Source organism: Symsagittifera roscoffensis, chromosome 1 (assembly GCF_963678635.1).
Source record: "Symsagittifera roscoffensis chromosome 1, txSymRosc1.1, whole genome shotgun sequence".
NCBI classification, from domain to species: domain Eukaryota; kingdom Metazoa; phylum Xenacoelomorpha; order Acoela; family Convolutidae; genus Symsagittifera; species Symsagittifera roscoffensis.
This window is the reverse complement of record NC_087062.1, coordinates 38890817-38962905: the sequence shown is the minus strand read 5'-3', so window position 1 is coordinate 38962905 and position 72089 is coordinate 38890817. Positions and strand designations below refer to the sequence as shown.

General features: G+C 36.4%; 2 protein-coding genes across 3 annotated transcripts; both read right to left on the bottom strand.

Moving 5' to 3' along the window:
* Nucleotides 1-21120: 21120 nt before the first annotated feature.
* LOC134844142 (microtubule-associated tyrosine carboxypeptidase-like) lies at nt 21121-36491 on the bottom strand. Its single transcript, XM_063860665.1, has 7 exons — nt 35944-36491; nt 30327-30437; nt 29829-30036; nt 27675-27801; nt 22892-23075; nt 22215-22515; nt 21121-21921 (listed from the first exon to the last, which is right to left on the bottom strand). Exons 1-7 carry the CDS (start codon nt 36074-36076, stop codon nt 21207-21209), a joined length of 1779 nt encoding a protein of 592 aa, XP_063716735.1. The 5' UTR covers nt 36077-36491; the 3' UTR covers nt 21121-21206.
* A 9102-nt stretch (nt 36492-45593) lies between these two features.
* LOC134856719 (glutamate-rich WD repeat-containing protein 1-like) lies at nt 45594-69511 on the bottom strand. 2 transcript variants are annotated; one of them, XM_063872988.1, is made up of 8 exons: nt 69318-69511; nt 64600-64854; nt 64011-64286; nt 51309-51460; nt 49066-49264; nt 48603-48820; nt 46139-46301; nt 45594-45807 (listed from the first exon to the last, which is right to left on the bottom strand). In XM_063872988.1, exons 1-8 carry the CDS (start codon nt 69457-69459, stop codon nt 45626-45628), a joined length of 1587 nt encoding a protein of 528 aa, XP_063729058.1. In that variant the 5' UTR covers nt 69460-69511; the 3' UTR covers nt 45594-45625. The 2 variants fall into 2 exon arrangements, with proteins under 2 accessions (XP_063729058.1, XP_063729059.1); XM_063872989.1 differs by having other exon boundaries at nt 64074-64286.
* Nucleotides 69512-72089: the final 2578 nt, after the last annotated feature.

Sequence of the window (72089 nt, the reverse complement as noted above, 5' to 3'; positions counted from 1 at the left end):
TCAGTTTTATACTCCATTTCACAACTTAATAACCCTAATATAGAAACCCCTGACGAATTTGCAGACTCCGAACCATCTCCATCCAATAATTTTTGAACCAACTCCTCAGTTTTTTCAAAACCCCCTTTTCAACCGATCCCACCAAATAACCCACTCCCATCCGTTTCTACTCCTTCTTATGCTTCACAAGTAACCCAACCTATTCTCCATTTCATTCCGACCGATCACCTAATAATTCTCCAGATACCCCCCAAATCTCCCAGGAACTCGATAATTTTATCACCCTGCAACAACAGCTAATACACCCTAACATCCTCACTATAAATCAAATTTCATCCACAATAGAATCCTCAAACCCACCTACTCCTACACCCTCCTCAGCTTACACTTCATCATTAGCAAAATCATCCACATCCACCGAATCATCAAATAGCACTCACCCAGCTGATCGCACTTTTAAAAGAAAATTCCCGAACCATCCATTTCCGACCAAACCAGGAACAGTCTGCGAATATATTAATCATCCACACCACACCAATACGAAAGAATTTCTAGCAATCACCTTACCCTCATTCCCACAATATACTTTAAACACACCTAACGACACTAACGACACACGTAGTTTTGTAGATGAACATGTTTTAATGCCGACAATTCACTGGACAACATATTACCATTTTACTAATCTCCTTTGCCTGCCACTATCTAGTACTCATAACGATATAGAAAAGAATAAAGATATGCTATATAGACTCACCGCAACACTAACACCTAGACAATTTACTTATATAGGATATAAAAAATCACTAAAATTATTCACTGCACCCCGAGCTAACGAATTTACAATAGAATATTACGACCATAATATCATCCGAACTAATCAAGACCAATTTCTAGATGACGACCGCTTCGCTAACCCAAAACTTACAGAAAAATTCTTCATCAAAACGACATATGTATTCACATTTAATATTTTTGATAGAAAATATGATCACATCATTTCTGAAGCACTAACTGATATTCAAGCTTACGAAAGTTTTAAAGAAAAATTTCAATTTTTTTCACTAACTTTTCACTTCCTTGCACCACATGAACGCGATTTGCACTGTTCACACGACATTATGTTACGCACTAAACAGACTCATACATATACATACTATCGCTTTATCAAAATCATTTTGATTTACATACTTCATCAAGACAACCACACCATCGTTTTCAGTTTCTTAACTCGAAGTACACTTCACCATTTTTTGTCAATTTCACCTATTGCATCAAGGATACTAACCTCCACGGCATCCTCCGCCATTATGACCCAGTAACACAAATGTATATATTTTGTCCCATCACGAAGACCTTTAATGCCGAAGAATCCAGACCCTTCCTTATCCCACATGAATTTATCCAACCTATAGAAATCCCAATATTATAATTTATTCACAATACTAAATATAATCACAAAATATATAACCTCATTCAAAACACACCTTATGAGTTTGCAGTAGACACCGAAGAACTAAAAACCATTAAAGCACTTCAATTGCTATGGCCACTGCTCCAAAATACAAACATCATTCGCGTACTAGCAAAATTACTAAAAAATTCGGACATAATACACGACATCTTTCCCCACGGCTTTTTCCCAGACGATTAACAGGTATATAATTTAAAAATATTCTTAACTAATAAATTTAAAATTAGTACTAACCGTTCTTTACTCATGTTTCTTTTACATTTTTAGTCTTCATACCACGATCATCTGCAAAAAACAGAAAATAAAAATAAAAAATAAACTTGTTAAAATTCTTCTGAACTTCATTAATATTTTACACAAGATAATCTAATAAAATTCATACCAAATGTAGTAAATTAATTTATAAATTATTTCCCCATAAAGCAGTAAATTTAATTATGATGAAAATTTATAACTTTAAATTTCCCCCAAAACTAGCAGTAAAATTGAAATTCTATGTAATAAATTGATAAAATGAAAATGCAGTACTAACCTTTTGATATTTTCTTTCACTCGCACAGGAATTCTATCCAAACTCGCACAGCTCGCCCACGAAGAATTGTTTAAATAATGATTTTAAGTTTCAAGTTTTCACACTCAACAACTCTAACACACGATAACAAGTTTCAAACCTTCCTTTAACCCGGTTGGAAAGGAATTATATACTAAACCATTATATACTAAACCAAACTAACCAACGCAGCTTACTAAACACCACAAATCATAAAATAACAGCATGACTAAGAAAAAAAAACCAACGGTACCCAAACCGGATTAACCCAGTTTAAAACTGGATAATTTATTCTTTTGAAGACTATTATAAAGTCTAAGAAAGAAATAATAAAACACAAAAAAGTCGAAAGACAAACCCACAATAAAAACAATTAGATTTTTGAAAAAAGGACACAACCAACGGAACATAAGAAAGACCACCATAAACCCAACATAAAACGTTATCACATAACAGGACCTCTCACAGAAACCGCACGAAATCATACTCCCACTCGTGGCCTAACCCACCAGAGAGGACGTCCTGAGCATGCTCTATAGCCGGCCTAACCCACCGCGCTTCATCCACGCTTTGTGACCTCACTTCTATTTTTATTAAGAGGTACTCAAGGGTAATTAACTCTTCAAAATAACAGAACTAAAACAAAATGGTTTTGTGAAAAAAACTAACTAAATTCATGATTAAAAAACCAAACTAATAAAAATTTTATAAAATGTAAATCATACCTTGCAGTATATAGATCAACACACAACAACAAAGACGAACATCCAAAGACAAAATGATCCCATTACACTCGAACAAGAATGGCTAACCACAACCGATATGCCGTCCACAATCACAACTCAAAGGATTTAGAGTACGACTTGACTTCGCAGAAAAGGACTTCATTGAACTAGACCAATGACCACCTCGATGTTCAAGTATACGTACAGATCCGAGTTACAAGGCATCCCTTCCACACACAATCTCCACGCCATTCCCAGACGACGTTGAACACAAAACAAGTTCTCTACATAATACAGAAAAACCCGTCATAGCAAACCATTTTGAAATCAGATTGATTTCATTGGGAAACACAGTCGTTGTCACAAAACGACACAACGATTAATGTCCCTAACTCCAGCGTCCTGGAACTTCTCTAACAAGAGGAACCGGACAAGAATACGATGTTCGCCAAATACCAACGTTCATCATCCATCCTTTGAATTGCAGAAAGATAATTCTAAAAAAACTCTGTAAAACCCGGATGGGTGGAACCTGATCTAAACTATATTTTATGATTGGATAAATTAGATATTTTACCACTGTAAAGTATTTAATATTAACCAATCATGATCCATCTAACTAACAACCCACTTATTTGTAAGTGCTGAAATTACTTGTAATTTCAGCACCAGAGAGATTTGAATTTAACTTAGAAATTAGTTGTCTCTCCAAGAGAACTTCAGCAGCCGCAACAAACCAGTATACCCTAGATCTATTGAGCCTAGCAGAGACTAGTTAAACACCCTGAGACTAGAAAGTATAAGAGTAAGATTAGGATCGGTATTAGACTAAGAAGTTGCACGAATCTATCCGGCCGAAAATAAGATAGCGTGACGAGCAGACGATGTACCCTATCCGAAATTACTCTATGAGTTAACCACATCGGTCCTAACTCACTTCGTAGTGTGCCTCCAATTTTCTCCCTTTTTTGCGTCCGTTAGCTTCGTACTCGTTTCCAGAGCTCCACTTTTTCAAATTTAGAGATCGTTCAAAATGCCAATGATGATTTCATCATCATTTACTTCTAGTTTTAACTTATATTAGCGACCAAAAATGGAAACGTCAAAGCCCAATGCTTCGCCACTGGCAAATTTTTGCCTGAGGTGTGTGTTCAGTCGCCTCATCGCAGTCGACATGTCTTACCACACGGCTGGCAGTTTTGCCCTCATTGGGTGATTCCATGATTCCGGTCTACCTCTCTTTTGGAAGCGGGAATTATCTTCCCTTCTGTGAGTATAGCGATCATGGTATAATCAAAGTTTTAATCCGCATGAGGGTTCTGCATATCCAGGTGACAACACGAACACTGATTTAGGCGTCTCTTTGTGAAAAAAATCCCTCAAATACTTTAAAATCCTATGCAAAATTCCTGCCCTTGATTTTAAAATGTTTGAGCGGTGAACAGTTTTCTGAGTCTGCCGCCAAAAATTACGCAAGTAATTATTGAGCGCAGACAATCCTTATTAGTTAAGTTCTGTTTTTTTGCACCTTCATGGTCATTTGAAGAGATTCCATCCAATTTCAATCAACTGCTGGTTAAACCGTTACGTCCGGCCAGAACAGCGAGGTTGAAGTAATTTAAAAAAGTTTGAAATTACCACGATTTTTGTTGTTTCCATTTCGGCCTTGTTTTATGACGCAAATTTTTTGCATTCACCACTGCATCACCTTCTTGTGGCACCAACTTAGATTATGCTGACTGTTCCCTGACATATGCTGAAGGGTTCTTTATCTGTTTCAACACATTAACGTGAGAAGTCGTCTAGCTCTTTCGACTCTTGTCTTTTTGTGACGATTTACACGCTCAACCTGTAAAACTCGGGCAGTGGCCAGTTACATGGTGTTGTTTAAAGACATTTCCTCAAGATCGGGTATTTTCAGGGCAGTCACCGATTTCAAGGTGGTTTCAACACTATTAGCCAGCCTACATTTTCAATTGAGTATAAGCAGTTGAATGATAGTAGCAACTAGCATTCGTACAGCATACAGCGCGAAACTTACTCCGTCCAAGTCTAATTTGGCAAATTTCCTTAATAAAAATGCCCGAGTGATGGTACTGGTCTTATCCAGATCAAAAAGCCATGATCATGATGTCGTTGTAGTCCTAAACATGCAGTCGCATCGGCTCTAAAAGATCTTGGAGCATCAGTTTGGTAAGCTGGACACTATATTCTTCTGAGTGTTATGTTTTTATGGTCGGACCTTCACCTAGTTTTTCCATCACGTACAAATTCGGTTCTACTCACGCATTTTTCCGGATCACGCTAACTGCTCGCCGTTTGTGGCACTGGTGGGAACAATCGCACCAAACTGCTCAAAGAACGAGGTTTCTCGTGTGTTCATTGCTTCCTCAGCCGCTCATGCTCCAGTATCGCAAATCTACATCCAATTCAGCAAATCCCACTAGGCGACCAGCTGTTCCCACTAGCTTTCTGAAAACCTCCTTGATATGAGGGTCTTCCAATTTGTCGCTAGAATTCGAGATAGTCAGTCTTTCAGACCTTGAAATCGCCTGCGTATCAGTCGTCAGGCTCATTGTTTATGGCGCCAGTAGTTCTACAGGTGGGTTTTTTAATGGGTGATCCCTCTCAGGTAAAAGATCATCTTTTTGTTTTAGCCTCATAATGCTTTCTGCAGTCCCTTTTCAAAGGCTCTGAAACCTCTTCCTTTATCTTATTAGCTTCTTCAAATAGTCTGCTCCACTTGTCTCTGTCTTTTTGTAATCTAGATCCTGCTGTTACCACTTCGGTTCGTTCGCCACTTCAATGCCCGAAACTGCCCTTTTTCTCCATCTCATCCTTCAGTCAGACTTAAAAATTGAATAAACTTTCTTATTTGTATCTGTAAATAAGTAAGTAAAAAACTAAAAATTACATAAATTTTTCAAGAGTTGCTAACTTCAACGTGAAAACCAAATTTGGATTTGCCGTAATTCATGATTCTACTTCTCTGAATGTGCCAAAACAGGGAGTTGAGATGGGGCGTCGATTCTTTGCTGTAGGCGAGGAAAAGGTATCTCAGCTGGAGAAAGGTGACACGACCTGAAAATGTGTTGATAGAAGACAGAGAGGGACTGGAAAGCAGTAACGAGATGGCAGATGAGGAAGCCGAAGAGCACTGAAGCGAAGATAAATAGATGATGAAATTCAGAATTTCATCAAGGAAATTTTGAGATTGTCCAGTGTCATTGATTTTGAAAACTAAACTTACCCGGGTAGTTGTTTTTTGTCTTCTGTTTCATTCAAACTAATTGAGAAGATGTGCCAGTCACGTTGAGCTGGATGGCCCTTGAATTATTAGTAAAAGTTTTAGCGCTCATTTTTTTTTAAATTAAAGAAGCCAATAAAAAAATTGGCTGTTTGTAGTCTAAAGAAATTGATTGATCGCTTTATGGAAATCTGATGACTTCTGCAAAAAATCCCTCGGAAGTGTTTTTTCTAGCCTCAGAGTTTTTCGATTTCAATACTTTCAACTGTCGGGTAGCATGTTTTACGTTGCAATCTTCTAAACCGAGAGCCGAATATTTTTTTACAAAACCCAAAAACCTTTTTAGTCAGAAAAACATTTTTATTTAGGACCCACTTTCAAAGTGAAAAACTAGCAATAAAACTGGGCAAGTAGTGAAGGTGTAGACTGATGTCTTTTTTGTCTGCTCTGGAAAATGTAATCTGACCGACGAACCAGACGCGCTGAAATAAAACTGCTCTGGAGACTGCAACCAACTGCGCTGGAGAACCAACAACACGCCGACCCAAAACTGCTCATTCTACTGTAGTCCGCATTGGAGAACCGTACACACGCCAACCCAAAACTGCTCTGAAGACTGCAGTCTGTTTTGGAGAACCACCACAGGCCGATCCGAAATTGCTCTGAAATATTTAGCCTGTTTTAGGGAACAAGACGGACGCCGACTCAAAATTGTTCTGGTTGTTTGGCAACACGTAGGCATTCCATGTGTTGGTTTCTTGCTCAGCTGCTAAAACTACAGTATCGAATGCTTCCATATCCAATTCATCCCAGCGCCACAAGGCGGCCTGCTGTTTCCGCTAGCTTTCTCAAGGTCTGTTTGAAGTGTGGGTCTACCAAAGTGTCGCTAGGATCAGGGATAATTAGTGTTCCAGGTCCTGAAGTCGCCTGCGTATCAGTCGTCTGTCTCAGTTTTTGGACATCAGTGATTCTACAGGTGGGCTTTTTTCTGGAACATTCCTCTCAGATGATAGAGCATCCGTATGTTTTAGCAGCAATATGCTCTCTGTATTCTTGTTTTAAACGCTCTAAATACTCTTCCTACATCGTATTAGCTTCTTCAAACAATCTGCTCCACTTTTCTCTGTCTATTTGTAACCTAAGTCCTGCTGCTACCCAGATTCGGGTTCGTGCGCCAGTCGATGCCCGAGAGAGCCCAGGCTTTCCATGTCATCCCTCAGTAAGGCTTGAAACATAGAATATACTTTCTAATTTGTCTATCTATATCAGAAATTAAATAACTAAAAATTTAAAAACATTTCAAGGGCTGAGAAGTTCAAGGTGACTACCAAGTCTTTTCCAATTTGTTCGAAAACAAGAGCGGTCAAAAAAATTTCAAATTTAGTTGGGTCAGCTTAGTCGTTAAAATCAATCACACTGTGGAAAAACTCAGTTTGTCATTGACGAAGTTTTGAACTTCATCCGTTCTTCATCTCATCTTCGGTGCTCCATGGCTTCATCATTTGTCAATGGACTACCGTTATCCAATTCCATACTGTCTGATACCACGCCTCCCATCACATCCACTCTCCTGCCCAGTTATTTTTTCAATTTTTTTCTTCAGCAGGGCACAAATTTACGCCCCTTTTCAGTTTCTGGTTCCGGCACAACCAAGGAAGGAGAATCAAAAATTACGGAACAATCAGATTTGGTTGTCACACTAAAAATGGCAAGCCTTGAAAAGTTCAAGAACATCTTTGTATAATACCAACCTATTTTGAAGAGACAAACAACAAAATTGGTTCACTTGCTTAAGCCTGTAAATAATCAAAAATTTCGTCAAGTCGTCAAATTGACCAGTGTGAAATTGAAAATTGAGCTAACCCAAATAAAATTGAAAGTTTTTTGTCTATTGTTTGTGCGGAATAACTGAAGAAGCTTTGGTAGTCACGTTTTGTTAGACTCAACTGATTAACCCTGAGTGGTTGTTTGTAATCATAATCTGTGGAATAATCGCTTAATGGAGATTCGATGACCTCTGAGTATTTTCGTCTCAAAACCCTTCGCTAAACTTTGTTTTTAAACTACCAACTAAATTTCATGGCTTCAGTAGTTCTCCAGTTCTCAAAATACTCTTTGTAGTCCTTTTTCAATTGCTAGAGATCCTCTTCCTTCATCTTCTGAGCTTCTTCAAACAGTCTGCTCCACATGTTTGTGTCTCTTTGCAATCTAACGAGTTCTTTTCTGACCTTCTCCAATTGGTCTCTTTTCTCCACTAGTTCACTCATCTTCTCGTATGTCTGCAGTCAAACTATTCTACTCTCGCCCTTTTGGTGCATAGCCACTCTCGATTGGTTCTCCCAGACAAAGCGGTTTCGCTGTTCATTTGAAATACAACCACTTGATTAGGCCAAGGTCTGGTAGGGGAAGGCATTTCTCCTGGCTGGTAGGCCCTGCTGCTACCCAGATCGAGTTTGTTCGCCAAGTCAATGCCTAGTAGTGCACCATTTCCCCATCTCACCCTTTCGGGTGCACTTTAATGTGTCGTCTGTCTACCCATTACGTCGCAGAAAGGGTCATTGGTTTCTAACGCTATCAATTCTGGCTCTGTGAGCTTCCCAAACAGTAAATATTTGCTCTTGGATTCCCTGAGAACACATTGAGCGAATTAGTTGAGTGTTGATTCGGCTATCACTCAGATAAATTTCGGTTGCTGCACCGACTTTCTCTGAATTTCCACTCTCGGATGGGAACAAAAATTCATGGCCAAACAGAAAACTGCAATCGCCAGTTCGCTGAATCCACTTATAAGTACTTAAGTCTGTGAGTAGGGGCTATCCTCATACAACTTGTCTCACATCCTCATCTTTGTTGATCGTGTCATCTTTTCCAGATCAATGGCAGTTCTGCTGCAGCAGGTATTGCAACAACTTGCTATTGACAATCCCGTGACTGCTTTTATGAATTTCCTAATCAAGTAAAGTGATTTTTCAGGGGGGAAATTTTGCAAAGAGCGGTCCAATCTGATCCCAATTTTTTTATTTTGCTGTGCGTCCGTTAGAGAACAATTTGGGCTACAAACTAAGGTAGTCGCTTGATTCTCCAAGTAAAGTGAGAACGAGTTGGAAGACTTGTTAATATGAATGTAGATTAGTTAGTGAATGTTAGTTAGGCTATCTAGAGCATAGCGGAATCGTTGTTGACCAATTGATATTGAAAGAAGTTCTCGAGGAGAACGTTAGTTAGTAGTCAGGTGTTAATTGAACTGCAGGAGGCAGTTGGTTTAAATAATAGTAATCGCGAACCCCTTTCTTCAATTGAATGGTTAGTTTATATTTCAGCCAATTATAGGCTACTCTGTATTTGGTTATATTTCTTTTTTAATTCATTCTTATTTTTGGAATTGTTGTTGCGATCGATTATTGATTGACGGTTGAGATACAGTCGGAAGAGCACAAATCACGAGGCGAGCAGCACAGTACAGTACAGAGCAGCCAACCATCAAATCAACCCTTTTGGGATGGTGAACAGTACTGGGAATCGGTTGCCCCGCTGACCTTAGTACCAAAGGGAATGTATTACGGCGGTGTGAAATAGCGAGCAAGACCTGCCTAGAGATATTGTGAATTCCCCCACGTTTACACAGACAATTGTTATGAGTTCATTTCTGTTTCTCGGCGCATCTCTTTGGTCATTTGTAGAGATTGAGTCAGCTGATGCCTACATGATTACATCCGGCCATGATTACAAACAGTCATTTCGATGTGCTTAAAAAAAGTTCGCTATTTAATGGTTTTGGTTTTCTTCGTTCCAGCTTCGTCGTATGTCATAAATAATGTTTCAGACGTTTTAAAGTTAAGTTGCGTAGCGCTCAGCGTCATCATACGCTCGCGGGTTCTTTATCTGTTTCAACATTTTAACAAACTGTCCATTTGGTGGTTGTCTTTTGAGGAAATTTCTTGGTTTTTCGCTGATACTCCTTTTTCGATGATTAATTGGCACAACCTGTTAAAGTTGGGCGTTTCTCAGTCCCTTTCTGTTGTTTGAGCGCAGTTCCTGAAAATCGGTTGAAATCGGGGCAGTCACTGTCCTGAAGTTGAATTCCACCGCAATAAGCTACTCTACTTCTTCAATTGAGTAAGAGCCGTTGAATGATAGTGTGGCTCCAACGATTATACTTTCAGCATCAAAGGTAAAGATGACTCTGTACACGTTTAATTTCGCAAAATCATCTTTATATAAAAGCCAGGGCGACGGTTATGTTCTTGTACACATCAAGGAGCTACGATCATGAGGTCGTTTTGTTTCCCCTGGAGCAGTCAACTCGGCTCTGAAAGTTCCTGGAGTATCAGTTTGATTCACTGGGCCCAGTCTTTTTCTAAGTGTATTGTTCTTTTGGCAGGATTTTTGAACTAGTATTTGCATCATGCCCGACTTGGGTTTCGGAGCAAATTTTTCACAGTTTGTGCCACTTCTGGCACTAATCTCAAGACTAGAAGGCACCAAATTAGAAGGCGGCTCGTCTAATCATTGCTTCCTCTGTCACTAATACTACATCATCGAACGATTTCACATCCAATTCATCCAAGGCCTACTAGTTTTCTCAAACTTTCATTGATATGTGGGCCTCCCAGTGTGTCACTGGGATCCGGAATAGTCAGTCCTCCAGATCCTGTCTTGGCCTGCATAACAGTTGTCTAGCTCAGTATTTGTGGCGTCAAAAGTTCTACAGGAGGGTTTCTTCAGGGGATATACCTCTCATGTAATAGAGCATCTGTTTATTTTAGCCGCTCAGTTTGCTCTTTGTATTCCATTTTCAACGCCCATTTCCTCTAACTGCATATCAGTAGCTTTTTCAGAGTGTCTTCTCCACGTGTGTCTGTCTATTCGCGTGTGTCTGTCTATTCGCGTCGAGTTCCTTTCTGACACACTCCAATCCATTTTTTTTGTCCATTAGGTCACTCATTATCTCGTATGTCTGCATTTCCATCTCTTCTACTTTTGATCTTTTTGGTTGTACAGCGTCTCTTGTATGAAAACCAGTTGATGCGGTTTCGCTGCTTATTTCAAATGCAACTCGTTAAAACAGGAACTGGGGAAATCATTTCTCCTGGCTGATAGCTCCTGCTGCTGCCCAGGCCGGGTTCGTTCGCCAAGTGTCTGCCCGGGATTGCTTCGTTTTTCCAGCTCATCACTCAGTCAGGCTTGAAAATTTGAATATTTTTTATTGTCTCTGTAAATACCTAAAAAACTGAAACTTTCAGAAACATTTAAAAGCTTGCCATTTTTAATGTTACAATTAAAATTGATTGTGCCGGAACCTCTGATTGTTCTTCTCTGATTGTGCCGGAACCATGAGTTGAAAGGAAGCTTGTATTTTCGTGCTGCAGAGAAAAAGTTAATATGCAGGAAATTTGTGGCACGATCCGCAATTCTACGAATAGGCTGATACGCGTGCTAGAAGATAGTGAAGTAGTGGATTACTGCAGCAAGATGGCAGACGAGGCAGCCACAGAACACCGCAGACGATATCAAAAAAGAGACGATGAAAATCAAATTGAAAAATAGGCTGAACCTGTTGCATTTCTTTTGTTTTCTTCGAAATATCCGGAAAAGTTTTGGTAGTGACGTCAAAGTTTCAGTTCTGCAAGCTCTCTTCGCTGTCGACTTATCTGGGCTATAAGTTTTTTTTGCAGGAATTGCACTTAGTCCTTCTGTCGTTTTGGATTCTTTTCTCGTTGTACCTGAACTACGTCCTGTTGTAGCTGAGTTTTCCTACGTTGCATCTGGTTTCTCTTGTCTTTTTCCTCTTCATCTTTTGGCGAAGGCCCAGCTCTTGATGTTAGTTTTCAAACAGCGGAAGTTCCCCTAATTCGTATTCTCTAGTGTTACATGAGCCAGGAATTGTGTTGAGCCAAGAGTTGTGGAACGCACCATAAAAGTTGCTTTTTTCAGCGATTTGCACCTTTCGCAATACGACTCAAGTTGATGGACAGCTTTCATGATCACTGCTGTACGCTGATCCACTTCTGTGAAGTCCAGGCCCGTACTTAAAACACAATCATTGTCAGGAAAAAAATCGGCCAAAATCGTCAATTTACCAAAAAGATCTTCAAAGTTATAGCTTTGTACCGACACGATAGAACTGAAACTCCTGCATCATTTGTAAAATAACAGCGTTAAAAAATCCAGCATCAAGCAAACTCCCTGATCTTTGATTAAAAACAACTCTGAAATCAAACCCTAGCCCTAACCAACCACCATTTGTCAACTGCGAATACCTTTCGTAATGATGAAATAATTGAATATTTAGTAACATGTTAAATTGTGTTATGATATACTATTGACCGTTTTCTTTTCGCCAGAAACGTCGTATTCTCATTGGTGTATTGAAATTTTGTCATATAATATAAAATAAAAGATAACAAAAAATATAAAACAAAATAAATAAATAAAAAAACATATCCCCCCCCCCCCCCGCGAGACCTATACCGTTTTTTTTTGTTTCACCCAAGTGTATTCAAGGTCCTATTCGATTTTTTTTATCCGCAAAAAATGACAACTGACACATTTTTAAACGTTATACATGTTACGTTACTCATTTTAATCGAATTTATCAAAAAACAAGACTCGCAGAACTTGAAACTGTTCAAAAAATTATTTTGAAAAAATAAGATTTTTTTTAATAAAAGAAATGGTTTATTTCTGAACTAAGAAAAGAAATTTCAGACGCGAATTTGCAAATTTGGTAAGTCAAAACCGACGCGATTGAAAAAAAAAACACCACCGGCGCATACCAAAACAAAACGGTGTGATCGGCAAAAATTAGAAAATGCGGCGACCGTTGCCATTGAACAAAAATCAAAATCATTTCTTGAGTCGCGCTGCCATACCAGTGTTTTCTTACACCGCGCCTTCAATATAGTTACGAAATTCTAAAATCGGTATGAGGCTCAACTAACAAAATTTTCTCTTAAATTACGAGTTTCAACCGATATAATCTAAATTAACTTTTGTTCATGCAAATTTATACTCCAATATAACAGTTACTTTTGTTTTGATAATTCTTTTGCAAAAAGAAGACTTAAACTAATTTAATCATTTTTAATAATTGTTCAGTAAAGTCTTTTTTATTAATTGTAAATGATAATAAAATAATATGTCATTAGTCATTCAAAAAATGCATCAAAAATTTTAACAATTTTTCCTGACATATTTAGGGAAAGTTAAACTTTCAGTGCTTTAAAATGATACAGGTATTCTTGTAGTTAATTTACTTCCAATAAATTTAATTCTACTTTCAGTTACTGCTGTTAATTGTATCACGATATAAAATTCGTTTTTTGAGCCAATTATCAAGAATGTATTTTTTTTATTGTTTAATCGGTTTTTTAACATCGATGTGGCTTGTTTTGCACAATTATCTTCATCAGCAAAACGATACCGGACTCACTCATTCAAATTAATTGAATTTGCGCATAGAAACAATTTGTCTATCATATATACGAGGTTCAATTTTGTGATCGAATATTTGTTTCAACTTTTTATTCAAACTTACGTTTCTACAGAACTGATTTTGTAATTCTTCTGACCATTAAAATGGGGAGGAACTTTGTATTCGGGTCTCGTTAGTTTTCTTTTATTTTCCACGCAAAATCAGGTACCACGAATAATGATCGCTACGGAGAAGATATACTTAATTTCCAGCAAACTCTCGAATGTTTTTTATTGATTGTCTATCGATTTTCATTATCGATGTGGCTTGTATTGCACAAATATCTTCAACAGCAAAACTAACCCAGATTCACTCATTCAAATTTAATTGATTTTGCATATAAAAAATTTGTTTGTCATAGATTGAAGTTTGCCTAAAAATTACATCTTAATTTTCGTACAGATCATTGATGTTTACTTAAATACGAGTTTCATATTTGTGAACGACTTATGTTTCAGATTTTGTGTTCTAGCTGCAATTCGACCGAACTGATTTTGTAACTGGTCTTGGTGTAATCTTCGTTTTCCGACTACTTGATGTTTCAGCTGCCCCTGTCAAGTTGTCAAAAATTGCCATTATCGTCGTAGTCTAAGGAAAGTATTAAAACGTTTATTTCAGTTTTCCGGCAAAACATCGGTACCAAAAGTAGACTTGCAGACAACACGAGTCATGCTTTCTGTCTGCATTCAAAAGCCCTTTGTTAAACAAGCCTGCTGGTATATCATGGCAAAGATTACATATTCAGACTCCCTTAATGGAATTTAAAATAGGTGTTGATAAGCAACAGACTATAAAACATATGTTTTGGAAAAAACAAAATGTCAAGAAATCAATTTCGAATAGTGCAAGACTATCACGAGCGATTGGCTTGCCTCAATTCAACTGGGAACAACTTTGTGCTGCAGGATAGTTTTTTATGCATAAATAAATAACTTTACGCATCAGTATCAATAAAGTCTCCACAGCTCACATACTTTAGTTCAGAACATGGCTAAATTGGCGAATTTCAAACCGACCTTCGCGAAAAAAAATAAACGATGCTGAAAAATCTTTTTACCTTCGAACTCAAGGAGTCAACGTCTCCGATGGGGTTTGAAAAAAATAATTTGGTTGGAAGTAATTTTATTGCCGAAATTTGACTAGTAAAAGAAACCACCTCAAGAATAAATCACCCACGGTTGTTCAAACTTCGGAATGAAAGCAAAATTCGGAACATTTACGCAGTATCATTTAAGCAAACCTAAAGCTGAGTACTATGAGTAGCTATCGTTTTATTTTCTGCAAGCTAAATAATTTTTAAGGGATTTATATCTTCAATTAAAAAACTCTAAGATTGCTTACTAAGTAACGATTCTATCATCGAAAGAAAACTCATTGCTAATTTTAATACAAAAAAATTTCAACCATTAAGTTTCGAAAAAAGAGAAACACCATGCTCTTAAGTTTTCAAGATCTTTTTTTGGAATGGCTATTAACAATGAGGGTTTGAATAGATAATTTCAGCTACTTTAAACTAACTTACATTTTAAAAATTTGATTAGTTTGGTTCAATAATGGCGTTTTTTGTTCTCTTCCGTTGATTAGTTAAATTGCTCTCTTGCATAGAACATAAATAACAAAGTTTGCTGCATATTTCAAAATTTCTCAACCACTTCTTATATACTTGAGCTTACTAAACTGTCTTTCGTTTAATTACGGAAAATCAATTGCTACACTTTCGAAATAGTAGGAAAAAATGCGGAAAACCAGTAACAAATTCTTACAAAAAAAAAATCAGCCCCTAGCGCAGACCCGTATCGCGGTCATGAGCGAAATTTGTAAATGAAAGCAAATAACAATAAAAAAATATTCTGACTTCATTTGGAAAAATGGTAACACAATGATGTTCCAACTTTGCTTAATTCACAAAAATTTCTATGGATAAACTAGATTCTCAAAAAGTACCAATACGTATTTTTTTCATTCCACTTGATCTACAAGTCTAACACTTGATATTTTCCTTTTTATGGGAGAGTAGTTTTCATAAGTGAGAGCGGTTTACTGGTTGCTGTATTGGAAGCACAGATAAGACTAAAACTGACTACAGTATTCTTAAAATGAATTAGAAAAATAAGAAAAATATAAACAAAAATTAAAAACTCAATTTTTCTTGAATTATTTTGAGAAAGTAAAAGTAGAACTAGAAAGGTTGATGACTTCTATTTCTTTTTGCCTCCGTGTAAAATAAGTCAATAATTTTAAACCAATTCAACTCAACAGAAAATTTTATCGATTTTCATCGGAATCTGGATAAAAATCAATTGGGCTCTGATAAGATAACATTTTTGACAGCCGCGAAGCTTTCTTGAGAAATATCCAATATCGGACAAAAAACTCCTTAGGCAATAGTTCCTTCTCACCCTTTTAGATGATGGTCGGAAAATATCTGATAATTGTAATGCGAAGCTACATTTTGCAAACACCACCAGAAACCGACAAAAAGCAGCTATAAAAAATTGGAGAAAATAGAAATAAGCCTTGAATGAGAAAACTTCTGATGTGTCACTTTCAAACCTCCGATCTCAACAGTATTAGCATAACGTTGTAGCAGGTGTCCTCATGGTCCTTTAATGTATAACAACACTAGCCACTAATAAAATAGCTACAGATGCTAATATATTGTCAATGCTAAGCAGCAAAACTGCCAACAAACTAAATGAAATTAGTACTAAGTGGGCATTAAAGCTCCTACCATTAGTTTAAGAGTTTCACGGTCTTCCCGCTGAGCCATGTTCGCTTGTCAAACGGCAAACACTAGCCACCAATAAAGCAGGGAAGTTTGTAAATTGCCCACACCACAGACTGTGATTACACGAAAAATTCCACCAAAAGAACTTTTTTCGCATAGTCGGTGAGAACTGGTTGCTGTATTGGAAGCACAGATAAGACTAAGACTGACTACAGTAATCTTAAAATGAATTAGAAAAATAAGAAAAATATAAACAAAAATTAAAAACTCAATTTTTCTCGAATTATTTTGAGAAAGTAAAAGTAGAACTAGAAAGGTTGATGACTTCTATTTCTTTTTGCCTCCGTGTAAAATAAGTCAATAATTTTAAACCAATTCAACTCAACAGAAAATTTTATCGATTTTCATCGGAATCTGGATAAAAATCAATTGGGCTCTCATAAGATAACATTTTTGACAGCCGCGAAGCTTTCTTGAGAAATATCCAATTTCGGACAAAAAACTCCTTAGACAATAGTTCCTTCTCACCCTTTTAGATGATGGTCGGAAAATATCTGATAATTGTAATGCGAAGCTACATTTTGCAAACACCACCAGAAACCGACAAAAAGCAGCTATAAAAAAATGGAGAAAATAGAAATAAGCCTTGAATGAGAAAACTTCTGATGTGTCACTTTCAAACCTCCGATCTCAACACTATTAGCATAACGTTGTAGCAGGTGTCCTCATGGTCCTTTAATGTATAACAACACTAGCCACTAATAAAGCAGGGAAGTTTGTAAATTGCCCACACCACAGACTGTGATTAAACGAAAAATTCCACCAAAAGAATTTTTTTCGCATAGTCGGTGAGAACTGGTTGCTGTATTGGAAGCACAGATAAGACTAAGACTGACTACAGTAATCTTAAAATGAATTAGAAAAATAAGAAAAATATAAACAAAAATTAAAAACTCAATTTTTCTCGAATTATTTTGAGAAAGTAAAAGTAGAACTAGAAAGGTTGATGACTTCTATTTCTTTTTGCCTCCGTGTAAAATAAGTCAATAATTTTAAACCAATTCAACTCAACAGAAAATTTTATCGATTTTCATCGGAATCTGGATAAAAATCAATTGGGCTCTGATAAGATAACATTTTTGACAGCCGCGAAGCTTTCTTGAGAAATATCCAATATCGGACAAAAAACTCCTTAGGCAATAGTTCCTTCTCACCCTTTTAGATGATGGTCGGAAAATATCTGATAATTGTAATGCGAAGCTACATTTTGCAAACACCACCAGAAACCGACAAAAAGCAGCTATAAAAAATTGGAGAAAATAGAAATAAGCCTTGAATGAGAAAACTTCTGATGTGTCACTTTCAAACCTCCGATCTCAACAGTATTAGCATAACGTTGTAGCAGGTGTCCTCATGGTCCTTTAATGTATAACAACACTAGCCACTAATAAAATAGCTACAGATGCTAATATATTGTCAATGCTAAGCAGCAAAACTGCCAACAAACTAAATGAAATTAGTACTAAGTGGGCATTAAAGCTCCTACCATTAGTTTAAGAGTTTCACGGTCTTCCCGCTGAGCCATGTTCGCTTGTCAAACGGCAAACACTAGCCACCAATAAAGCAGGGAAATTTGTAAATCGCCCACACTACAGACTGTGATTACACGAAAAGTTCCACCAAAAGAACTTTTTTTCGCATAGTCGGTGAGAAAAAACTATAAACATTATTCTAATCGCTAGCTCGCTGTGTAATGAGCCAAATAAACTCTGTTCATAGTAACGCTATTTCATATTTAGAATAAAAAAGCGTATGTTTGTAGTTAGTCGGGGTTTTCATCCTTCTATTGCTATTTGTTTCTCGTTCGTATCCAATTTTGTCCTAAAAGTTTAAGGCGGTTTTTATTTTTTAAATGACTTTTTGTCAAATTGAATTAAGGTCAAAAGTAAAAATATATAAATAATTTTACAAAAAATTTCCAAAATTCTAAAAAACTTCAAAAAACTCCTTTCTGTGGGAACTAAGTCAGCAAATAGAAGCAGACAAAAAAGTCTAAAATAGCCGAAAGTTTTCAATTTGTAAAGAAACAAGTCCCGACTGAAATCGAACTCCTGGATTCTGTCGTCTCAAGCATGGCTGCTTTATTAAATTGGAAGAAATGCTGAAACCTCAAAAAATTGTGCAATGGGAATCAAGACGACAAAAACAGGCAGATGGGCGATCGCCCGAAAAAGCAAAATAAAGTCAAGTTTGCAAAAAACAGGTGCATGTCGGATTCGGACCACAAGCTTTTGTTGTTTTATACATGCGCCGAATGGTTGGCTGAAATTGAAATTACACTCAAAAACCATACATTCGAAAGAAAATTGAAAATAAATTAAAAAAACTTTTAACTTTTTTTTTCAAAGCTTATGCGTGTAATAAAAAACGTGGTAAAAACGTGTAGGACAAATCCTTTTCTCGTGTTACTTTCTTCTAATTGACCTTAATGTTCAATTGAATAAAAGTTTTAATAACACCAGGCAAACAGGCCGACAAAAATTGAAGTGAAATCAATTAAGCTTCCAAAAATAATAATTTACACATGAAATTTTTATCTGTGGATCCAGTAACGCATTAACTCTAAGCATAATACTTCGAGTTGTTAAAGGTTCAACGTGCTGAAAAGGGAGATCTTGAAATTGGAGATCATCCTGTGGACAGAGTTGTTTACGGGAAAAAAATCTAGTACCTGATTGCAATACCCTTGTATATCGCAAAGGAAATCAGCCGAAACATTTTAAGTTGACAAAAAAGAAAAAAATGCTATACTTAAGTCAGAATATCTTAACTTACAATCGAAATATAAAACTAATTTTGAATAGCACGATTATTTACAATAACACTGAAAATGTTTTATTGCACAAAAAAAGTTGTGTTGTAGCAACTAAGCCGAAAAAACAAAGGCAGACAAACAAAAGGCCGGCACCTTTTTTGCAACAGAACTCTTGCTATATGCAAAAACAGGTCATGGCCAGATTAGAACAATTGGCTATAGACGTCTCAGTCGTAGTAGTTAGCGCTAGACAAAGTGCACCGAAGAAACTTAAAAGTTTGAATTTTAATAATTCAAGCTATCAGATAATTCAACTGATTTGATTAAGCAAGTTGTAACCTGAAAAAATCAATACTGATTTGAGAAAGCTTGTTAATTGCGAGTGTAGAAAAAAAATTAGCCGTACAGTTTTTGCAATCATTTTTTTAGAAATTGAAAAAATTTCATGGAACTCAATACGAGTATGCGTGAAGGAAAATGGGAAAAATAGGAGAAGGTAAAAGAAAAAAGGATAAATGGAAAAATCTTCTCAACCATAACGATACAAAACATACATAGCATGGTAAAATATCCGACAAAAAACTGAGATGTAAGCTGCAGAAAAAATTGAAAATTGTTTTTGAAAAAAATCGAAAAAGTTTACGTACCAAAATTTTTTTATCTTTCTTGATTTTATCGTTGATGAAAATTTCTTTCAAGAAAAATGGCCTAAAAATAACATAATTGATTGTTTTTATTATGCATCGAAACAAATTTTGCAAAATGTTAATAAGGCCGACACTTTTTAAGCCAGCAAGCGCCTAAATTTTTTAAATTCAATTAATTTAAAATATAGATGCTTTTTAAACCCCTCAAAATCCTAAGATGAAGTTTTGTTGACTCGTAAAACGACCCAAAAAAGCTGCTAAGCCAATATTTTGATAGCCGAAACATTTTAGGTTAAATAAAGATAAAAAACTGATATACTGAAATCGGGGTCGTTAAATTTTGAACTAACACACAAAACAAATTTCGAATAGAACGGGCACTTTAAAAAATACATGCGTAAAATGTTTTAGTTAGCTGAAGAAAATACAGATTGAGAGAGATGACTACCGACAGTCATCCTGTGAATAAAGTTATTTATGGGCAAAAAGTCTAGCACTCACAAGGGTAATTATGGGCCATGAAGGCAACTATTTTAGAGGTAATACGAAGTCGCAAAAATTTTGACCCATTGAAAGATAAACTTTTTGCAAAGTTTCCGATTCGAACCTCCGATTTCTGGTTTAGAGTTCTCAAGTTCTCGCATCTACGCCATGAAACCCCTAAAAGTTAGTTAACACTAGTCACAAATAAAGAAACTGATAAATTGCCAATGGTATGCATAAAAAAACCACAAAATACAAATGAAACTAGTGCTAAGTGCCGCATTGAACCTCCGACCAGTAGATTCGGAGTCACATCCTTCCATCTGTTCTCTTGACGGTCGGCAAACTCTAGTCACCAATAAAGCTGAGAACATATGCGTTGAAATTTGCAATGCTACAGATCGGGATTATAGCAAAAAATTATCCGAATGAGCACTTTTATTTGCGGATCGATTGGTAAAAAATAGATTCACACTATTGCACTACGCTTGCAAGTGTAAAAACTTAAAATGACACGTGTATCAATAGCCGATAAAAAATGAATAATGAAACTACGAACTGTTTATCCAAGACACGCAGTTTTGTATGCCTTTCAAATGATGGCAGAAACGGCTTCATTATGATACTCAATTCTGTACGACGTTTGTTGAGGCAAATGAGTTAGGGTAGAAAAAACGCCAGAATTCAAGGTTCCCTCAAACTCTGGAGAGTGATAGGACAAAGAAGCGGCATTTAAAAATTCGGATGTGGTTAACTATTCAAACACCCCCTACCCCATGGTACCTAGTATGCAACCCCCCTATAAAAGACTAATTCAATAGTTAAGCATATACAAAATTTTGCATCTACCAACTAATTCCCCCAGCAGTTCATAGGAGAGGGCAACTTAACATAATTCAAAATTCTAGTCCGGTTCTTACCAGCTTGAGCAAACACTCTATTTTGAAACCCAACAGAGAAAATCTAAATCTAAGACATTCAAACTCATTTTAAATAAATTACTCCAACCAAAAATTTAAAAGGTCAGCTACAATTAAGATTAATGAACAGTAGTATTTTGCATTTAGTTGTCAAGTTTTGACCTCAAATCATTCACACTGATAATCTTCGCCGAGCTGAGAGCAGGTTTTTCGTTTCTCAGCCTGAAACTCCGTTTCGGCCGCTCAAAAAACTTCTTATCCGTGTTTTCTTTGCTGCTTGAAGAGTTGGAATCCATCGAAGGGATTGTAGGAAGATTTGCTGATTTCCGCGCTCTCCTCTTCGACAACAAGATAGGTTCATCGAGTCTTTTTGATATTCTACTTGACATCATATATGTCAAATTTTGGGGGTCATGTAGTAGTTCTTTAAAAGCCATGGCTGTGTTTTGATTCATCGTGCTAGTAGGCGTTGCTTCTCCGATGTTATAAATTTCGTTTTTAAATTCACAGTTAGCTTTTGCTTTATATGAGCTTCCGTCTTTTTTGCTGCCTTCTTTGCTACCCAAAACGGATAAACTTTTCTGCTCAGAGTTGACTTTATTCTCAACATTATCTGTACTTTTTTCTGTTTGTCTAGCGTGAAGTTGCTTTGATTTTTCTGCTTCTAGATGATCGGCGTTTAATTTATCTCTCCGCTCCTTCGAGAGGGGAAGGAACTCGAGTGGTTCCGGGTTGTAGTCCGAAGATATGACTGCCGGACACCTGATATTGGGACACTGGAGGAAACCAGGAAAACACTCTGCCAAGGAATTCAGCTGGAAAGTCGTGTCTAGATGCTTGTAATATGATGACATGTCGCTAAAAACAAATTGTATAGGAACATCATGTCTGTTTTTCTGAACAACTATATCTAGTTCGTGTAACTTCGTACAATTTCAGTGTTTTTGATTTTTCCAAGGCCAGTGATTTCGGGTTTCCAAGCTCTCTATTCAAAACTAGTTTTTAAATTACCTGCTCTTTACACTCAAAACATCAATATTCTATCGGACTGCACTTTTTCCGCTTGAACTTCGGTCGATGGCCTATTAGATCGGCCATAATTACGATGAAATGAATGTCATAAATAGGGTATCCCTGAATAATGTACTGACCTAAAGTATGGAGGCTTCAAGCAGCCGTCTTTCCTGATGATCCTTTTGACCTTGTCCACCTCATCGTAGCATAGCTTCCCGGTGAAGAGGAGATTGAAGTTGATCAGTTTCCTGTTGAGTAATATCTTCACGGCCCCTGCCAGGTAGCACTGGTCTTTGCCGTAGCCGCCCACCTGGTCACAGTCCAGAGATCTTTTCACTCTGTACACCAGTCGCCATCGCATGTCTGGATCTGGTTCTAGTCCCTGGATGTGATCGTAGAGTTCACGGAAGTCCATCACAGAAGACATGCAGGCAACATCTAAATGATAACAAGTATGCATTTTGACTAGAAGAAATAAATGGAACAAAAGATTCCAATTATTGTGTGGGGAGCACAAAATGTTCTACCACAGGTATCAATGAAAAAAAAACACTTTTTTGTCAGATCCATGAAAATAATTATTTGAATACTTTCAGGGAGTGAATCAAAATAATAAATGATAACACACATTTTATATATACCTAATTTACTTCATCGATTCATTATTTGAGTTTCCTTAAACCTAGTTGGCTTGTTGGCTTGCGATATTCAATATAGTTTAAGCACGAAACAAATTCCCAACCATTTTTTGCCGAAACTACACGAGATTTTTTAAAAATTGAGTGATTTCATAATGGATTGGTGTTATGCTAACAGTAGAGCAGGGCCGGCTTGTAAAGATATTTGTGCTTGGCGGCGAACAAACTGGCCAGAGTAGCCAGCCCCTCCTCCGACTGCAGTCCAGTCACGTTGCCTAGCTTCCTCAACTTGTAGGACTTCCTGTTGGCGTTCCAGGGCTGCAGTCCGTCGTTGTAGAAGCGCACAAAGTGGGTCCCAACCTACAGTATAAAAAAGATACTGATATTAATTTCCTGTGAGCATGCAATAATCAGTCGAAATGTAAAGGACAGAGAAAGAGCTGAGTACATGAGCAAGCCAAAAGTTGCGTCCTTTAGGGCACTTTTAAGTGATTTTAGCGTTAATATCATCTAGCTGCTCAGAGGTTTCTATATCACCAACTTTTGGAATCTCATTGTCAATTGCCATTGATAACACAATTTATTGGTGCTCAATTTAACAGCAAATCATTTTTTTTTAATGATTTGCGGGTTTGGGGGGCGGGTTTTCAAAAAAAAATTCGAAAATTTTGACGACCTTTTTTTTAGGTCGACCAAATTGATTTTCCGAGGTCTCCTACAACACTAAAAAGACGCTGTTTTGGCCAAATTTTGTGCGCCGCAGGCAAATTTTTGAAAAAACAGGTCAAAAAAGCCGTTTTTGGGCACTTTTTGGAAAATTTTGACTCGCTCCCCCTCAAAAAATAGTATATATTGGCGCCAGAGGTGCCTTTAGAAAAACTTTAGGGTCGGTTGGTCAAAAATGGATTTCCTAAAAAGTACCAAAGCGGGGACCCTTTGGGTCGGCAGGGGATCAAATCCCTGAAGAGGGGTGCGTCCCCCCTAATTGTTGTTGTTGTTGTTGTGAATTTTCAGTAGGATACTGATGGGATGATATCCCCAAAGTTCTCAAAATTTTTCCAGTTATTTCGGCGCATGTTGCAGTCACAGAAGAGGACCCATGTGCACTTGTTTTGTTCTGAGAATTGATCGTCGAAAAACTTCCACATCATCTGTATCAATCTTCGCTTTAAGCCTCGCATTTCTCGAAATTAAATTTTCTGATTTAGTCGGTTTATTAGACGGCACGTCCTGAATGTATACTCTCCTCTAGCTTTTTCAGTTCTGGTCTTGTTTAGGTTGAAAATTTCTTTCATTCTTCCTGGATGTTCAATTTTTGCCGGGAGCCTAATGTGATCGTTTTCTTGATGCAAGAATTTTGCCATCATCAGTAACTCGTTCAGCTGGAGAAACAACGCCAAAGGCAGGATGTTTATAAATCTCAGCTGCTCTGTATAGTCAGAATCGTTTCCCGTGATCCATTTTAAGACTTTCTTATGGAACCTTTCTAATCTCCCCAAGTCGCTTCTTGAGATATTGCAAATAATTAGACCATACGATAGAACAGAAAGTATTAAGGATTTCTACAGACCAAGTTTTATGCGCTTTTTGACTTTGAATTCTAAGTTTCTGCGGATGCAATAGAACGTTTTATTCGCTTTCGACATTCTTGAGTCAATATGGGTTGTCCATGTTAAATGTTTGGACACATGTATTCCTAGATCCTTTATCACATTCGAGCTTTCCACTGCTGTTTTACAAAGAATGAATTCGTGTTGATTTCCTTCAAGTTCGATTTTAAATCACTTGTCCAGTGCCAGACTCATTTTGTTTTTGTCTACCCAGTTTTCAACGCTTTTTAGGTCCTGCTGGTTGTCCTTTGTGTCTACATTCACTGCTAGTAATTTTAGGTCGTCTGCAAAGATATATGGGTCACTAAATTTCAATACTTCAGGAAGATCATTTATGAAGATACAGAAGAATAATGGACCAATCAACGATCCTTGTGGTACGCCACTTGTAATTTCTAAAGTTTCTGATGAGAAATTGTCAGCACGAACAAATTTTTTCCTGTTCCTGAGATAGTCTGCGATTATTTCAAGGAAACAGCCTCCAACTCCAATGTTTCTTATTGTCTTTAGTAGTTCGTAGTGCGGGACCTTGTCGAATGCCTTAGAGAAGTCGGTATAGAATGCGATCACATGGTTTTCAGCGTTCTTGTCAATTGCTTCGTAGATTTTTTCAAGAAAGATAACAAGTTTGTAACAACTGAGCCATTTTTAACAAAACCGTGCTGACTTCTGGTGAAAAATTTGATGAAATGGTCATACAGCGCCGGATACATGCATTTTTCCAGGAGTTTACTCATGATATTTAGGAGTGACACCGGCCGGTAGTTTTCCATTAGTCGTTTGTTACCCTTCTTGTAAATAGGCGACACAGCCGCAACTTTCCATTTATCTGGTATTTTCCTTACCCTCTTGATGTTTTTAAAAACGCAATGCAAAATTGCGGTCATTTCTCTGGCCGGAAGAAAATTGGTGGGAGTCCATCTGGGCCCCGCGATTTTGTTATGTCCAGCTCTGTTATAATTTGGTTTAAATATGTTTTTGAGATACTGAAGTTACTCAATATCGTGTTTTCGCACTTCATGTCACTGAGGTTGAAGCTTGATTTGGGCGAAAAGACAGAGTGAAAATATTCATTCAAAAAGTTCACTTTTTCTTTGGCTTTGGAAACAGATATTTCGTCCTTGATCATAGTCTTTGGGAGTGTTTCTGATTTTTTCAGACTCTTAAAGTGTTGGAAAATTAAATGTGTGTTACGAGTGGACATCAAATTTTCCTGATAATTTACTCTATCTTCCTCTACTGCTTCTTTCACCATTTTATTTAGAGATAGAATGAGATTTCTCCGGTGGCTTGTAGGTTTCAATTTGTATATTCTAGTTTGTGTTCGTAGTTTTTTCATGATGTTTGAAGTACTTGGCGTAATCCATGGCGGAAGTGATTGGCGACGTCTCGTTCTTCTGAGCACATGTTGGTTTATCAAATTTTCCAAATAGACGTAAAGTTCCTCGCACATTCTATTGATGTTTTTGTGACATACTGGTGAGAAAGGCTCACTTAGTATTGATTTCTTGATTTCGTTATAGTCCACGCTACCGAAGCTTCGAAAGTTTTCAATAGCGACATTTACCTCAAGGTGAGGACATTCAATTAGAATGCTGATTGCTTTGTGGTCGGAGCAATTGTAAATTTTTTGAGATAAATTCGTCAGGAGTCGCATGAATGTGACAATTTTTGAATAATGTAAGGTCTAGGGTGTTTTTGCCACAAGTTGGAAAATCTATTGCCTGCTCGAACTGATGTTGCTCGATTAGTTCAATTATTGAGTTTTCTTCATTTTCGGTGCTACTATAGTCAATCCAGTTTGCATTTGGAAAATTTACATCTCCGCAAATAAGTGTTGCAGTTGATTGATTTGATTTCTCGATTTCATATAAAATTTGTGCGAAATCGTCTAGACAATAGCGATATTTGCTGCTCGAAGGTGGATTGTAAAAACAGCAGACAAAATTTTGCTTATCGTTTATTTGGATGCTGCAAGTTCAACAACATTCAGGTTGCTTCTTTGGCAATAATTTCTATGAAAATGTTTGTTTCACTGCCATTAGTACTCCACCATGCAAATTTTGATCTTTGGCTGTTTGTCGTTCTGATCTATAAATATTGTGTTCATTTAGCATTAATTCAGATGATGCAGTGTTTTCATTTAAACAAGTCTCGCAGAGACATTTTATGTCATAGTTTGATGTTGCTATAGCATTTGCAAATTTCATTCGTCGTTCGAGATATATTAGACTTCTTACATTCATTTGCAGGATGTCGAGAAAGCCTAGTCAAGCATCATCTGCTTGTTCTGCTTCTATCATATCTTTTTTCACATCATTGAACAGCTCGAAATTCCTGATTTTGATTTTTTCCTTTGGAACTCTTTCGTCTAGAAGTTCTCTTCGTCTTTTTAGGCACAGGTTTTTCTTTCTCGCATCTTCTTTCGATAATGCCGGCAGAAGGTAAATTTTCTCATCTCGCAGCTCATCTCTTTTTTCGAAGCTCTTTGCCAGCACCAATCGTGCTTCATGTTCCGTTGACAGAGTTATTAATCAAGTTCTTGACTTGATGCGCTCTTTGCTGAATTTCCCTAGCCTTTTTATTTCTTCAATTTGTGGTTTAGCTCCTAACTTGTTTAGTAACTCATGTAATTTTTCGGTTGTGGGGACAAAATTTTCGACTTTTGATTTCTCGGGATCTTCTCTGATCCTCTGTATACGGAAGTTTTTATTGATATTATGATGTATTTCTTGTTTTACTTCTTTTCCAGCTCCTGGTTGAGCTTTCATATCTTTAACAGGTTTCACACTGAGTACATCTGCATAGCTTTTTTCCAGTTTTCGCATGTAGTTTTTGTAGCGTTTTCGACTTTTTCATCAACCAATGCCGTCAGCATTTTTTCCATATTTTCAAGACGTGCTTGTATTCCCTCACTCTCTTTTTCAATTTTCTCGTTCATTTGCATCATGGTCCTACACTTTATGAAGTTATCTCTTTCGTTATTAGTGACACATGTGTCGCATAGAAGCATTGCGTTTAAACCCAAGTCTTTTATGCCATTGATGGCGGTGTTAGTAAGACCAGTGCAGGTGCTCTCAATATGCATTTGAGCATTGCAAGATACACAACTGAAACATCTGCCCCTGGCCTTTATGAGTTTTTTTGCACGTTTTGCAATTTATAGTCACATTGGTGGATACAGAGAGACGGAGAAAATGGGATAGAGAAAAACCACTAAGATACTACTAAATTCGCCCCTGACCGAAATGAAAACAATTCTAATTCCATTTAGTTTCAAATAAGTAATCGATAAATGTGTAAATTGATACAAACTAAAATTTAAATACTACTTGATACCATCTTTCACCTCGTGGTGTGCTAGAGCCATGATTCCCTCTGTGCGCAGGTATGGCATGGTGGGGTCGTCTTTGATGACCATGGTGTATGTCCTTTTCTCCGGCTGGTAGACAGGACCACGGGTGATCATCACTGCGCTGAAACACGAGAAACTATCATAATTCGTTTTCGGTCATCGCAAAACTCAAAATAACCCACTTATCGATATCTTTATAAAAACGTTTAAAGTATCACAATAAAAGAGCTCCGCAGAATGATTTCTTTTTCCGATCACCCTTTACAAACCCCTGTTGTGCCCCTGTTTAAGAACTACATGCAATTTTTTTTGGCTACTTTTCTGAGCTGGGTAATGTTGCTTCACCTTCAAGCAACGAGCATGGATAATGGTGACGTACAAGGTATTAAATAGGACCAAATTGAGCTAAAAGGAGCAATGGGCATTTTGAGACAAGCAAACGAGTTTAGAAATAACAAAAACAAGTTATTTAAGTTCACCAGTTCAGCAGCATCTGTCCATTAGATTAAAAGGTTAGTGGTAATTATTTAAGTAATTCATTGCGTCACAAAAATTCAGCCGCCATTTAAATGTAGTCACCGTGACTAATATTTATTAAAAATTGCTATGTTTTGAAATTACCTGCAGCGATAAGCAAAGATATAAGTCAGCTGACCATCACGTTTCTTCATCTGCTATTTAAATTTCTTGTTATCAGTTGTGCAGACAGATTGAATATTCATCATATATGCTGTGGGTGTTATAATAATTGCGAATGGACAACGATAAATCAGAATGCCTGTACGCAATACTTGGTAAGCTTTTAATTTTTTGACAGGTGCGCTTTTTGTTTAAATTTTCAGATCAACTAAACTGACTTTTTGAACTCTTTGGCAGCACATTCAACGAAAGCGCCCATTCAACTAAAAGAACATTTTCAACAAAAGTACGAGAATTGGTGATGGCAATTACGCCGTTTTTGGGTTAAACTTCTGGGTTAAACTTTTTTGGGTTAAACTTCAAGGAAAAATTATGTCATTCTGATCCTCTCCCTATAAGTGGAAAGGCGCTATAATAGAGCCTGTTGTTTTCTTGGTTTACACTACATATTTTGTTTTCAAACTAACTGAGACAGGGTGGCAGGGCGGATCTAGGATTTTCTCGAGGGGGGGGGATTTTCAAAATTTTTTTCAATAACTTTTGTCGACCTTTTTTAGGTCGACAAAAACTGATTTTCTAAATACTCCTAGAACACAATAAAGACCCTGTTTTGATCCTATAAAGGCATTATAAAGACCCCGCATGCAAATTTTTGAAAAAAGGTCAAAAAAGACGTCTTTGGGCACGTCTTTGGGCGCGCTCTCCTTCAAAATTAGTATATATTGGTGGCACTCAAGGCGCCTTTACAAAAATTTTAGGGTTTTTTTTTGGCCTAAAATTAATGTCATATTATAAAACCATTTCTCAAGCTTAGGTGTTTCTCAAGCCGCAACGTGTGAACAAATTCAAGCAGAGTACCGAATAAAATCTCTCCTTCATCACCCTGACAAGACAGGGGCTGAAGGCGAAAGCAATGAGTTTAAACGACTCTCTTATGCCAAATCAATTTTAACCGACAAGCAGAAACGCCAAGCATACGACTCATGGCTTTCAAAAGGACTTTCAATAATGCCGTTCTCTGATTGGCTAAGAAATTTCAACCAGTTGAGAGCGTCATTTCACTTTGCACCGTTGGAAAAATCTCGAGAAATTAAGGGAATCAACATACAAGGCAACTTTATGGCGAAATATGAACTCAATCTACCCGAATCACAGCAAGAGAAATCACCGCCAACAAAAAAATCTTTGTATGAACGATTCCGGAATTATGAAATTTAACTATGTTGACTCGAAAAAATAAATCTGCAGAGGTTTACTAAAAATTTAGCTTTAATATTCATTCTTTCCACATTAGTATTGGATTAAAAAAAATCAAGAATAATTTTACAAATTTTTTCTTTAAAGCGAGATCTCTAGTTCTAGATACTAAAGAGCAATCATTGAGAGAGCGCTTCAAAATTTGCAAGTTTTGAACTATAAATGCCAGTTTTTTAACGTCTCAGACTACAAGTATTCAAAAACCTGTAATAACTACGAACCGATACGAACGCTTTCTTGACATCATTTTACCTGGATGTGATGTCTTGACTCCATGCGACTTTGATGGTACTCAGAATCGGATCCGCATCCAGGTACCCCCTGATAGTCCTAGAAGCCTGCGCCTTGTCTATGATTGGCCCATACGACTCGTTCATAAACACTTCCCCATTGACAAAGTTCTCCCGCACTGTTTCTAAGATTCTCCTGGCCAGGTTAAATAACTCGAAACGAACTTCACCTGGAAACAGTTTAAGAAAAGATTTCATCCGAATTTCAGCGGATAAATTTACAAAGCACGGTTTCAACCATGGTGTTTCAAAAATCAATGATTTCAAAAAGGAAGACTTTCATTAAGCTTCTAAAACGTTACAAAGCAATTCAAATTTAGTCTGTCGAATCTAGAATAAGCTTATGTTCATGTAGAATTGTGAAAGTTGCACCGATTTCGATATTTCCCCGATGAGTCCCAATCAGATATTTCAAAACAACGCCAGAAACTTTCTAACTTCGAAGTCGATTACTATTTACCTTTTCCCTTTGTGTGGTTATACTTCTTTTTCTCCAGTTGGCTGAAGTTGGGTAGCACCCCATGGTTTAAAAAGTTCTCCTTTTGAGCCAACAGCTCACTCGAGTCGGGACCTGAAAACACAAGAAACCTGAAAACTTGTAACAAATGATTACGCTTTAACATAAAAAGTCTAGAAGTTTAAAATCCCCCCCCCCCCAATATAGCTCCATCTCATAATGGTTAAATCACAGCGAACGGAAACTATTATTTTTTGTTACTAGGCCCAATATTTCCAGAAAATTTTATCAGTCATCCGAGGCCTGCAGAACTGGCCTCGGATGACACAACTCTAATGGATATGCAAACCAAAACAGTTTTTAACCTGAAGTTAGATCTTTGAAATCGGTAGTGCAGAAACGTGTTTCAGAGCAATTTCGGATGCGCACTGACAAACGATTGTGAACATATAAATCGCTAATTATATCTAAATTTGAAAAACCTTAACTTGAATATAAAATTCAACGCAATTATTGTTCCGAATTTCAAAGGAAACATTTTAATGTATAAAAATATGGGTGTTGCTAATCATTGAAAGCAAAAACTCAGATTTGAGAGCGGTAGTTATCGACAAAACGTAAATTTGTTCAAATAATCCTCAACGCTTTTTTGAAGGCCGTAGACAGAGGCATTAAGTAAGAAAATAGGGGAGTCAACAGGCACACATGGGAGTAGGTAGTCTTTCAATTGATAACCCTTTTTGAAAATCAGTGGAAGTTTCTGAGAAAAACTGAAACTTTTTTAAGGAATTTGAAAACCATTTTCCATAAGGAAAAAAAAGTTTCAACAAACCGATTGGTAAGCATACAATCAACATGAAAAGTGCGGAGAATACATTTCAAGTTCTGTTCTCCTTGAAAGAACCCAAATTTAGATCATGAAGCCGATAAAAATAGGCCGAAATAATTGGGCATGGGAAATAATTTGAGCAGAATTTAAGCAAAACAAAAAGCAAAGAAGGAAATACGAAGTCAAAGTAACTGAAATTAGAAATTGTTGGAATAAATCAACTAAAAAAAAAACGATACATATTAAAAAAAAAACGAGCAGCAAAAAAAAACGATTTAAAGATGTGGCGACTCAGCCGAAAATACATAAGCAGACAAATAATTGGCCGTCAATTTTATTTGAAACAGCATAATCCCGTTTGAGACAAAAAACAGGTCGAGGTCAAACTCGAACCCATTATCTTGGCCGTCCCAGGTATATTCGTTAACTCCAGGCTAAGTTGGCTGGGAACGCATAAATGTTTCAATTCAATATGAACCAAGATACAAATGATTCAAGTGATTACATTAAACATTTTGTTCAACAGATAGAATTGTGTATATTTCAGTTTGATAACGCTTGCTAATTGCATACAAACACACACACACACACACACACACACATATATATATATATATATATATATATATATATATATATATATATATATTTATAATGTACGTATGTATCTATTCTTGGAGTGGTTTAATCTTCTAACAAATTTTTAAAAGAACATTTGCTGAGAATTGAGATCGACCCCTCCTTCAACTTCCGTATTCTCAGCGGGGCGCGCACACCACTATTTTACCCTCCTATGTGGTGGGACATAAGTAATTGTAGCTAAACTGAACAGCTGATTTTACACTGTGATGCTAAAAACTCACAGCATAGCGCAGTTTTTTTTTTACAAAATCAACAAATTTATCAACTGGGAACAAAAAACAAGGAAATGAACTGGGATATCAAAGTCTGCTCTTTCTATGTGAAAAATTGATAGAGCACGTCATTTAGTAATAAAAAGCAAAAAACTTCCAGCAGAACTAATGATAACGAAAATGGGTTTTCTGAACTACTTCGATTGCTTACATAAAAATCAATCCAGAAATGTTTTTGTGTCTATGAAAATGAAACAGTTTGCAATTGAAACAAGTGAACTCTACAGATATAATCACACAGTCGGTCAAACAACAAAAAAAGCAAAAAAAAAACCAGCGGCGAGAGGCTGCATGCAAAATAGAATTCACAACCGTAATCAATCAGACTGGTCACACAACGCAAAAATTCATTAAGAAAATAAAGATATATGCCTTGGAAGCATGAATCAAAAACCAGAAACTCAAAATTTCTTTAGAACAATTAGATTAGTGCCATGTGTAGTTTAGTTTATATAGTTGATTTTTTGCAAGGATATCATTCCTAGACATGTTTTACTAACCGAGAAGTTATATGAAATATACAAGTTCTGCAGGAAAAATCGTAACGCGAGTTTTTTATGCGTTGCAATTTATTCCTGTTTTCAAATTTGTTGCAAATTGAACCTAGGCAAGTTAAGTGGTTTTTTAAATTCCACTAAACTACTTGAAATTTATTATTGAAGATTTGAAATTTTCAACACAGATTTCATAGTTTGTCAAAACGTCAATGACCAAAAACTGTAAGAAACCAGTAGAATGCGGTCAAAAAGTAGACATTTTTCATTTCGTACAGCTCAAAATGTAGACATATAGTATAATAAGCAATCAGAATCGAGAACAGAAAACAAACTCAGGAAATAAACAATTAATACTTATTTACTTCCTACATTTGCTTCTTTTTGTCGATTATGATAAGTTAATATAGTAACTGTCTACTTTTTGCAACGTAACCGAGGCCAAATAAGGGGCAGTCGAAACTGTCTGGTCTTTGCCCCCATATAAGAGTAGTCTTCTTTGAATTATGCTTGGGCGAAAATAAAAAAAAACGCAAAACTGTTTTGTTGTAGTGTTTTTTGGTTTCAGTGAAATCCAAAATTAATTCTCTAAAGCCTGAACAATCGACAATAAGAAATGAGCAAAAACAATTCTGTTGGGGAAAATTGAAAGGACATTTATCATTTTTAGTCAAATTTAGAGCGAGTAAAAAAAGTGAGAAACGGGAAAAGCTCTTAAATAAGCTGAAAAATTAGTAGGTTTCCCTCTGACTAAAAACTATTTTCTTAAGCTTAATTTAGCGCTTCCTCAGCACTCAAATTAGCAAAATCACAAAGCTAAATGTGCATTTTTTTGAATACTTTTTTTTTGAGAAAGAATACTTGAGTTTATATAAAAATAGCTAGTTAATCAAATCATTTGTTATAGTTCTAGAATATGGCTTTTATCTGCAAACACCACGCATCAAAAAGCTGCTCAAATTGATAAAAAATCAAAACAAAAATAACTGTGTTGGGAACTTTCTGAGAGAATGGCACAACAACATACAAATTTTGTTCAAATATGACTTTAAAGAGCTCATTTGGATAAAAAATCGTTAGCTGAAAATTCCTTTTGTAGATAGCGCTTGGAAAGATAATACATTTGCTGCTTGAAAAAAAATACGGTTAAGTAACTCGAAAGCAAAAATGGCAAAATCTTTTTTTTTTTTGAAAAAAAAATATTCAAAAAAATTTTCAGCTTGTATACCAAAAACCAATTTGAATGGAAATATTTCAACATTAATATAATTTTAAACAAGAAGGTTCGTATATCAGGGCAAAACCATGAATGCTCCGACAGCCATTTAACTGGGCTCGAAAAGCTTTTGGTTAAGTGAATATTTACGAACTAAGAATTCTGAGCTGAAATTGTCAAAAACTCAGTGGTCAATTTTGATTCTTATACGGCATTAATACGAGTTAACATTTTGTTCAATTACAATTGGAGAATTTTTAGCGTGCGGTATAGATTTTGACACATGAATTATTCACATTACACTTTCAAAATGAAGAAAAACGTTTTACTTGTTACTGGACATAACAAAAAAAAATTGTAAAAAATTTTTGTCGAGACACAACAGTTAGTTTATTTGATTTACTTTTGTTCCCACATTTTGTTGATCAATAAAAAAAATTTATACAGCCTTAACTAAGGTCACAAAACATCTAATCAATCTTCGAAAATAAGTTTTCTGAAAACGCTTGAAAAAAAAAGAACAGCGTTTTTATATCTTGAAACTATCGCAAAATATATCTGTGTAGAATATCATGATCGCTGATTACTTACGTCTTTTCCCTATTAAAGTTACAGCATCATTGAACCAACTACTGAGAGTGGCAAAAAATTTTGTTTTCGATGTAATTTTTTTTCCACGCAAAATAGCACTACAAAAAATATCACAATGAATAAAAAAGTTTTCTCACTGTAAAACAAATTCGAAAGTTTTCCCTGTGATGAGAAAAATCGGTTTAAAATATTTAGTTTTTAGTCTAATTGTTAGCAAGTCAAGCAAGCGAGGATGTTATAATGGGAAAAACAATTGTTTAAGCCCCAAAAAAGTTATTTTTTGTTCGTACTACAAAAAATTATCAAGATGAATCAAAAAGTTTTCTCATTGTTAAAGAAATTCAAAATTTGTTCTCAGTAACAAGAAAAACTGGTTTGAAGTTTTGGTTTTAATTCTAATTTTTAGCAAATAAAGCGAGCGAGGGTTTCAAATGGGAAAAATATCCATGTAAGCCGCAAAGCTAAACTTCTATTTAGAGCATCTTTGGCAGTGAACAGATTGTTTACAGAAATCAAAAAAACTTCACGAAAAAAGTTTTTTCTTGTTGTTCGTTTTTTGAAGACAATTTTAATTAAAAATGCCTGACTTACTGATGTTCTAAGTTTTCGTCGAGTTCGCGAGCTTGCATCACACCACGATAAAAAATGTCAAAAATTTAAAAAAAAAAGCCAATATGCTCGGAACGTTCTGTGTTATTTGCACAGCAACCGGATACTCTTGTTTTTCCGACCCTTTGAAAAAAGTGAAGAACTTTGTATTCGAATTTGTTTTAGTTTTGTTGTTTTTCACGAAAAATCAAGTACCACAAATCATAATCAGAACTCGTGATTTGAACGAGATTACATTGTTTGCAAAGTTTTTCTCAGTTGAGGAAAAGTGGTTTGATTTTTGATATTCTTCCGAAATAATATGATAAGCTTGAGTTTTTAAGCGCTATTTTATGTATCAAAAAACTTCACAAATTCAAAAAATTTCTGTTGAAAGAAATTGTTTTCCACTTGGCGTAGTTTTCTATGACTGGTGAATATGCCTAAAATCTAATTTTATTCAGATCATTTTATCACACCACGCAGAAACAAAAGGACACTAATTAAAAAAAAAACAATTTAAATTTTTTTTTTTAAAGACTATGTTCGGAACATTCTGTGCTACTTGCACATTAACCGGTTATCTTTGTTAAAATTTGGATTAAATTGGTCGGGAGCGGATTTAGGAGGACCTGAGTACCCAATGGGTCCCCCTCTGATACTATTTTACATATATTTTTCGTCGACCAGGCCTTTGGTGCCAATATAAAATTTGAAAGGGGAGTGCGTGCTGGAAAAACTCAACTTTTTGGTCAATACCAACAATCAAACTGTCCAGAATGTCATTTTGAGCTGTATTTAATGTGTCCTGCGTGACAAATTTTTGAAACAAATAGGTCTCTGATAGAGAGCTGTGAACCATCTCACCCTCACCCCTCTACACTCTAGGATATCCCAGATCCGTCCTTGAAAATGCCCACTACTGTTTTCTAGCTTTTTAAACTAAAAATGTAAAAACAAAATAGAAGAATAAAACCACTGAGCCTACCTCGTGCCAATTTTTTTGGCGTGTTGCCCAATTTGTAAGTGACGATATCCACATTGCGTTGTCTAGTCCTCCTTGACCCACTATGCCCGTGGTCTGCACTCTCCCCTGTCATCTGCTGATCGGTTCGTACCATTCTATTGGCAACACAGACAACAAAGAATGCTTCCGTGCCGATAAAAAAATAAACAGTTAGTCAATAAAACCAGAACCAAATTTGATTCGTTCTTCATGACCAATTAAGCAGATGTTCTGATGTAATTCCTAGGAATAAATAAACTCAAAACGAGTACACGCTTTTTTTGATTCCACGCTCAAACGTGTGCAATCTTTCCTCCTTATTTTTTTTGGCTCGGACTAGGTATGAATTTTTAATCCAGACTGTTTATTGTCAAAACAATTCTATAAAAAATCTTGTTGCTTATCCAGGCGTGTTTACCAACAATCAAAGACAAATTCGCTCAAACAAAATAACATGTTTATACAAAAAGCGAGTAATGGTATTAGTTATAATCCGAAGATATATAGCTGTTGTGGTGCAAAGATTTGACCACATTTTAACGTCTTTATGATTAAAAATATCGTACAAGTTCCTCTGGTTGTTTTGGCTACTAAAAGAGTCTTACAACTCATATATTAGTTTTCAACGCATTCAAGTTGCCGTAAAAATTTAATTTGGGTTGTGATAATTACCGAATTTTCTTAATTTGTCGCTTTAAATTTCACCATTTAACTTTTTAAACACGCTTGTTCCGAAACCATTTTTTAAATAGCATGGCAAAAAATCGTTTTAAATTGTCAATTTTAACAGATCAGAAGTTTTGTAAAAAGTCGAACTGTTGACTTCCTAAAAGATGTCTTTTGAACGGGGAAGAAATTTTTTTTTTAAATCGCAGAATATCTGGAATGACTGTGGAATGACATTTTGACAAAAACCCAAGGTTCAATATAGCGTTTTATTCCTCACACGCCTCTTGCGACATTGAGTATATTGCTTTCCGGCAATTTATATTCTCACATATATAGCAAACTTGTTTCGCTCATCCAGCGGTGCATTATACTGCCACTACTTCGATTAGAAATAACAGAAAAATTTTTCAGGCCGAGAAAAAGGAAAAAACAAAAACTAAAAACAGAACTTATACCGACCGTTGTTGGTAACTCTAAGACAAACATAAAAACAAAAAACAAAAGAAACTAGTATTTGAAACACAGACATGCTCAAAAAAAGTTTTGTTTATTGACGAAAGCACGGATTTGATAAAAATGATTCAGTGATTTTGTCGGAGAAGTTGTCTACAACTAAAAGTCCATGTTCTAATTTGATAACACTTGCTAATCGCGAACTAAATATTTGCACGTGAAATAATTCCGTGCTCAGTAATCGACGGAATTTTATAAAATACTTTCATATGTTTGAAAAACTTGTTAAAAATGTTTTTCAAAAATTAAAACTCAATTTCCCTGAAAATATTTTTCCGCAACTCATTGAACTCTACCAATGGGGCTTCAGAAGTAGCAATCACCAAGTTGGACAAAGGCTGAATCTTCAAAAGAGTCTGCACTACGGAACTTAGCAGACAAAAATCAAAAGACGGACGATAGGATATGCTAGATGATTTCAAAAAGAATTTATAATGAAATAACTAGAAAAACTTGTAACATTTTCACATGCGAAATCTTCCGAACAAAGTTGTTTCTGGGAAAAAAATCTTGTCCGTTTGCAACACCCTTGCTAATCGCAAGGGTAAAAAACTAGGTTTAAAAAGAGTTCGACTTGGAAGAAAACAAAAGCAGCATCAGCCTGCTGCCTAGCATCTCCATGAGCAGTAAGTACTCGCATTCAGCAAGATTTTTTCCGACTTCCAAGCATGTTCATCATTTTGTTTAGTTAAACTATGATTAAAGTGATATAGTTGATTTAAAAAAAATTAAATCCTGTGCATATAATTCCTTCCATTTGAGTATTCCTTGTTTGATTCCAGAAGATCTAACAAAATCAGCTAAAAATTCGATCCCATTTGTCAAGAAGGTTTTTCAAATTTTCAATTTTTGTCATCTCAAACAATTCATCAACAAAGTCTTTTTATAGAAGAATTAGCTGCGGGGCTGTCAAAACAAAACTGCAATCAAAAAGATTTTTTGCCCGAACTTCAAATTAACAGTATTTATTGTACACTTCTATTGATTGCTCATGAATGAGTCTATTTGAATATACTATAAAGGTAAGTAGATCCTCTTCAACGCCATTTGTGCGCACATCAGATCACCTGGAACGTGTTTTTAATGTTAACGGAAATTCCATACGAAGAAAATCGTATAAGTTCTTCTGGTTGTTTTGGCCACTAAAAGAGTCTTACAACTCATATATTAGTTTTCAACGCATTCAAGTTGCCGTAAAAATTTAATTTGGGTTGTGATAATTACCGAATTTTCTTAATTTGTCGCTTTAAATTTCACCATTTAACTTTTTAAACACGTTTGTTCCGAAACCATTTTTTAAATAGCATGGCAAAAAATCGTTTTAAATTGTCAATTTTAACAGATCAGAAGTTTTGTAAGAAGTCGAACTGTTGACTTCCTAAAACATGTCTTTTGAACGGGGAATAAAAATTATTTTTTAAATCGCAGAATATTTGGAATGACTGTGGAATGACATTTTGACAAAAACCCAAGGTTCAAAATAGCGTTTTATTCCTCACACGCCTCTTGCGACATTGAGTATCTTGCTTTCCGGCAATTTAAATTCTCACATAAATAGCAAACTTGTTTCGCACATCCAGCGGTGCATTTTACTGCCACTACGCCAATTAGAAATAACAGAAAAATTTTTCAGGCCGAGAAAAAGGAAAAAAGAAAAACTAAAAACAGAACTTATACCGACCGTTGTTGGTAACTCTAAGACAAACATAAAAACAAAAAACAAAAGAAACTAGTATTTGAAACACAGACATGCTCAAAAAAAGTTTTGTTTATTGACGAAAGCTCGGATTTGATAAAAATGATTCAGTGATTTTGTCGGAGAAGTTGTCTACAACTAAAAGTCCATGTTCTAATTTGATAACACTTGCTAATCGCGAACTAAATATTTGCACGTGAAATAATTCCGTGCTCAGTAATCGACGGAATTTTAAAATTTTTTTTCATATGTTTGAAAAACTTGTTAAAAATGTTTTTCAAACATTAAAACTGAATTTCCCTGAAAATATTTTTGCAACTCATTGAACTCTACCAATGGGGCTTTAGAAGTAGCAATCACCAAGTTGGACAAAGGCTGAATCTTCAAAAGAGTCTGCACTACGGAACTTAGCAGACAAAAATCAAAAGACGGACGATAGGATATGCTAGATGATTTTAAAAAGAATTTATAATGAAATAACTAGAAAAACTTGTAACATTTTCACATGCGAAATCTTCCGAACAAAGTTGTTTCTGGGAAAAAAATCTTGTCCGTTTGCAACACCCTTGCTAATCGCAAGGGTAAAAAACTAGGTTTAAAAAGAGTTCGACTTGGAAGAAAACAAAAGCAGCATCAGCCTGCTGCCTAGCATCTCCATGGGCAGTAAGTACTCGCATTCAGCAAGATTTTTTCCGACTTCCAAGCATGTTCATCATTTTGTTTAGTTAAACTATGATTAAAGTGATATAGTTGATTTAAAAAAAATTAAATCCTGTGCATATAATTCCTTCCATTTGAGTATTCCTTGTTTGATTCCAGAAGATCTAACAAAATCAGCTAAAAATTCGATCCCATTTGTCAAGAAGGTTTTTCAAATTTTCAATTTTTGTCATCTCAAACAATTCATCAACAAAGTCTTTTTATAGAAGAATTAGCTGCGGGGGCTGTCAAAACAAAACTGCAATCAAAAAGATGTTTTGCCCGAACTTCAAATTAACAGTATTTATTGTACACTTCTATTGATTGTTCATGAATGAGTCTATTTGAATATACTATAAAGGTAAGTAGATCCTCTTCAACGCCATTTGTGCGTACATCAGATCACCTGGAACGTGTTTTTAATGTTAACTGAAATTCCATACGAAGAAAATCGTACAAGTTCTTCTGGTTGTTTTGGCCACTAAAAGAGTCTTACAACTCATATATTAGTTTTCAACGCATTCAAGTTGCCGTAAAAATTTAATTTGGGTTGTGATAATTACCGAATCTTCTTAATTTGTCGCTTTAAATTTCACCATTTTACTTTTTAAACACGTTTGTTCCGAAACCATTTTTTAAATAGCATGGCAAAAAATCGTTTTAAATTGTCAATTTTAACAGATCAGAAGTTTTGTAAAAAGTCGAACTGTTGACTTCCTAAAAGATGTCTTTTGAACGGGGAAGAAATTTTTTTTTTAAATCGCAGAATATCTGGAATGACTGTGGAATGACATTTTGACAAAAACCCAAGGTTCAATATAGCGTTTTATTCCTCACACGCCTCTTGCGACATTGAGTATATTGCTTTCCGGCAATTTATATTCTCACATATATAGCAAACTTGTTTCGCTCATCCAGCGGTGCATTATACTGCCACTACTTCGATTAGAAATAACAGAAAAATTTTTCAGGCCGAGAAAAAGGAAAAAACAAAAACTAAAAACAGAACTTATACCGACCGTTGTTGGTAACTCTAAGACAAACATAAAAACAAAAAACAAAAGAAACTAGTATTTGAAACACAGACATGCTCAAAAAAAGTTTTGTTTATTGACGAAAGCACGGATTTGATAAAAATGATTCAGTGATTTTGTCGGAGAAGTTGTCTACAACTAAAAGTCCATGTTCTAATTTGATAACACTTGCTAATCGCGAACTAAATATTTGCACGTGAAATAATTCCGTGCTCAGTAATCGACGGAATTTTAAAAAATACTTTCATATGTTTGAAAAACTTGTTAAAAATGTTTTTCAAAATTTAAAACTCAATTTCCCTGAAAATATTTTTCTGCCATTCATTGAACTCTACCAATGGGGCTTTAGAAGTAGCAATCACCAAGTTGGACAAAAGTTGAATCTTAAAAAGAGTCTGCACTACGGGAACTTAGCAGAAAAAATCAAAAGACGGACGATAGGATATGCTAGATGATTTTAAAAAGAATTTATAATGAATTAACTAGAAAAACTTGTAACATTTTTACATGCGAAATCTTGTGAGCAAAGTTGTTTCTGGGAAAAAAATCCTGTCCTTTTGCAGAACCCTTAATAATCGCAAGGGTAAAAAACTAGGTTTAAAAAGAGTTCGACTTGGGAGAAAACAAAAGCAGCATCAGCCTGCTGCCTACCATCTCCATGAGCAGTAAGTACTCGCAATCAGCAAGTTTTTTCCGACTTCCAAGCATGTTCATCATTTTGTTTAATTAAACTATGATTAAAGTGATATAACTGATTTTAAAAAAAAATAAATCCTGTGCATATATTTCCTACCATTTGAGTATTCCTTGTTTGATTCCAGAAGATCTAACAAAATCAGCTAAAAATTCGATCCCATTTGTCAAGAAAGTTTTTCAAATTTTCAATTTTTGTCATCTCAAACAATTCATCAACAAAGTCTTTTTTTAGAAGAATTAGCTGCAGGGGCTGTCAAAACAAAACTGCACTCAAAAAGATGTTTTGCCCGAACTTCAAATTAACAATATTTATTGTACACTTCTATTGATTGCTCATGCATGAGTCTGTTTGAATATACTATAAAGGTAAGTAGATCCTCTTCAACGCCATTTGTGCGTACATCAGATCACCTGGAACGTGTTTTTAATGTTAACTGAAATTCCATACCAAGAAAATCGTACAAGTTCTTCTGGTTGTTTTGGCCACTAAAAGAGTCCTACAATTCATATATTAGTTGTCCACGCATTCAAGTTGCCGTAAAAATTTAGTTTGGATTGTGATAATTACCGAATCTTCTTAATTTGTCGCTTTAAATTTCACCATTTTACTTTTTAAACACGTTTGTTCCGAAACCATTTTTTAAATAGCATGGCAAAAAATCGTTTTAAATTGTCAATTTTAACAGATCAGAAGTTTTGTAAAAAGTCGAACTGTTGACTTCCTAAAACATGTCTTTTGAACGGGGAATAAAATTTTTTTTTAAATCGCAGAATATCTGGAATGACTGTGGATTTGTTATTTTAACAGATCAGAAGTTTTGTAAGAAGTCGAACTGTTGACTTCCTAAAACATGTCTTTTGAACGGGGAATAAAAATTATTTTTTAAATCGCAGAATATTTGGAATGACTGTGGAATGACATTTTGACAAAAACCCAAGGTTCAATATAGCGTTTTATTCCTCACACGCCTCTTGCGACATTGAGTATCTTGCTTTCCGGCAATTTAAATTCTCACATAAATAGCAAACTTGTTTCGCACATCCAGCGGTGCATTTTACTGCCACTACGCCAATTAGAAATAACAGAAAAATTTTTCAGGCCGAGAAAAAGGAAAAAAGAAAAACTAAAAACAGAACTTATACCGACCGTTGTTGGTAACTCTAAGACAAACATAAAAACAAAAAACAAAAGAAACTAGTATTTGAAACACAGACATGCTCAAAAAAAGTTTTGTTTATTGACGAAAGCTCGGATTTGATAAAAATGATTCAGTGATTTTGTCGGAGAAGTTGTCTACAACTAAAAGTCCATGTTCCAAATTGATAACACTTGCTAATCGCGAGCTAAGTATTTGCACGTGAAATAATTCCGTGCTCATTAATCGACGGAATTTTAAAAAATACTTTCATATGTTTGAAAAATTTGTTAAAAATGTTTTTCAAGAACTAAAACTCAATTTCCCTGAAAATATTATTCCGCAACTCATTGAACTCTACCACCAATGGGGCTTTAGAAATAGCAATCACCAAGTTGGACAAAGGCTGAATCTTCGAAAGAGTCTGCACTACGGGACCTTAGCAGACAAAAATCAAAAGACGGACGATAGGATATGCTAGATGATTTGAAAAAGAGTTTATAATGAATTAACTAGAAAAACTTGTAACATTTTCACATGCAAAACTTTGTGAACAAAGTTGTTTCTGGGAAAAAAATCTTGTCCGTTTGCAACACCCTTGCTAATCGCAAGGGTAAAAAACTAGGTTTAAAAAGAGTTCGACTTGGAAGAAAACAAAAGCAGCATCAGCCTGCTGCCTAGCATCTCCATGAGCAGTAAAAACTCGCAAAAAGCAAGATTTTTTTCCGACTTCCAAGCATGTTCATCATTTTGTTTAATTAAACTATGATTAAAGTGATATAACTGATTTTAAAAAAATTAAATCCTGTGCATATAATTCCTTACATTTGAGTATTCCTTGTTTGATTCCAGAAGATCTAACAAAATCAGCTTAAAATTCGACCCCATTTGTCAAGAAGGTTTTTCAATTTTTCAATTTTTGTCATCTCAAATAATTCATCATCAAAGTCTTTTTTTTAGAAGAATTAGCTGCAGGGTCTGTCAAAACCAAACTGCAATCAAAAAAATGTTTTGCCCGAACTTGCAAATTTATTGTACACTTCTATTAATTGCTCATGAATGAGTCTATTTGAACATACTATAAAAGTAAGTAGATCCTCTTCAACGCCATTTGTGCGTACATCAGATCACCTGGAACGTGTTTTTAATGTTAACTGAAATTCCATACCAAGAAAATCTTATAGGAAGTGTTTGTTAATAAAATTAAAAAAAAGAATGATGTCTGCTTGGGTTAATGCGACCCGGCTTTGCCTTTCTTCTTCATTGCCTTTCAGCTGACCATGGATGTCCTTCTAGAGCTGTAGTGGCGTTGAGCTGTTGAAGTAGCACCTTGTGGATTGTTTAAAGAACGTGAAAATAGCTTGTTTAAAATCTATGAAAAAGCAACGAAAATAAAACAGCCGCATTTAAAAACATCAACACATTTCCTTTTTTCAAACGCATCCACGAATTAACTTTTAGCATTTATACTATGAATTCAAGATCAAAACTTTTTGAAATAAAATTAGAAAAATCGAAAAGAACGCCATATCTCAGAAACTAAAAGAATTTGAGCAGTCATATTTGGAAGCAAGGTTCGCACAAAAACAATTGCAGCAGTTACAATTGGAGGTAAGAGTTGCAACCCTGAAAGTACCATGACAGCATCCCATTACAGGTTTGGGAAAAACATTTTTGTTAAAATTTTGAATCTAATCTTTCTGAAAGTTTTGGAAAAATGAATAACTTTGCAGGCAAGATTTGCAACCTCTGAGAGCACCCTGACAGCAGCCAACTTCACGGTTGCAAATTTCAGATTTTGTTTTTTTTTCAAAACTAAGTTCTCTGCAAATTTTTGTGAAAAAATTAATATTTAGAGGCCAATTTTGCAAGCCCTCGGGACTCCTTACAACATCTGGTTAGTTGCTGTTTTTAAACTTTGTGAAATAAACACTGAATTCAAACTGGAATATCGAAAAAATTTCTTAAGCATTGCAATATACAATTTAACTTAAACATGAAAATTTTTTGGTGTAACATGCAAAAATATTGTTATAAAAGCTGAAATACGAGAAGTTAGTTAAATTGTGTTTAAATTTATAATAGATAGTTTGTTGGATTTTGTTCAGACCATTGAAAATGGGAAGTAACTTTGTATTCGCGTCTTTTCAGTTTTTTTTTTCTCGCAAAATCAGGTTCCATAATTAATCGGTCAAAAAAAATCAAATGATATATCGTATTAAAGCCCTTTCCTTTGTGGTTCGAGCAGCATTAAAAATATTTTTTCAGTTTCGAGATAAACCTGTTTGATATTTTAGATTTTTGGTTTCGAGCGTATAAGGTTTGCGAGCAGGCTTAAAATAGCTTATTTTTGCTTATTTTGAGCCGTAAAAATTTAGATTACTCGAGTAAAGAGTGTTTAAGAGTTTTTTGCGCCATTTTAGGAATAAAAACTCAATTTTTTTTTCAAAATTCAAAAACTTTCTGTGAACTTTTTTTGATTTTTTTTTGAACTTTTATTTCTTTTTCTACAAAAAATATTTTCCAATTTTATGTATGTGAAGGTATTTCTATTAACTGTTTGCAAATAATTAAAACTAATATAATGGTTATTGTTTGTTGCAATGTCGTTTTGGATACATTAAGTCTTTCTTTCTTTCTAGCTTTCTTTATATATTCATTGAATCTATAGAGTTCCCAGCAAAAAAGAGTTTCCGAAGTAACATTTGAATTGATTAAATATTAAACAGGGTATCACTGTTCTTCTTAACGTCTCATCGATGATTGGACTTAAGTGCTTAGCCAATTTATTAGTAAGGTTGCATTTCCAATTATATTGTAATTTAGCTGTTTTCACCTTTCTGAAAGCTTGCTTTTCAAGTACCCATTCTTGCAAGAACCCGTCCTTCTTTTCAAAACCGCCACCTTCAATTTGTTGATGGTTTGGCATATTGAGTGCAATCATTGGAAAGCAGAACAACCGTATCACGTTTACGCACAACTCGCATTCTGGCATTTTCTCAAAAATGTGTCATCAGCTCAAAAAATCTTGGAACACTTTTGTTTGAGGGAATCTCGGAAAAAATTTAGTCGATTTAAAAGAAAACACAAAATCCACTTCCCAGATTTGAAAACTTCTGGACTCGGACTTGAGTATGCCCCCAAGAAATTTTCACCGCTATAGGTTCTTTTTTAACTGAAAAAAACGAGCAGACAAAGCAATATTGTATTGTAAGCTAGCGTCATAAATTATTAGGCAACAACAAATGGAGTCCGTCTTCGGCAGATGAGAGGAGCATGTGAGCGACACTCTTGTGCCATGTGAGTTCTTTGATGAGAGTCTGCTGTCCCTCGTGCAGAAAGAGCAGCTGTGCAGGCAAGTCCCCCTCTTCCCCGTCTGCACTCGAGGACAAGTTGTCACGCTCTGAAAAAATATATTCAAGCGCCTACCTGCTCGAAAACCTCATTAAAAAATTAAGTCGTTTAAAAAGCACAGCACTTCAAAGAAGAAGCCAGTTCAAAAGTCAGCATGAAATCTAAGGGCTAACAAAACATCAGTAACAATGAAAACATCAATTTTCCTCTCCCACATTAACTTCCACCTTTTTTGTTTTAACTGCCTTATCAAAAAAACAGCCGAGATTTCAGACGTTTAACACATTAGTTGAACAAGTTTAGAAAACCAATAACGATCTATTAAATTGAATGATATTCGAACTAATTCACTATCAATAACGAAAGCGCATAAGTTTTACCCAGAGAGAGGTCCCATATGGAGACGGTGTTGTCGTCTGACGAGGCAGCGAACTGAGTGGACTCGTTGGGGTTCCACTTGACCGAGGTGATGGGTCCCTTGTGGAACCCAAACTGGGCCACAGGTACAGGGCTACAGCCACTGCTATTGCCACTCTTGCTTATCTGGAAATATCAAAACATAGCCACTTAGCATGAAGCACTTAGCATAGTGGTAAGGCGTTCACTTTCAAATCGTCAGATCGTGAATTCGATCCCGAGCCATGGCAATGATAGTGTATCAGGACGAGCTCTCATTTGACCAAAATCGGCTGCAATAGTTGAACCACGCAAAAGTTCTAGACGCAAAAACGGCCTTGAGTCGCAAAAAAACAGCTTCGCTCAACAAAATAACACAGTCTGGAATGTGGCTAGAAAATAAAAATGGACTATCCTCGACAGGACTGATAAGGCCTACTGATAGCTCTGCGATTCGCACAAACCATAGCCAACTGACACTCGGAAAAGAGTAATGAAGGCAAGGAAATTCAAAAAAGAAAATTTTGAATTTCAAAAAATAGATGGCCTTAAAGCTCTTGGAATTTGTAGAACAATTTATGATGGACACTTTTTTGCTGAAATTAACCCAATTTGAGAAGACTGGATCAATAGGTAAAACTTTTATTTCACTGGGAAATCTGATAATTAATTTCCATTTTTGAAATTAGAAGTCGATCACGTTTTTCATGACTTTTACAATTTTGTTGTTCGATAGTGGAGTTTGCCTTCCTTTTAACAACAGCATTTGAACTTAAAAAGAATTCAGAAGTCAAACCGCGAAAAATCAAAATTGAGCGTGAACAAATTTTAGGACTTTTTCTTGAAAAAAACCTGAAAAAAAAATCAACAAGTCCTCTATATGAGTACTCACTATGTTCATTTCTCTTAAACAGTCAAAGTGAGCAAGAACACAAATATCATACAGCGAATCAAGAGCAAAAAAATGTTATTTCAAGCCACCAAACAACTGATTTCAATTCATGCAAAAAAATTTTCGGGAAATTTTTTTTGACGAATCGTAGTTGACTAGCGTTTGTGAGTTATCAAAAAAAACTTTAAGGAAACTTAAAAGTAGGTCGGTATTTCTTACTAGAACACAGCCGTCTTTAGTTCCATTTTTAACCAGCGTGTAACGAACCTCCGGTGCTTCGAATTTTTAACAACTCATAAAAGACCGCATATATTGGAAATAGGGTCTACATCCTTTGAGTATACTCTGACAGTACCCAATTATAGGATTCATAATTTCAAACTTAGTAAGGTTTTTAGATTCAATTTGTTTTTAATTCAAATTTTGAAAAACCATAAAATTTTGCGTTCATAAAGTTTTTTATATCCAAATTCTTTAAAAAAGAATATATTAAATGAATTAAGAAACTTCACATCTCGGAAACTAAATGAAATTGAGCAGTTGCAACTCCTGAAGTACTCCTACAGTACCCAACTACAGCGTTGGGAATTTCAAACTTTGAAAAACTTCAAACTTAAGCTTTCTAGAATTTAAAAAAAACAATAGAAGACGTCTGTCTCGAAACCTGCCAAGATTTGAACAGTCGCATTTGGAGGCAAGATTTGCAAGCCCTCATGGTACTCTGACAGCAGACAGAATTGGGAATTTTTTTCTGAAAGTTTTTCTGAAAGCTTTGAAAAATCACAAAAAAAACATCGTATCTCAAAAAGACATATCAAACATAACATCTTGGAAACTAAGAGCACTTGAGCAGTCGCATTTGGACGCAATATTTGCAATTTGGAAATCCTGAGAGTAGCCTTACAGTTGGGAATATCAATTCTTTTGAATTTTTAAAATCTTAAATTTCTGAAAAATTAAAAAAAAAATCAAACACGTCATATCTCAAAAACTACAAGTATTTGGGCAGTCATATTTGGAGGCAAGATTCGCAATCCTTGAGAGTACTCTGAAAGCACCCAAAAACAGGGAATTTCAAGTTTTTGTAATTTGTGTTATCGAAAAAAAATTTGAAAAAATCACAATAATCGTCGTATCTCGTCTAATAAAAGGAATTGGGCCTTCATAAATGGAGGCCAAATTCGCAACATCTGGGAGAACCCTATCAGCAGTCCACTTTTGGGCTTCTTTTTTAAAACTCAATGAAATAAAAACTGAATTAAAACTGGAAAATCGAAAAAATTTCTAAACCATTGCAAAATACGATATAGCTTAAGCGTGGTAAAATTTTTCGTTTAACATACAAAAATAACAAGTCGAAGAAACTTAAACGTGGCGAGATAGTAAAGCCGCATTTAAATATATAATAGATTTACTTTCAGCTTTCAAATCTCCTTGATCATATAGCAGACTTTAAGTTGATCATGTTTTAACTGAACTTGTTTTATATAAGGCGCTGTCTTATTTTTATCATTCATTAATACTGATTTGACTTGTATGAATCCAAATGCTCTTACCTGTCGGAGGTCCCACACTTTCAATTGACAGTCGTCTCCACCACTGACAATGAATGGATCCCCCTGAGGATTCCAGCCGATCACATTCACATCCGAGGAGTGAGCTCTGTCCACACTCAACATACTCTTAGTCAGGGTCCTCTTGTCCCATATTCTGACTGCACTGTCTGTACCACAGGTGCTTAGTACTGTGGACTCTGCTGGGGACCACTGGATGTCTGCAAAACCAGCATCAAACTATTGCATCATTCCATATTTCTCGTAACGTGTATCTACTAGGCTAGTGCCGTTAAAAAAAATTTATATAGCATTTTCTTTTAAGTTAAGTTAAGCGCGTGCTTAGTCGTGACTTTGAAAATCTAGGCTACAAAATAAAACAGCAATAGAAAAACTAAGACTAACATATTCCGCGCGACACTTCAGCCTTTTGGTTTTAAAACAGAAGAAATTTAATCACTCTAACCTTCTACCGATCCTCTGCTCCCTGAAAACTTGCACACATTTGAGACTCGACTGCCCTCATCAGCCAGTTCCCATACATGCAGATTACCACTGCAGTCTCCACTCGCAATCTGATTGGTGGAGACGGGCGACCAATCAAGACCATATCCTTCTGTACTGTGCGCTGTGTATACTTTCACAGGTGTCTGAGGATCGGTTTCCTAAAAAAATCAGAAGCGGTTTCCGCACAGAAATATATTTTTTTAAAAAGTCAACCGACGGTTGGAAAAGACTTAACGAACGCAAGTGACCAGATATAACACAGACCGAATAAGAAGAAAATAGATGGCCTTAAGGCTCTTTAGATTTCTATAACAATTTATGATTGACACTTTTTTGATCAAAATTAAACCAATTTGCGAGAACAGATCAATAAGTAAAATTTTTATTTCGCTGAGAAATTTTAAAATAAAAATTCACTAGCGATAGAGTTGGTGATACTGATTTAAAACTTCTTGAAACGTTCCAAACAATCTGTCTGGACTTTCCACCTTGATCTTAATTAAGATTTCAAGCAGAAACTAATAATCCTTCTTTGCGTTGCGCTTTCCTGCTTTGCGCTGCTCTGCCTTGAACTGCTCTGAGATGCTTTGCTTTGCACTGCCCTGCTTTGCACTGCGCTACTCTGCCTTGCCCTGTCTTGCGCTACCATGCCTTGCTCTACCATGCTTTGCGCTAACTTACTATGCTCTTCCATGCCCTGCATAGCCTTGCGCTGCCTGCATTGCCTTGCTCTGCCCTGCCTTGCGGTGCGTTGTTTGCGCTGCGCTGCCAAGCTTTGAGAAGTCCTGCCAAGCTCTTCCATACTTTGCACTACCCTGCTATGGTCCCTCCTGTCGTCCTACCTAACGGCTTGCCCTGTGCTGCCTTCGGCTTGCCTTGTGCTGCCCTTCCTTCTTTACGCTGTCCCGCTAAGCTCCCCCTTGTCTTGCTTTCCCTTGTGCTGCCCTGTCTCTTCATGCGCTCAAGAAAAATCGTCCAGACATTTGACCTTGGCCTTTCCAAGCTTGCTTTATCTAAAAATTTTGTCGTGTAAAGTCAAATCGATTTCTGAACCGTTACGAGAGAGGAAATAATAAACATATCTTGCTTTGCCTTGCCTATACTTGGCTTGCTTTGCACTGCCGTGCCCGGCCTTGCTCTGCCTTGTTTGCGCTGCGCTGCCCTGCCAGGTTCCTTCTTTTCCTACCTTGCCTTGTGAGGCCCTACCACTCCTTGCCTTGTGAGGCCCTGCCCCTCCTTGCCTTGCCTCACCCTGCCCCTCCTTACCTTGCCTCACCCTGCCCCTCCTTGCCTTGCCTCACCCTGCCCTTCCTTACCTTACCCTGCATCGCATCTCCCTGCCTTGCGCTGCCCTTCATTGCGCCCAGAATTTTAAGACAAAATGTCTAGATATTTGACCTTGACCTTTTCAAGCTTGCTTTATTTAAAAAAATTTTGACGTGTTAATTCGAATCAATTTTTTAGTCGTTACAATTTCTTAATCGCCCAAAAAAATTGAAACCAACTACCCTTTGCACAGTCCTTCCCAACCCTGTGCTGCCTTGCCGTGTTGCCCTGCCATGCCCAGCCTTGTTTGTGCTGCGCTGCCCTGCCATGCTCCTCCTTGTCCTACCTTGCCTTGTGAGGTCCTGCCCCTCATTACCTTGCCTTACCATGCCCCTCCTTGTCTATCCTGTCTCTCTTTGCTTTGCGCTGCCCTTCCCTGCGCTCAAAGTTTCAAGAAAAAATGTCTGGACTTTTGACCTTGAACTTTCAAAGCTTGCTTAACCGTTACGAGTGGTGAAATGTTAAAAATGGCACACAGAAATTGATAACGACTTGCAATTAGATAAGATTTTCAAAAATAGAAGTCGATCACGTTTTTCCTGGTCTTTACATTTTCGCTGTTCGGTAAAGGGTTTGCCTTCCTTTTCACACAGGAAATGAACTGAAGTTGAAAATAAAGCCAAAGTCAACCCGCCAAAAAGTAAATCTGTACCTGAACAATTCTTTTTAGATTTTTCCTGAAAAAAAAACGAGGAAAAAATCATCACAACCTATATAAAGTCTGAACTACGCTCATCGACTCTTAATTACTGATCAAATCTTACTTGGCAAGATTCAGAAAATTTCAAGGTTGAAGCTAAGAAATTGTTCAATATAGGTCTGTATATTAGAGTCTTCACTAAAATATACTTTTTCAAGGTATAAAAATGAACTAACATAGCTACTGCTTGATGCGTCCAGACGTTTGAGTGAGGCGGTGACATTGTATAGAGAGACTACTGCTTTGCTGGACCATGATGCAACCATGAATGTGTCCTTATTCACTTTGGACTGCCTCACCCGGTTGCAGCACCCATCGTGTTTCAGGCCTATTGTGTACGAAGCAGGTTTTGTACGAAGCAGATGTAAACATATTGGATACTTCAAAGGAACCACATAAGAGCAACATCCGGAACAGCAGTTTTAAAAGAAGTCGGGAAGATGAGCTGTCAAAATTGATCTGGAATATTATGACACCCCAGTAGCTTGTTAGCCAACTTAAAAAAAGAAGTCCCCAAACATATGGCTGAAGCTGCACTTCGCGAACATGCAAAAACCGACAAAAATTAATACGAAAAAAAACTTTAAAAAAGATAACCGGTTACTTTGCAAGTACCACAGAATGTTCCGACCATAGTCAAAAATACAAAATAGAAGTTTTTCAGAATAAGTGTCGTTTTTCTGCGTGGTGTGATGAAAAGATCTGAACGAAAAGCTAGAGCTTAGGAATATTCGACAGTCGTCGAAAAATAAGTAGGAAAACAATTTTTGCAGAAAAATTACTAGAGAGTCAAAAATTTTTTCAAATTTGTGGGTTTTTCTATAATATATGATTCAAAAAAGGCACTAATACTCAAAAAAAACTAGCTTTTCTCGAGTAAAACTAAGTTTTAACGGCAAAAACTAAGCTACTGTAAGCTTTTGAGCTATTAAAATTCTTGTGATAGACCTAATTGTTGTGATAGGCTTATTGAATAGTGTGATTTCAGAGATAGATTGTCGGGGCAGCAGTAGAGGCCCCCTTATTATTGCTGAAACCTGATTTGCATGCTGTTTTGTGAGCCTGTCGCAGTAGTTAGGAACAGAGGACGTAATACGACAAAGAACCCTCAGGTTGTCTTGCTTCTTCAACTCTTGCTTTATATCCCATTGTAAGTGTCTATTCTATCTTTCGAGGTTTAACACGGATTATATATGCTATGCGGATTCATCAACTCATTGCTGACTCTCAAACAAAACATCTGGAATTCCCAACTTTAACATTCTATCTATTCCAGGGGGTAAAATTGTCGACGTAATCTAGTTCTAGTTCATTCCCGCGGAGACACTTTACAAGTTACCGTCCTATTTATCGGAGCTAACAACCTCTTCAATGGCGATAAACCTCATCTGCCTCACCCATGGAAGAAGCTTCCGAGACTTCTTTATTAGCAGAGAGGCTTACTACGCATGCCAAAAAAGTTTATTTTCTAGGCTTACCTCAACATAGTGCTATATAACAAATACGAGCCAACTTAGAACGACGCTGGTCATTTAGCTGTAATTGAGTGCAAAAACAATGGTCTCTGCGGTAGCTGGTCAGAATTTCAATTGATTTTCCGCTGTTTCATTTTCAGGATTCGCAGGAAGTTTGGTTTTAATCATAGTAGCTTAAAAAGAACACCTGAGTAGCTAAACTAGTTTTCATTAATAATCCGCCGTTTCCTTTTAAAGATTCATAATAATAATAATAATTGTAGTTCCTGCGAATCGCAGAGGAGCTATCAGTAGGCCTTAACAGTCCTGTCGAGGATAGTCCGTTTGTATTATTTCCCCACATTCCAGACTGTGTTATTTTGTTGAGCGAAGCTCTTTTTTGCGACCCAAGGCCGTTTTTATGCGTCTAGAACTTTCATGTGGTACCACTTTTGCAGCCAAATTTGGTCAGGTTGTGGTAGACCTGAAGCTAGAGGTCAAGTGAGAGCTCGTCCTCACACACTATCATTGCCATGGCATGGGATCGATTACACGATCTGACTATTCTAAAGTGAACGCCTTACCACTATGCTAAGTGCCCCTAAGAGCGAAAAGATGGAAGGAAGAAACTTTTGATGTAAACATATTGGATACTTCAAAGGAACCACATAAGAGCAACATCCGGAACAGCAGTTTTAAAAGAAGTCGGGAAGATGAGCTGTCAAAATTGATCTGGAATATTATGACACCCCAGTAGCTTGTTAGCCAACTTAAAAAAAGAAGTCCCCAAACATATGGCTGAAGCTGCACTTCGCGAACATGCAAAAACCGACAAAAATTAATACGAAAAAAAACTTTAAAAAAGATAACCGGTTACTTTGCAAGTACCACAGAATGTTCCGACCATAGTCAAAAATACAAAATAGAAGTTTTTCAGAATAAGTGTCGTTTTTCTGCGTGGTGTGATGAAAAGATCTGAACGAAAAGCTAGAGCTTAGGAATATTCGACAGTCGTCGAAAAATAAGTAGGAAAACAATTTTTGCAGAAAAATTACTAGAGAGTCAAAAATTTTTTCAAATTTGTGGGTTTTTCTATAATATATGATTCAAAAAAGGCACTAATACTCAAAAAAAACTAGCTTTTCTCGAGTAAAACTAAGTTTTAACGGCAAAAACTAAGCTACTGTAAGCTTTTGAGCTATTAAAATTCTTGTGATAGACCTAATTGTTGTGATAGGCTTATTGAATAGTGTGATTTCAGAGATAGATTGTCGGGGCAGCAGTAGAGGCCCCCTTATTATTGCTGAAACCTGATTTGCATGCTGTTTTGTGAGCCTGTCGCAGTAGTTAGGAACAGAGGACGTAATACGACAAAGAACCCTCAGGTTGTCTTGCTTCTTCAACTCTTGCTTTATATCCCATTGTAAGTGTCTATTCTATCTTTCGAGGTTTAACACGGATTATATATGCTATGCGGATTCATCAACTCATTGCTGACTCTCAAACAAAACATCTGGAATTCCCAACTTTAACATTCTATCTATTCCAGGGAGTAAAATTGTCGACGTAATCTAGTTCTAGTTCATTCCCGCGGAGACACTTTACAAGTTACCGTCCTATTTATCGGAGCTAACAACCTCTTCAATGGCGATAAACCTCATCTGCCTCACCCATGGAAGAAGCTTCCGAGACTTCTTTATTAGCAGAGAGGCTTACTACGCATGCCAAAAAAGTTTATTTTCTAAGCTTACCTCAACATAGTGCTATATAACAAATACGAGCCAACTTAGAACGACGCTGGTCATTTAGCTGTAATTGAGTGCAAAAACAATGGTCTCTGCGGTAGCTGGTCAGAATTTCAATTGATTTTCCGCTGTTTCATTTTCAGGATTCGCAGGAAGTTTGGTTTTAATCATAGTAGCTTAAAAAGAACACCTGAGTAGCTAAACTAGTTTTCATTAATAATCCGCCGTTTCCTTTTAAAGATTCATAATAATAATAATAATTGTAGTTCCTGCGAATCGCAGAGGAGCTATCAGTAGGCCTTAACAGTCCTGTCGAGGATAGTCCGTTTGTATTATTTCCCCACATTCCAGACTGTGTTATTTTGTTGAGCGAAGCTCTTTTTTGCGACCCAAGGCCGTTTTTGTGCGTCTAGAACTTTCATGTGGTACCACTTTTGCAGCCAAATTTGGTCAGGTTGTGGTAGACCTGAAGCTAGAGGTCAAGTGAGAGCTCGTCCTCACACACTATCATTGCCATGGCATGGGATCGATTACACGATCTGACTATTCTAAAGTGAACGCCTTACCACTATGCTAAGTGCCCCTAAGAGCGAAAAGATGGAAGGAAGAAACTTTTGATGTAAACATATTGGATACTTCAAAGGAACCACATAAGAGCAACATCCGGAACAGCAGTTTTAAAAGAAGTCGGGAAGATGAGCTGTCAAAATTGATCTGGAATATTATGACACCCCAGTAGCTTGTTAGCCAACTTAAAAAAAGAAGTCCCCAAACATATGGCTGAAGCTGCACTTCGCGAACATGCAAAAACCGACAAAAATTAATACGAAAAAAAACTTTAAAAAAGATAACCGGTTACTTTGCAAGTACCACAGAATGTTCCGACCATAGTCAAAAATACAAAATAGAAGTTTTTCAGAATAAGTGTCGTTTTTCTGCGTGGTGTGATGAAAAGATCTGAACGAAAAGCTAGAGCTTAGGAATATTCGACAGTCGTCGAAAAATAAGTAGGAAAACAATTTTTGCAGAAAAATTACTAGAGAGTCAAAAAATTTTTCAAATTTGTGGGTTTTTCTATAATATATGATTCAAAAAAGGCACTAATACTCAAAAAAAAACTAGCTTTTCTCGAGTAAAACTAAGTTTTAACGGCAAAAACTAAGCTACTGTAAGCTTTTGAGCTATTAAAATTCTTGTGATAGACCTAATTGTTGTGATAGGCTTATTGAATAGTGTGATTTCAGAGATAGATTGTCGGGGCAGCAGTAGAGGCCCCCTTATTATTGCTGAAACCTGATTTGCATGCTGTTTTGTGAGCCTGTCGCAGTAGTTAGGAACAGAGGACGTAATACGACAAAGAACCCTCAGGTTGTCTTGCTTCTTCAACTCTTGCTTTATATCCCATTGTAAGTGTCTATTCTATCTTTCGAGGTTTAACACGGATTATATATGCTATGCGGATTCATCAACTCATTGCTGACTCTCAAACAAAACATCTGGAATTCCCAACTTTAACATTCTATCTATTCCAGGGGGTAAAATTGTCGACGTAATCTAGTTCTAGTTCATTCCCGCGGAGACACTTTACAAGTTACCGTCCTATTTATCGGAGCTAACAACCTCTTCAATGGCGATAAACCTCATCTGCCTCACCCATGGAAGAAGCTTCCGAGACTTCTTTATTAGCAGAGAGGCTTACTACGCATGCCAAAAAAGTTTATTTTCTAGGCTTACCTCAACATAGTGCTATAAAACAAATACGAGCCAACTTAGAACGACGCTCGTCATTTAGCTGTAATTGAGTGCAAAAACAATGGTCTCTGCGGTAGCTGGTCAGAATTTCAATTGATTTTCCGCTGTTTCATTTTCAGGATTCGCAGGAAGTTTGGTTTTAATCATAGTAGCTTAAAAAGAACACCTGAGTAGCTAAACTAGTTTTCATTAATAATCCGCCGTTTCCTTTTAAAGATTCATAATAATAATAATTGTAGTTCCTGCGAATCGCAGAGGAGCTATCAGTAGGCCTTAACAGTCCTGTCGAGGATAGTCCGTTTGTATTATTTCCCCACATTCCAGACTGTGTTATTTTGTTGAGCGAAGCTCTTTTTTGCGACCCAAGGCCGTTTTTATGCGTCTAGAACTTTCATGTGGTACCACTTTTGCAGCCAAATTTGGTCAGGTTGTGGTAGACCTGAAGCTAGAGGTCAAGTGAGAGCTCGTCTTCACACACTATCATTGCCATGGCATGGGATCGATTACACGATCTGACTATTCTAAAGTGAACGCCTTACCACTATGCTAAGTGCCCCTAAGAGCGAAAAGATGGAAGGAAGAAACTTTTGATGTAAACATATTGGATACTTCAAAGGAACCACATAAGAGCAACATCCGGAACAGCAGTTTTAAAAGAAGTCGGGAAGATGAGCTGTCAAAATTGATCTGGAATATTATGACACCCCAGTAGCTTGTTAGCCAACTTAAAAAAAGAAGTCCCCAAACATATGGCTGAAGCTGCACTTCGCGAACATGCAAAAACCGACAAAAATTAATACGAAAAAAAACTTTAAAAAAGATAACCGGTTACTTTGCAAGTACCACAGAATGTTCCGACCATAGTCAAAAATACAAAATAGAAGTTTTTCAGAATAAGTGTCGTTTTTCTGCGTGGTGTGATGAAAAGATCTGAACGAAAAGCTAGAGCTTAGGAATATTCGACAGTCGTCGAAAAATAAGTAGGAAAACAATTTTTGCAGAAAAATTACTAGAGAGTCAAAAAATTTTTCAAATTTGTGGGTTTTTCTATAATATATGATTCAAAAAAGGCACTAATACTCAAAAAAAACTAGCTTTTCTCGAGTAAAACTAAGTTTTAACGGCAAAAACTAAGCTACTGTAAGCTTTTGAGCTATTAAAATTCTTGTGATAGACCTAATTGTTGTGATAGGCTTATTGAATAGTGTGATTTCAGAGATAGATTGTCGGGGCAGCAGTAGAGGCCCCCTTATTATTGCTGAAACCTGATTTTCATGCTGTTTTGTGAGCCTGTCGCAGTAGTTAGGAACAGAGGACGTAATACGACAAAGAACCCTCAGGTTGTCTTGCTTCTTCAACTCTTGCTTTATATCCCATTGTAAGTGTCTATTCTATCTTTCGAGGTTTAACACGGATTATATATATTATGCGGATTCATCAACTCATTGCTGACTCTCAAACAAAACATCTGGAATTCCCAACTTTAACATTCTATCTATTCCAGGGGGTAAAATTGTCGACGTAATCTAGTTCTAGTTCATTCCCGCGGAGACACTTTACAAGTTACCGTCCTATTTATCGGAGCTAACAACCTCTTCAATGGCGATAAACCTCATCTGCCTCACCCATGGAAGAAGCTTCCGAGACTTCTTTATTAGCAGAGAGGCTTACTACGCATGCCAAAAAAGTTTATTTTCTAGGCTTACCTCAACATAGTGCTATATAACAAATACGAGCCAACTTAGAACGACGCTGGTCATTTAGCTGTAATTGAGTGCAAAAACAATGGTCTCTGCGGTAGCTGGTCAGAATTTCAATTGATTTTCCGCTGTTTCATTTTCAGGATTCGCAGGAAGTTTGGTTTTAATCATAGTAGCTTAAAAAGAACACCTGAGTAGCTAAACTAGTTTTCATTAATAATCCGCCGTTTCCTTTTAAAGATTCATAATAATAATAATAATTGTAGTTCCTGCGAATCGCAGAGGAGCTATCAGTAGGCCTTAACAGTCCTGTCGAGGATAGTCCGTTTGTATTATTTCCCCACATTCCAGACTGTGTTATTTTGTTGAGCAAAGCTCTTTTTTGCGACCCAAGGCCGTTTTTGTGCGTCTAGAACTTTCATGTGGTACCACTTTTGCATCCAAATTTGGTCAGGTTGTGGTAGACCTGAAGCTAGAGGTCAAGTGAGAGCTCGTCCTCACACACTATCATTGCCATGGCATGGGATCGATTACACGATCTGAATATTCTAAAGTGAACGCCTTACCACTATGCTAAGTGCCCCTAAGAGCGAAAAGATGGAAGGAAGAAACTTTTGATGTAAACATATTGGATACTTCAAAGGAACCACATAAGAGCAACATCCGGAACAGCAGTTTTAAAAGAAGTCGGGAAGATGAGCTGTCAAAATTGATCTGGAATATTATGACACCCCAGTAGCTTGTTAGCCAACTTAAAAAAAGAAGTCCCCAAACATATGGCTGAAGCTGCACTTCGCGAACATGCAAAAACCGACAAAAATTAATACAAAAAAAAACTTTAAAAAAGATAACCGGTTACTTTGCAAGTACCACAGAATGTTCCGACCATAGTCAAAAATACAAAATAGAAGTTTTTCAGAATAAGTGTCGTTTTTCTGCGTGGTGTGATGAAAAGATCTGAACGAAAAGCTAGAGCTTAGGAATATTCGACAGTCGTCGAAAAATAAGTAGGAAAACAATTTTTGCAGAAAAATTACTAGAGAGTCAAAAAAATTTTCAAATTTGTGGGTTTTTCTATAATATATGATTCAAAAAAGGCACTAATACTCAAAAAAAACTAGCTTTTCTCGAGTAAAACTAAGTTTTAACGGCAAAAACTAAGCTACTGTAAGCTTTTGAGCTATTAAAATTCTTGTGATAGACCTAATTGTTGTGATAGGCTTATTGAATAGTGTGATTTCAGAGATAGATTGTCGGGGCAGCAGTAGAGGCCCCCTTATTATTGCTGAAACCTGATTTGCATGCTGTTTTGTGAGCCTGTCGCAGTAGTTAGGAACAGAGGACGTAATACGACAAAGAACCCTCAGGTTGTCTTGCTTCTTCAACTCTTGCTTTATATCCCATTGTAAGTGTCTATTCTATCTTTCGAGGTTTAACACGGATTATATATGCTATGCGGATTCATCAACTCATTGCTGACTCTCAAACAAAACATCTGGAATTCCCAACTTTAACATTCTATCTATTCCAGGGGGTAAAATTGTCGACGTAATCTAGTTCTAGTTCATTCCCGCGGAGACACTTTACAAGTTACCGTCCTATTTATCGGAGCTAACAAGCTCTTCAATGGCGATAAACCTCATCTGCCTCACCCATGGAAGAAGCTTCCGAGACTTCTTTATTAGCAGAGAGGCTTACTACGCATGCCAAAAAAGTTTATTTTCTAGGCTTACCTCAACATAGTGCTATATAACAAATACGAGCCAACTTAGAACGACGCTGGTCATTTAGCTGTAATTGAGTGCAAAAACAATGGTCTCTGCGGTAGCTGGTCAGAATTTCAATTGATTTTCCGCTGTTTCATTTTCAGGATTCGCAGGAAGTTTGGTTTTAATCATAGTAGCTTAAAAAGAACACCTGAGTAGCTAAACTAGTTTTCATTAATAATCCGCCGTTTCCTTTTAAAGATTCATAATAATAATAATTGTAGTTCCTGCGAATCGCAGAGGAGCTATCAGTAGGCCTTAACAGTCCTGTCGAGGATAGTCCGTTTGTATTATTTCCCCACATTCCAGACTGTGTTATTTTGTTGAGCGAAGCTCTTTTTTGCGACCCAAGGCCGTTTTTGTGCGTCTAGAACTTTCATGTGGTACCACTTTTGCAGCCAAATTTGGTCAGGTTGTGGTAGACCTGAAGCTAGAGGTCAAGTGAGAGCTCGTCTTCACACACTATCATTGCCATGGCATGGGATCGATTACACGATCTGACTATTCTAAAGTGAACGCCTTACCACTATGCTAAGTGCCCCTAAGAGCGAAAAGATGGAAGGAAGAAACTTTTGATGTAAACATATTGGATACTTCAAAGGAACCACATAAGAGCAACATCCGGAACAGCAGTTTTAAAAGAAGTCGGGAAGATGAGCTGTCAAAATTGATCTGGAATATTATGACACCCCAGTAGCTTGTTAGCCAACTTAAAAAAAGAAGTCCCCAAACATATGGCTGAAGCTGCACTTCGCGAACATGCAAAAACCGACAAAAATTAATACGAAAAAAAACTTTAAAAAAGATAACCGGTTACTTTGCAAGTACCACAGAATGTTCCGACCATAGTCAAAAATACAAAATAGAAGTTTTTCAGAATAAGTGTCGTTTTTCTGCGTGGTGTGATGAAAAGATCTGAACGAAAAGCTAGAGCTTAGGAATATTCGACAGTCGTCGAAAAATAAGTAGGAAAACAATTTTTGCAGAAAAATTACTAGAGAGTCAAAAATTTTTTCAAATTTGTGGGTTTTTCTATAATATATGATTCAAAAAAGGCACTAATACTCAAAAAAAACTAGCTTTTCTCGAGTAAAACTAAGTTTTAACGGCAAAAACTAAGCTACTGTAAGCTTTTGAGCTATTAAAATTCTTGTGATAGACCTAATTGTTGTGATAGGCTTATTGAATAGTGTGATTTCAGAGATAGATTGTCGGGGCAGCAGTAGAGGCCCCCTTATTATTGCTGAAACCTGATTTGCATGCTGTTTTGTGAGCCTGTCGCAGTAGTTAGGAACAGAGGACGTAATACGACAAAGAACCCTCAGGTTGTCTTGCTTCTTCAACTCTTGCTTTATATCCCATTGTAAGTGTCTATTCTATCTTTCGAGGTTTAACACGGATTATATATGCTATGCGGATTCATCAACTCATTGCTGACTCTCAAACAAAACATCTGGAATTCCCAACTTTAACATTCTATCTATTCCAGGGGGTAAAATTGTCGACGTAATCTAGTTCTAGTTCATTCCCGCGGAGACACTTTACAAGTTACCGTCCTATTTATCGGAGCTAACAACCTCTTCAATGGCGATAAACCTCATCTGCCTCACCCATGGAAGAAGCTTCCGAGACTTCTTTATTAGCAGAGAGGCTTACTACGCATGCCAAAAAAGTTTATTTTCTAGGCTTACCTCAACATAGTGCTATATAACAAATACGAGCCAACTTAGAACGACGCTGGTCATTTAGCTGTAATTGAGTGCAAAAACAATGGTCTCTGCGGTAGCTGGTCAGAATTTCAATTGATTTTCCGCTGTTTCATTTTCAGGATTCGCAGGAAGTTTGGCTTTAATCATAGTAGCTTAAAAAGAACACCTGAGTAGCTAAACTAGTTTTCATTAATAATCCGCCGTTTCCTTTTAAAGATTCATAATAATAATAATAATTGTAGTTCCTGCGAATCGCAGAGGAGCTATCAGTAGGCCTTAACAGTCCTGTCGAGGATAGTCCGTTTGTATTATTTCCCCACATTCCAGACTGTGTTATTTTGTTGAGCGAAGCTCTTTTTTGCGACCCAAGGCCGTTTTTGTGCGTAGAACTTTCATGTGGTACCACTTTTGCAGCCAAATTTGGTCAGGTTGTGGTAGACCTGAAGCTAGAGGTCAAGTGAGAGCTCGTCCTCACACACTATCATTGCCATGGCATGGGATCGATTACACGATCTGACTATTCTAAAGTGAACGCCTTACCACTATGCTAAGTGCCCCTAAGAGCGAAAAGATGGAAGGAAGAAACTTTTGATGTAGACCCTAAGCTATCAGTAACCAAAGAGCCTATAACCAATGAATTGGCCAATCCGGAAACCAAGAAGCCGTTTGAACAGCCCGTATAAATTATTGAGTAACAACGAAAAAATTAAACCTTCTTGGGCAAAAACATATTGAAACAAAAGAAAAATTATTTGAACATACCAATGATCTATCAGATCTGACAGACCGCTGTATAGAGCTAGAGAAGTACTCCAGGAAACAATGCCTAACTTAAGTAAATCTAGACTATGGAGAGAAACGAATAAAAGGCTGAGCGACAAAAGCCCCCGGCGCAAAAGTTACATGTACATGAACACCTACATGCAAAAGCACGGGGGGCTTTTGACGGGGGGCTTTTGTCGCGGGGGCTTTTGACGCTCAGCGGAATAAAATTGATTTGCTTAAATTTTTACGACAGTATATGAAAGTGAATTTAAATAAGAAAATATTGCAGCGTTCCACCCTTTAAGCAACAAACTAAAGTCGCCGTTGGTTCTCAAATTAATCTGTAATGCAGACAGAAATTTAATATAGCTAAGAAAAAACTGGCTGAAAAATGTTCGTAACTCTAAGAACTTCCCAATCATGATTGAAGAAGGCCTCGCCCCTAGAGACAGAAAAAAAGTTATACTCACAAACAAATTGTTTTCGTGGGAAATCCGAACGATTCAACTTTGGAACCAGTTCAACTAAAGTCTACCGACGAGCTTGCATCATTTGCACGACCCCAAGAAACGAATAATGAGCAGTTGGATCCGCAGATGAACGTAGGAATGAGTATTAATGATTATTTTAAATTTGAGTTGATCAATGAAACCCCCACATTGTCACCATTACGAAGAAAACCAGATACTCAACGAAGCCAACAACGATTTAAGCAAAAGTTTGTTTTATCACCATTGAAGAATCTCGGCAAAAGTCCATGACAGAAGATATTTTGAGTACACTGGTGCCCGCAATAGTCAATGCAACTCAATCAGCTATAAAAATGGCTCGAAAGGACTGTCAACTTCAGGAAACTCCCTTTTGGCTGGACCAGGATACGACCAAAAACAAACCAACAAATCTTTCGGTACTACTTTTAAATGCAATATCTCTGAAAACACATGCTGAAGATATAGAAGCCATTATACATTGTCTTGAAACTCCGCCGATCTTACTATGCCTGATTGAAACCTGGCTCAATGAAAATGATGATCTTAAGGCATTTGTTATAAATGGGTATACCCAATATAGATCTGAGTCACACCGATGCAAAGGGGAGAGGGGTAATGATTCAAGCTACAACGAATGCGATATAATCGAGAAGGCCACTGAATTTCTTAGAAGAACCAATAACTGTGAAAATTGCATATAAACATTATATTTTTATGTTAACACTTATATATAATCCACCTATAAAAAACAAGTGAAATTTCATTGAAAATTTAGATTCACTACTTGAATCATGACCCCTAAAATGACATACTTTTTTGCGGAGATTTCGACACATTAAAAATTATTATTGTCAGACAAAGCTATTCAATATGCTATTCAAATCTTATGCATTTGAGTTATTAGTTAAAACAGTGACTCCTATAGTCAATGAGTCACAGACCTGTACTGATCATTCTGCAGTTAGAGACATCGACAGTATTTCAGTAAATGTTTCAGAAAACCATGAATTTGCTTATCATTGCCCAGATGAAATTAAGTTTCGATTCAAACCAACTGCAGACGATAATATGCAAACTTATCGTGATACTTCTTTCACAAATCCTGAATCAGGTAGAAAAATTATTCTTCCTTAATCATAGACTACTAAAGTTTATCACAATTTATGATTATCTGCGCTAGCTGATTTTGCGTGGAAAGAAAAAAAACTAAAACACACCCGAATATAAAGTTCCTCCCAATCATTTTCTACGGGTGACTACGGGATTCGAACCCAGGCCTCATCATTGAGCCGTATATATTAACCACAGCTCCATTGTGCCTAACTTCGCCGTAAATACAAGCAGCAAGGAATGTGCCTTGACTTAACGGATATGGCTGAACTGAATTTGAACTAAACGCCAGGTTATAACAAATATAGTAACCGTTCTTATAGTAATATAGTAACCGTAACAACTTGCACAAAAATCGGCAATCATTTTCATATTCAAAAACATACCAATGCAATGCATCGTGTTCTTTCTCAGAGCACTGCCACTTTGCTTTGCCTTTTTCTTTTTACCTCCACTTCCCTCTCCCATTTTACTCTCTCCATTCGAAGTTTTCTGTTTCTTGTTCGGAACGACGTCGTCTTCTGTCGTATTAATGTCGGCATCTGACTCGTCGTCCTCGTCGCTAGATGAACTGTCGCTATCGTTTTCCGTCTCTCCAAACTCGACCTCAGATTGAGTTTTCTTTGCAAATGATCGGCATTTGAAAAGGTAAATTCTATTTTCTGAAACAACGAATCAGTTGTAAAAAAACTAAGTAAAATAATCACTCAGATTTATTTTAAAACAGCTGTTTAATTCTGAAACTGAGCTCATCAATAAAAAAGACTTGCGTTGCGTACCCTTTCAAAAATGGGTTATTATTTCAAACCGTTTTATCATTTCAAAATGCAGAGGTATGATTTTAAATTCCTACTAAATTTCAAATGACAAAACTTTTTTATATTCTAATACATAACTATCTTTTTTCAACTTAATTTCAAAATCTAAGTCGATTGAAAAACAAACAGGCGAATACTTAAATATAAGTTTTAATACCTTTATCTTTGTCCGCTTGCGACCCCGCAACAAAAGTGAGAGTATAAGGCGACTTGTGTTGCACTGGGTCAAACGATCCAAAAGCATCCACCGATAAACAAGGCCAACTCAACTTCATTGTTCGGAATAAATCATACACTGACATGTCTAGCTCGCCATCCTTCAATTGGACACCTCGGCCGGCTTTGTTTTCTCTATTCGTTACCCCTTCATTCGCGGTAGAAGTATCAACATCTTCATTATCATTTTCGTCGACTAAATCAAACAAGGACATCTGCACGGATTACTTAAATCGACAAACTTTGGTAAAAAGTTTTTGAGGACTGCTAGAAACTTTTTTTTATTGTTTAACCCGCGTTTGAGAGAACCACTATCTAACACCATTTTTCTATGAAGCAGAACATCGAGCTCTCCCCAAAGATCCGAGTTGAATTGCAGGTAAATAAGGAAAAATATCAGAATAATGCAGCTTTCAGCAACCGATAGTGATGAAAAAGCGACAAAGGCGTGCGCCTTCAGCCGCAAGGTCCGTGGTCCGAAGCGCCAAAATGATCCCCGCTCGCTGCTTGCAAGGGTGAAATAAAATTTCCTATCACAGAAAAATAACCAGAACAATTGCAAGTATTTATAACTTAGTGGCACAATAGTAGCAAGCCGCAAGGAGCTGTACAGCTTACATAATAGAACTTTCATGGTGGTCTAACAAAAAAGTATTTTGTACTTTAAATAAAGGAAAAAACAGATATCAATTATTTTATTGTCTTTCTTTCAGTAAAATTATACAAATGAAGTATTCAAATGCCAGTTAATACAGTCTATGAAAATCAAACATGATAAACAAAAATTTTTCTCGAAACTGGATAAAAAAATGTTCTCTCAAATATTTGCGATGCCACTAAAAATTATACGCGGTGAAAAAATAGTACTAAGCATTTCAAACCTTTTCATCAATATTCATTTCAACCTCAACAATTATTAATATACGCCATAAAGTTGATTTGAAGCAGATCAATTATCATTAAAAAATTTTAAAAAACATTACGCTAAAATTACTAACCTAAATCTGAGCACTAGTCTGAATGAACAAACGCAAAACGAAAGATTTGGAAATGAAAGAGCGTCTTTCAAAATAATAATTGAACACAGGTGAAGCTGCGCTTCGCAAATACTAGCGAGAACACGACAAAAAGCAGTTCTAGAATTCTAACCGAACTCAAACCTACGACCTGCTGTTACCTAGAAATTATGAGTCTCACGCACTAACTACTCAGCCACGGACGCTTAGTTCATCACAAACACTAACCACAAATAAAGCTGAGAAAAGATTCTATGAAATTTCCAATGTTCGTGATCGTGATTATAGCAAAAAGGCACACAAGTGAAAAATTTTATTTGCAAGTTGGGAAGAAAAAAAGAGAAGGTTCTGACTAAAACACTAGCTGCTCGCTAGCAAAAATTTAAAAAAAAAAAAACTGTTTTTTTTCTCTATGTATAGGTGTTTATAATCGCTTGTAAACCCCGATGTTTCCGGTTGAGTATAATAATTGGATACTGTTCCGACTTACGAAGGAAGTGACCGAATATTTGACCACAAATTTCGACCGTTTAACTGGCAAATTTTGTCGGAATTTCTAATATCATCCAAAAAACCATGTGGCCTGAGCCCGAATATGAAACAATATGTTAGCCGTTTTAAGTTTTTGCAATTTGCGGCTGACTTGAAAACTGTCACTTTGGCCATATTGGGACAAGTAACGCGCGATTTCATTCGTGCTATTAACATGCAAGGCTATTCAATCAGGCTCAGAAATCAATCCAAAATGAATGAAAGCATGCCAGTTGTTCTAATTTAAACGGTACTATATGCTAAAAGACTGCTCGTATATCAGGGCAAAGCCCTGAATGTTCCGACTGTCCCTGACTTCATATGGAATAGTTTTTGGGAAAAGAAAATATTGAAAACCTTTAAATTTTGGATAATATCAAAGTGTGAAATGTTGAGTCGTATGAAATTAACACGACTGATCCGATTAGCTAGCCGCAATTCAATTAGGAACAATTTTGTTGTGCGTGATAATTCGCCACGCATAAATAATTCGCATTACCATCCCAGAAATTTGAAAAAATTCATCAAAGCGCGCATAATTTAGTCCAAAACATGACCAATTTGGCAATTTTCAAACCCCCAGAGCTTCACAAAAAATAATCGGCGGTAAAATTTCTTTTTGAATTTGAACTCAGGAAGTCGATATCTTCAATAGAGTATACAAAAAAAAAATTGTTGAAAACTATTATTTTGATCGTCGAAAATTGACTGAATAAAAAAACCAAACCGAGCATAAATATTCCGTTTCCTTCGAAAGTCGGAACAAAAAACCACTTTGAACTTTAAATGGCGTTGGGGGGAGTGATTTGAAAAATCTAAAATTAGAACTTTTTGATGAAGAAAACTACTAAAATTAACGTGAAAGCATTCAGGGTGTCGCCATGAAGCAATCAGTTTAGTTTTAACGAGCAATTCTGGCAACGAATGAATTTGAAAAAAAAAATTAACTAGGTGTAGTACTGTATACCTATGGCTTTATCAACAGTGCTTACAAATTAACAGATATAGTCGATTAACACGACTGATCCGATTAGCTAGCCGCAATTCAATTAGGAACAATTTTGTTGTGCGTGATAATTCGCCACGCATAAATAATTCGCATTACCATCCCAGAAACTTGAATAAATTCATCAAAGCGCGCATAATTTAGTCTAAAACATGGCCAATTTGGCAATTTTCAAACCCCCAGAGCTTCACAAAAAAAAATCGGCGGTAAAATTTCTTTTTGAATTTGAACTCAGGAAGTCGATATCTTCAATAGAGTATTCAAAAAAAATTGTTGAAAACTATTATTTTGATCGTCGAAAATTGACTAAATAAAAAAACCAAACCGAGCATAAATATTCCGTTTCCTTGGAACAAAAAACCACTTTGAACTTTAAATGGCGTTGGGGGGAGTGATTTGAAAAATCTAAAATTAGAACTTTTTGATGAAGAAAACTACTAAAATTAACGTGAAAGCATTCAGGGTGTCGCCATGAAGCAATCAGTTTAGTTTTAACGAGCAATTCTGGCAACGAATGAATTTGAAAAAAAATTAACTAGGTGTAGTACTGTATACCTATGGCTTTATCAACAGTGCTTACAAATTAACAGATATAGTCGATAACTTATGGAGAAAAATGATTAACGTATCAAATGACAAGTTGTCTAAAAACAATTGAAAGCCAATTTTGAAAGCTAGCCGTCAGAAAACGAGACCGAAACCCTCAGACAAAATACTTCTTTGAAAAAACGTCTCCTGAACTACCAAGCAGTAACTAAGCCGACAGTACTTGGGTAGACGCTTAGATGCTCGTTGCCACAAAAAACTGTTGTAACATAATAATTGAGCGAAAACAAATATAAATTCAAGATATTAAGTTCAAAAGCACACACAAAAAACCTACTTTCACCTTTATAAAACAAATGAGCAAATCTAGCTGAAATCGAGACCATTTCACCCAAAAAAAAACACATTTTAGTTGAAACACGAAAATAAAAATATTTAAAAAGCAAACGATACAAAAGTAAAGCTGTAAACTTCCAAATTACAGGGATAAATCAAAATCAATCGTAGCAAGAAAATTATTAACCCAAAAGAAATTCGCAAATATAGTTTAAAAAATGAGCAGAGAAAAGATAATCCGACAGAAAAAATTCCGAAATTTTTAGCTCCTAGCTGGAATCGAACTCAAGAACTTTTGTCCCAAGCCTGGACGTTACGTTTACGCTAAACAGGTAAAAAGAGTAGCTGTAACTTAATACACTAAAAAGTACGCCGAGGAAATCGAGCAGAAGAGTTCGCGGACAACGTTTTAATTGCAGCGTGTCTACAACCCGTTGCAATACCCTTGCTAATCGCAAGGACAATTAAATCAAATAAAGAACAATTGGATACCCTTTTCAAACAAACGGATTCCGGAAAATGTTGGAATTGAGTAACCAGCTGTAAAAAAGAAAAAGCAGACTTAATAAAAAAGACATATACGAGAAATCCGTGATCTGGTAACTTAGCCGACAAACAGCAAGCAGAAACACTATTATCCAAAAATAAGTGTTTTTTAGAGCTGAAAATTTCTAGTTTGATAGAATTACTAGTCCTGGCTGGGCTCGAATCAGGGATTTTTGGCGTCCACTTCATGAGCTTAACTCTACGCTGGGCATAATGAATTGAATAAGTTTGCTTCGGTAATTAAAGCTATCAAATGATTCAACGAGTAGACAAGACTATTACAGGAAGAAAAGCAGAGGCGCCGATTTAATAACGCTTGGATACTACAACCCTAATACGCAAGAAAAAAAAACGTCATAAATGAGCTCGTAAAGCCAAAGAACATGCAATAAATCCGCTGGCGGACTAAATCCCCCAGGATAAAAACGCCCGGATAAAAACCCACCAGATCTAATCCTCTATACTTTTTCAAGCAAGAATAAAAACTCCGTGAGAAAATTCGCGCCTTCTGTGAAGTAACTAAGACATTTTAGCTTGCGATCGAAATCTTTAACTTTCGCGGTAAAAAGGTGTTTGTTTCTTGGAACGTCCGTCGTCATCTTGAAATTTTAATGTGATTTCATAGATTGGAAAACCATCATTTCGCTCATTTCCATTTAACAATAACTACTTAACTACCTTGATCAGAAGACGATTCGTGATACTCTTCGTGTATTATGTCTTCAGTATCACTGACTTCGTCATCTTCTTCATTTCCTACCTCTTCGTTGTCATCGTCATCCTCATCACCAGTGTCACCTGTATTGAGTTCTGACCTCATGTCTAATGATGAAAACTGTTAGCCGTGTAGGAAAAAAACAATACACAAGTCTAAACCTGAAACAAGGCATAACATAAAAATCCCACTATGCATGTATTATTTTTCAAAATAAAACTTCATTTCAATAAAATGCTTTTTTGAATAGAGAACTTTTGTTTGAATAGGGAAAACAAAAATTCAAGGAGGGAGAGAGGTTGCCGAGTAGATCAAAAATTTTTATAAAATCTGTGTAGGATAAAATTGAACGATTGTTTCATTTAATTTTTGCAGCTAAAATATTTAAATTTTATTTAGCCAAATAAAAATAAAAAAATTAAACCAAATCAGAATATTGTCCGAGATACAAATGCCTGATAATCAGGACACACGACAATTTACACCAAAAAAGTCAACCACTTGAAATTCCTTTTCTTCAATCACCTTCAGTCAGTCTAGAAACACTTAATTTAAAAAGTTATCAAGACAGCATAAATTGAGATTTAAAAAATATTATCAGATAAGGGCAAAATAAAATCAATTAAAAGTTTCAAAAACCTATAGATTTAAGCACCAGCTAAAGTACAACCTGGTGATAACAAAGGAAAGAGTACGGATCTAGGATTTTCTCGAGGGGGGGCGGATTTTCAAAAATTTTGTCGACCTTTTTTTTAGGTCGACCGAATTGATTTTTCGATCTCTCCCTACGCACAGTTTATTCCCTGTTTTAGCCCAAACTTCTGCGCCGCAGGCAAAATTTTGAAAAAAACAGTCAAAAAAGCCGTTTTTGGGCACTTTTTGAAAAATGTTGACAAAAAATCGCGTTTTTTTTGGCGCGCGCTCCCCCTCAAAATTAGTATATATTGGCGCCGCGGGCGCCTTTAGAAAAACTTTAGGGTCGGTCGGCCAAAAATGGATTTCTTAAAAAGTAGCAAAGGGGGACCCTTTGGGTCGGCAAGGGGTCGAATCCCTGAGGGGGGGTTTAGTCGGCCCCCCGCCCCCGCCCCCTAAATCCGCCCCTGAAAGAGTAGAATTTTCATTATTGATTTTCTTATTTCTTATCTCTTCATATTTTTTTTCTCAAAAATTGATTGAGAAATTATTCCCTCAATGATTGAGACTTATGTTTTACCGGTTATATGACAAAAGATCCCTTACCTTAAGATCCCAAACGAGAAGATCCCAGTCAATAAGATACCATTCCAAAAGATCCCTCGTTCTAAAATCGCCCACGACATAAGATACCATAATAAAATAACGAAGAACCTGAGAATTGAAATTAAAGCGGTTAATCTAAGCAAAAACAAAGCATCGGTTAAAATCAAAGAAACAGAAAACTTTTTGCTGCACAAATTCCGAACATAAATGACCTTGCTAATCGCTTGGCCTTCAAAATGAAACTCAAACTTCAAAACAGCTTAGACTACAATTGAACTTGAAAAGGATTTCCAATTAATCAAAGCCAACTATGCCAAAAATGGCCTGATTTTCAAGACAGCTCAAGTCGGTACAAAACTGAAATCATTTTCATTACATATCACTTGCCATTCTATTTGATAAAAAACATCAATTCTCAATTTTGAGCAACTTTTTTTCGCTAGGCGCAATACTCAAAGGGCAGTCAGGCCCCTACCCCCAACCTAGTGTCCCGTAAATAAGAGCAATTGCTCTGGGATCAAATTGCTAGAGACAGCATTTTCGAATGCAAGTCGTAGTATTGCGTTTTGGCGTTCTCTAAAAAAGTTGATCATCTTCTAATTTTTCGAGATCGTTTTGCGAAATATCCAGTTTGGTTGCCACACTGTATATTTCCTCAATTACTAGGTCAAACCCGATTTCCACTGAGAGAGCAAAGACAGTTGGATTGCTTTGTCGTCCTGCACCAATTGCAAACTAGCTGCGATTATCTGGCTGTTTACTGGATTTAATTGATTCCTAGTTGTCTCCTTTATTTGCTGAACTAGTTGCCGAGCTTCTGAGCTGCCTGCGTTGAGCTCATGACTATGCTCGTTGCTCTGTGAAATTATATCGCTCCCAAAAGTGATTTAAGTTTTCGGGCATTTATACGATCTCCATTTGCTGCAGCGCCAGCATGTAGTTGTCTTCGTATCGCGTTTCTTTTGAAATTCATGGCCGTCAAGAATAACAAGTGTTTGGCGTTTTTTGTGAGGTTCCCCAAGTAAAAGAATTCATTTTTGACTATTCAATGAGCTAAAGAGGGAGATAATGAATGCAGAGTGTATACATTTTCAATTGAGTTGTTCTAATTCAATACCATATTAAACACATGTTGGCACTATGTTAATCCCAAAAATGAGTCCAGTTTAAATTTAGTTATCTTAAACTTGCATTGTTTTTTAATAGCGCGAACCTAATTGAGATATCATTACTCTAGATTTACTTCTGCTTACACTTTGATCATGATTTTTGTTCATAATTCATGGGGTCCTTTTAATTGGCATGGGATTTTATGGTATGGGCGATTTTTGTACAAGGGATCTTTTGGTATGGTGTCTTTTACCGTGGGAGCTTTCGGTATGGTATCTTTTGTCCTGACACCGTTTTACCAATTGGAAAATAACAGACATCAAAATAAAATTCAGTCAAAATCAGCTAACTGCGTGGAAGTTTCAATGAAAAAATATACTATTACA

Bases quoted from the DNA above. Each gene is read 5' to 3' on its own strand.
- LOC134856719 (XM_063872988.1), bottom strand. From the start codon at position 69,459: ATGAGGTCAGAACTCAATACAGGTGACACTGGTGATGAGGATGACGAT. The intron at 49,265-51,308 runs GTTAGTTCATTT...TGATTTTTTTAG, and splicing joins ACGCATCAAGCAGTAGCTAT to GAAACCGATCCTCAGACACC. The intron at 48,821-49,065 runs GTTAGAGTGATT...CTGGTTTTGCAG, and splicing joins GAGCAGAGGATCGGTAGAAG to ACATCCAGTGGTCCCCAGCA.
- LOC134844142 (XM_063860665.1), bottom strand. From the start codon at position 36,076: ATGGTACGAACCGATCAGCAGATGACAGGGGAGAGTGCAGACCACGGG. The intron at 23,076-27,674 runs GTGAAAGATGGT...TTTATACTGTAG, and splicing joins TGGCTCTAGCACACCACGAG to GTTGGGACCCACTTTGTGCG. The intron at 21,922-22,214 runs GTCAGTACATTA...ATTTGTTTTTAG, and splicing joins TTGAAGCCTCCATACTTTAG to CGACATGTCATCATATTACA.